Below are 60948 nucleotides of genomic sequence, written 5' to 3'. Positions count from 1 at the left end.
TTTCCTCACTAATTGCACGTTTTTATACTTTGGGAATACCTACAATATGTAGCAAAAAGCTAGCGGCTGTTGTTTGGAATTTAGGGTAAAAAACAAAAGCAAAGGCCACAATTTATCAAGCTGCTCTGTGTGCCTCGTTGTTGCCTTTGATGGACAGGTAACCAGTTGAGGACACCCCCGTCTGCTGCCCGCCCGGACGACCTTTGTGAGGAAATGGATTGACGGATGAAATTTTCAGCCTTTGTTCCCATGGTAACAGTGAGTCCCACAAAATTAATTATACTGGAATATTTATTCACAAAAGGAAGGATTTGGCTTGGAAAAATTGTTGGATGCCAGAAATATTTGTTAATTTTTGCTCTGCCTGGGCCGTACTTGGATGGTATCACTATGCAATCTTTAAAGGGACACTGCGTAATATTTGATCACTAAATGTCACTGTATCGTGTAGCGCAACCAAAAACCAGTGCATTTGTTTTTTAGGGTACCCGTAGCAGCAAGATGGCGGACAATCATGTCAGCTCCTTCAAGGTGAGCCTTATTTTATGTAAAATAAATATAGATTTCTTGACCTACGCGTATTTAGAAATATGAATGTTTGTATGTTAGTTAATGTAATTTGCTTATTATTATTTTTTTAATAAACTATTTTTTTTACAAACTACTAGGCAACATACAGGACCGATTCTGGAAAATGTAGCAATAAATGTACGCATAAATAATCATCTATAAATAAAGATAAGTGAACACATACATAAAACATGTGATACCTAAATATATTACATAAATGCAAATTATTTATTTTATCGTGTATTTTGTCATTTATTTATGTCGGTGTTTACTGTGTCTGATATTTTGTTGTGTATTTTGTCAGGTATTTTGTGTTTTTTATAATTTTATCATGTATTTCTTCATGTATTTTATCGCGTATTTCGTCATGGATTTTTTAGTTTTTTTTTTTTGTATTTTGTTGTGCACTTAATTGTGTAATTTTTTTTTAATTTATTTTGTCCTGTATTATATTGTGTTCTTTGTAGTGTATTTTGTTGTGTGTTTGGTAATGTATATTAACGTGTTTTTGTTGTGTATTTTGTCAAGTATTTTGGCATGTACTTTGTTATGGATTTTGTATAGTATTTTTTTCTATTTCGTTTGGTATGTTGTTGCGTATTTTTTTCCTTTATGTTGTCATGTATTCTATCGTGTTTTTTGACGTGTATTTTGTCAAGTTTCTGTCATGGATTTTGTAGTGTTTTTTTTTTATTTTGTCGGTACATTGTTGCGTATCTTATCATTTATTTTGTCATGTATTTTATAGTTCTTTTTGACGTGTATTTTGTCATGTACTTTGTAATGTATATTATCGTGTTTTTGTTGTGTATTTTGTCATGTATTTTGGCGAGTACTTTGTCATGGATTTTGTACTGTATTTTTTTTATTTTGTTGCATAGTTTTTTTTCATGTTGTCATTTATTTTATCATGGTTTTTGTCAAATATTTTTTCATGTATTTTGTTATGTATATTTGTATATTATCATGTTTTTGTTGTGTATTTTTTTCAGGTATTTGGGAGAAAACTTTGTCATGGATTTTGTAGTGTATTTTTTAAAAATTTGTTTCAAAGTTTTTTTTCATGTTGTCATTTATTTTGTCGTGTTTTTTGTTGAATATTTTGTCATCTATTTTGTAGGTATATTTTCGTGTTTTTGATGTGCAGTTTGTCATGTATTTTTTCAGGTGTTTTGGCGAGTACTTTGTCATGGATTTTGTAGTGTATTTTTTTTTCAAATATTTTTTGCTTATTCCTTTTTCATGTTGTCATTTATTTTATCGTGTTTTTTGTCGAATATTTTGTGATGTATTTTGTTATGAATATTTGTATTTTTTTCTATTTTTCGTTGGGTATGTTGTTGCGTATTTTTTCGTTTATGTTGTCATGTATTCTATTGTGTTTTTTGTCGTGTATATTGTAATGTATCTTATCGTGTTTTTGGTGTGTATTTTGTCATGTATTTTTTCAGGTATTTTGGAGAGTACTTTGCAATGGATTTTGTAGAGTAATTTTGTAAATTTTGTTTCGTAGTTTTTTTTCATGTTGTCATTCATTTTATCGTGTTTAATGTCGTACATCTTGTCATGTATTTTGTTATGTATCTTATCGTGTTTTTGTTGTATATTTTCTCAGGAATTTTGGCGAGTACTTTGTCATGGATTTTGTAGTGTATTTTTTACCATTTTTCGTCGGGTATGTTGTCGCGTATTTTTTCGTTTATGTTGTCATGTATTCTATTGTGTTTTTTTGTCGTGTATATTGTAATGTATTATTGTGTTTTTATTGTGTATTTGTCATGATTTTGTAGTGTTTAATTTCTATTTTGTCGGGTACGTCGTTGCTTATCTTATCATTGATTTTGTCATGCATTTTATCGTGTTTTTTTGACGAGTACTTTGTCATGGATTTTGTAATGTATTGTTTTTTTATTCTGTTGCATAGTTTTTTATTCATGTTGTCATTTATTTTATTGTGTTTTTGTCAAATATTTTGTCCGGTATATTATCATGTTTTTGTTGTGTATTTTGTTATGTATTCAAATGAGGAGGTGGAGATAGCTTGAGCTTTTCACCAATAGGTTGATCAGGTGAAAACCTCAGCCATTTTGACCCACCCCTCGTTTGAATAACATTTTGTTGTAACAAAATACACGACAAAATAAACAACAAAATAAATCTATTTAGATATCATGGGAGTTAATAATGCACTCATTCATTTGTAGGTCTTTATTTTTTTATGTTTATTTCAGGGTTGGCCCACTACAAAGCACCACCCGCCCTCTACTAGCAGTGAAAGAATGCTATCATGAAAATACCATATCTAATAACCGCCTGCATAAAGTAAAATTCTATTTCAGTTAAGAACCATAAAAAGAGATTAATAAACATTATAAATATGACAGTGCACAATTACACAGCTGCGCCATTTTGGCTGAACGTCATAAACAGAAACAACAGCTGCTTTGTGAAATTCCCTCAATACAAGACAAACAAAGCCTTGGGCTACATTCCTAAAAATTAAATTAAGTGTCGTGGCTGAGCAGTTTGTGTCACTATGTGGAATTCTTTCAATCATTTCATGTTTAAATGATACTTTCCAAATTTGACAATGTTTATCTTTGCTTTGATTTATTCCTGATTGTGTTATGTTCTAGGCCAGTGTTTTGCAACATTTTTTTTGGTACTTTTAGAAGATCTTGAAGCACACCATCTTTTGAATAGATTTCAAAATAGAATAGAATAGACCTTTAATGTCATTGTTACAAAATGGGTTGAACATATCGTGACAGCGAAATTGGGTGTGGCACTCCAGTTTCACATTTGAGCGGTGAGGATAAAAGAAAACAAAGAAGATAAAGGAACAAAGTAGATAAGGTTAAAATTTACTCTCAGGAAATGGAGTCGATGCTGGGCCTTCCTTACCAGGGCTCTGGTGTTCACAAACCAGGAGAAGTCTTCAGTGTATATTCTATTGTATTCTACTCTTCTCCAAGTAGTTCTAGTTTCCAATGGAGGCTGTGGTTCAAATTCCCCTCCTGACATGGGATTTTACAAAAGCACCTCGTAATTTAGTAGAGATTTTGCAAGGGCGTACGCAGAGGCTCTTGTCTATTACTACTCCTGGCAAAAAATGTGAACATTATATTAAGTAACAATTAAAAGTTAGGCAAGACAACTAGTTCCTTACAAAACCAGGATATCATTCTGGGAATCTCTAAGTTAAATAAGGTTTCGAAAAAGCTAGGTTCGCTGAATTGTCTAAGGCGCGAGACTCAAGACAGTGAACATATTGTTTGTTACATGGGAATTCTGGTCTTGAATGGAGGCGGGGGTTCAAAACCCACTCCTGAAAAGGTGTTTTTACAAAATCACCTCAAAAATTACTAGAGAATTTGCAAGGCCGTACGCACAGAATTGTGTCTATTACTACTTCTAGCCAAGTATTGTGGACAACTCAGGATGGCCGAGTGGTCTAAGGCGCCTGACTCAAAGTTGTCTACCTTCTCCAAGTGGTATGGGTGTTCTGCTCTCTAATTGAGTAGGGGGTTCAAATCCCCCTCCTGACATGTGGTTTTTACAAAATCACCTTGTAATTTACTAGAGAATTTAGCAAGGTCGTACACAGAGGCTCGTGTCTATTACTACTTCTGGCCAATATGTGAGGACAAGTCAGGATGGCCGAGCGGTTTAAGGTGCCAGACTTAAGGTTGTCTTCGTTCTCCGAGTGGTATGGGTTTTCGGGTCTCCAATGGAGGCGGGGGTCCAAATCCCCCTCCTTACATCCGATTTTTACAAAATCACCTCGTAATTTACTAGAGATTTTGCAAGGACGTACGCAGAAGCTCGTGTCTATTACTACTTCTGGCCAATAGATGTGGACAAGGCAGGATGGCTAAGCGGTCTAAGGCGCCAGACTCAAGGTAGTCTACTTTATCCAAGTGCTAAGGGTGTTCTGGTCTCTAGTGGAGGCGGGGATTCAAATCCCCCTCCTGACAAGGGTTTTTTACAAAATCACCTTGTAATTTACTAAAGATTTTGCAAGGTCGTACGCAGAGGCTCGTGGCTATTACTACATCTGGCTAATAAATGTGGACAAGTCAGGATGGCCGAGCGGTCTAAGGCGCCCGACTCAAAGTTGTCTACCTTCTCCAAGTGGTATGGGTGTTCTACTCTCTATTTGAGTACGGGGTTCAAATCCCCCTCCTGACATGTGGTTTTTACAAAATCACCTTGTAATTTACTAGAGAATTTAGCAAGGTCGTACACAGAGGCTCGTGTCTATTACTACTTCTGGCCAATATGTGAGGACAAGTCAGGATGGCCGAGCGGTTTAAGGCGCCAGACTTAAGGTTGTCTTCGTTCTCCGAGTGGTATGGATATTCGGGTCTCCAATGGAGGCGGGGGTCCAAATCCCCCTCCTTACAGCGGGTTTTTACAAAATCACCTCGTAATTTACTAGAGATTTTGCAAGGACGTACGCAGAAGCTCGTGTCTACTACTACTTCTGGCCAATAAATGTGGACAAGGCAGGATGGCTAAGTGGTCTAAGGCGCCAGACTCAAGGTAGTCTGCTTTATCCTATTGGTAAGGGTGTTCTGGTCTCTAATGGAGGCAGGGGTTCAAATGCCCCTCCTGACAAGGATTTTTTACAAAATCACCTTGTGTAATTTACTAAAGATTTTGCAGGGTCGTACGCAGAGGCTCGTGGCTATTATTACTTCTGGCAAATAATGTGGACAAGTCAGGATGGCCAAGCGTTCTAAGGCGCCAGACTCAAGGTAGTCTACCTTATCCACGTGGTATGGGTGTTTTGGTCTCTGATGGAGGCGGGGGTTCAAATCCCCCTCCTGACAAGTGGTTTTTACAAAATCACCTCGCAATTTACAAGAGACTTTGCAGGCGCGTACGCAGAGGCTTGTGTCTATTACTACTTCTGGCCAAAAGATGTTGACAAGTCAGGATGGCTGAGCGGTCCAATGCGCCAGACTCAAGGTAGTATACTTTATCCAAGTGGTGTGGGTGTTCTGGTCTCTAATGGATGTGGGGGTTCAAATCCCTCTCTTGACATGGGTTTTTTACAAAATCACTTTGTAATTTACTAAAGATTTTGCAAGGTCGTACGCAGAGGCTCGTGGCTACTACTACTCCTGGCCAACAAACGTGGACAAGTCATGATGGCCGAGCGGTCTAAGGCGCCAGACTCAAGATAGTATACTTTGTCCAAGTGGTGTGGGTGTTCTGGTCTCTAATGGAGGCGGGGGTTCCAATCCCCCTCCTGACATCAGGTTTTTACAAAATCACCTCGTAATTTACTAGAGTATTTGCAAGGCCTTACGCAGAGGCTTGTGTCTTTTACTACTTCTGGCCAATTATTGCGGACAAGTCATGATGGCCGAACGGTCTAAGGCGCCAGACACAAGGTTGTCGTTGTTCTCTAAGTGGTATGAATATTCTGATCTCCAATGGGGCGCGGGGTTCAAATCCGCCTCCTGACGTCGGGTTTTTACAAAATCACATCGTAATTTACTAGAGCTTTTGCAAGGCCGTACGCAGAGGCTCGTGTCTATTACTACTTCTGGCCAATAAGTGTGGACAGGTCAGGATGGCGGAGTGGTCTAAGGCGCCAGACTTAAGTTACCGTATTTTCCGCACTATATGGCGCACCATGTTATAAGGCGCACCTTCAATGAATGATATATTTTAAAACTTATGCCATACATAAGACGCACCCCATTATAAGGCGCTATAAGTGCATGCTGGTTTAAGATCAGGTAATTGTGCAATTTTGTAATTGTAATCCTGTGCAGTCCTTCGAGACATTTTTGGGATTAAGGGCTATTTACGGTAAATAAATGTGACGACTTGACTACAGTAGAGAATGTAGTTACTTTATGCAACCTCTAGATGTTGCCACGCTCAAGGGAATGTCAACAAAATATTCAAAAAGGTCAAACTTTATTAACAAACAAGCTTTCCACAACTCCATTCACTCCCAAAATAAATAAACAGCCGTTTTATTATTTTCTCTGAGGTAAAGCATTTTCGTGACACATCTTTGAACAACATCGACATATCATTTTATTTTTTGTCCATTTAGTCAACACGCAAAGAAAAAAACGTCTGATACTGTTATTTTAAATGAAACGTTAGTGCAATCGCAATAAAGTGACACTCGTAATGTGCAAAAACAACGAGTGCAAAGCAATAACTGTAAAATGTAAAACGTAAACACACAAAAGAAAAACAAAGATCACTCTATAAGCTCCTCATCGACGAATCCCTCGAATTCTTCTTCTGCTGTGTTCGAATTGACCATATCTCAGTGAATGGGCCATCCAACACGTCCGGTGTTTTTGTGCCAGCGCTGTTGCCTTCATACGTATAGTTATCGTACTGACACTTCTGCTTGCCGCTCTTTGTTGAACAACCCACTGTTCAAGTGTCTCCTCTAACTCTGGCCATCTTGCTTTATTGCCACGGAAACTTTGTTGAGTTTTCCTTACTTGGCGGAGCTTATCTTCATCCTTTCTCCACTTCCGTACCATCGATTCATTTAAGTTTAACTCTCTCGCTGCCGCTCTATTGCCGTGTTGTGCTGCGTGACTGATCGCTTTGAGTTTAAACTCGGCGTTGTACGCGTGTCTCTTAACAGGAGCCATTTTCTTATACAAATGCACGTATGAAAGAGAATCTCGCTCGCTCTCTCTCTCTCTCTCGCTCTCTCTCTCTCTCAAACGTGACATTCTGAATAATTCTGCCTTTGTTTAAGGTAAATTGTGCTTTACATCTTCACCAGTCATAACCCTGGATTCAGACAAATACTGTATTTGTTGAATATGAATTAAGCAGTTTAATGGGGTAGCCATTTTGCCACTTAGTAAACAAATACAACACGAGCCCCGGCAACTACCAATCGTTTAATATTTCCCAGTATGCACAGCGCGAAAAATGGAGTCGGCGGCTGTTTCTCGTAGTTGCGAGACCTTGCGAATTTAATATTGAGCCATATATAAGGCGCACTGTGTTATAAGGCGCATGGTCAGCTTTTGAAAAAAAACAAGACTTTTAGGTGCGCCTTATAGTGCGGAAAATACGGTATTCTTCGTTCTCTGAGTGGTTAGTGTTCTGGTCTCCAATGGAGGCGGGGGTTCAAATCCCCCTCCTGACAAGGGTTTTTTACAAAATCACCTTGTAATTTACTAAAGATTTTGCAAGGTCGTACGCAGAGGCACGTGGCTATTACTACTTCTGGCCAAAAGATGTGGTAAAGTCAGGATGGCCGAGCAGTCTAAGGCACCAGACTCAAGGTAGTCTACCTTATCCACATGGTATGGGTGTTCTGGTCTATAATGGAGGTGGGGGTTCAAATCCCCCTGCTGACAAGGATTTTTTACAAAATCAAGCTTGTAAGTTACTAAAGATTTTGCAAGGCAGTACGCAGAGGCTCGTGTCTATTACTACTCCTGGTCCATTGGTCTAATGCGCCAGACTGAAGGTTGTCTGCCTTCTCCAAGTGGTATGGGTTTGTGGTTTTTAATGGAGGCGAGGGTTCAAATCCCCCTCTTGACAAGGGATTTTTTTACAAAATCACCTCGTAATTTACAAGACACTTTGCAAGGGCGTACGCAGAGGCTCAGGTCTATTACTACTACTGGCCAATAAATGTGGACAAGTCAGGATGGCCGAGTGGTCTAAGGCGCCAGACTTAAGGTTGTCTTCGTTCTCTGAGTGGTATGGGTATTCTGGTCTCCAATGGAGGCGGGGGTTCAAATCCCCCTCCTGACAAAGGTTTTTTACAAAATCACCTTGTAATTTACTAAGGATTTTGCAAGGTCGTACGCAGAGGCTCGTGGCTATTATTACTTCTGGCCAATAATTGTGGACAGGTCAGGATGGCCGAGCGGTCTAAGGTGCCAGACTCAAGGTAGTCTACCTTATCCACGTTGTATGGGTATTCTGGTCTCTAATGGAGGCGGGGGTTCAAATCCCCCTCTTGACAAGGGTTTTTTACAAAATCACCTCGAACTTTACAAGACACTTTGCAAGGGCGTACGCAGAGGCTCATGTCTATTACTACTACTGGCCAATAAATGTAGACAAGTCAGGATGGCCGAGTGGTCTAAGGCGCCAGACTTAAGGTTGTCTTCGTTCTCCGAGTGGTATGGGTATTCTGGTCTCCAATGGAGGCAGGGGTTCAAATCCCCCTCCTGTCAAGGGTTTTTTTACAAAATCACCTTGTAATTTACTAAAGATTTGGGAAGGTCGTACGCAGAGGCTCGTGGCTATTACTACGTCTGGCCAATGAATGTGGACAAGTCAGGATGGCCGAGCGGTCTAAGACGCCAGACTCAAGGTAGTCTACCTTATCCACGTGGTATGGGTGTTCTGGTCTCTAATGGAGGCGGCGGTTCAAATCCCCCTCCTGACAAGGAATATTTACAAAATCGCCTCGCAATTTACAAGTGACTTTGCAAGCGCGTACGCACAGGCTTGTGTCTATTACTACTTCTGGCTAAAAGATGTGGACAAGTCAGGATGGCCGAGCGGTCTAAGGCGCCAGACTCAAGGTAGTATTCTTTATCCAAGTGTTGTGGGTGTTCTGGTCTCTAATGGAGGCGGGGGTTCAAATCCCCCTCCTGACAGGTTTTTTACAAAATCACCTTGTAATTTACTAAAGATTTTGCAAGGTCGTACGCAGAGGCTCGTGGCTATTATTACTTCTGGCCAACAGTTGTGGACAAGTCAGGATGGCCGAGCGGTCTAAGGCGCCAGATTCAAGGTAGTCTACCTCATCCACGTGGTATGGGTGTTCTGGTCTCTAATGGAGGTGGGGGTTCAAATTCCCCTCCTGACAACGGGTTTTTACAAAATCACCTCGTAATTTACTAGAGATTTTGCAAGGCCGTACGCAGAGGCTCGTGTCTATTACTACTTCTGGCCAATAGTGAGGACAGGTCAGGATGGCTGAGTGGTCTAAGGCGCCAGACTTAAGTCAGTCTTCGTTCTCCGAGTGGTATGGGTGTTCTGGTCTCCAATGCAGGCAGGGGTTCAAATCCCCCTCCTGACAAGGGTTTTTTACAAAATCATCTTGTAATTTACTAAAGATTTTGCAAGGCTGCACGCAGAGGCTCGTGTCTATTACTACTTCTGGCCAATAATTGTGGACAAGTCAGGATGGCCGAGTGGTCTAAGGCGCTAGACTCAAGGTAGTCTACCTTATGCATGTGGTATGGGTGTTCTGGTCTCTAATGGAGGCGGGGGTTCAAATCCCCCTCCTGGCAAGAGTTTATTACAAAATCACCTCATAATTTACTAGAGATTTTGCAAGGCCGTACGCAGAGGCTCGTGTATATTACTACTTCTGGCCAAAGAATGTGGTAAAGTGAGGATGGCCGAGCGGTCCAAGGCCCCAGACTCAAGATAGTCTACCTCATCCAAGTGGTATGGATGTTCTGGTCTCTTATGGAGGCGGGGGTTCAAATCTCCCTCCTGACAACGGTTTTTACAAAATCACCTCGTAATTTACTAGAGATTTTGCAAGGCTGTACGCAGAGGCTCGTGTCTATTACTACTTCTGGCCATTTAATGTGGACAAGACAGAATGGCCGAGTGGTCTAAGGCGCCAGATTCAAGGTAGTCTTCCATATCCACGTGGTATGGGTGTTCTGGTCTCTAATGGAGGCGGGGGTTCAAATCCCCCTCCTGACAGGAGGTTTTTACAAAATCACCTTGTAATTTACTAAGGATTTCGCAAGGCCGTACGCAGAGGCTCATGTCTATTTCTATTCCTGGCCAACATATGAGGAGATATCGGGACGGCCCAGTGGTCTAAGGAGCCAGACTCAAGGTAGTTTAGCTTCTCCAAGTGGTATGGGTCTAATAGTTTTTATTAGAGGCGAGGGTTCAAATCCCCCTCTTGACAAGGGGTTTTAACAAAATCACCTCGAACTTTACAAGATACTTTGCAAGGGCGTACGCAGAGGCTCAGGTCTATTACTACTACTGGCCAATAAAAGTGGACAAGTCAGGATGGCCGAGTGGTCTAAGGTGCCAGACTTAAGGTTGTCTTCGTTCTCCGAGTGGTAAGGGTATTCTGGTCTCCAATAGAGGCGGGGGTTCAAATCCCCCTCCTGACAAGGTTTTTTTTTACAAAATCACCTTGTAATTTACTAAAGATTTTGCAAGGTCGTACGCAGGGGCTCTGGGCTATTACTACTTCTGGCCAATAAATGTGGACAAGTCAGGATGGCCTAGCGGTCTAAGGCGCCAGACTCAAGGTAGTCTACCTTATGGTCTCTAATGGAGGCGGGGGTTCAAATCCCCCTCCTGACAAGGGATTTTTACAAAATCGCCTCGCAATTTACAGGCGACTTTGCAGGCGCGTACGCAGAGGCTCGTGTCTATTACTACTTCTGGCCATTAAATGTCGACAAGTCAGGATGGCCGAGTGGTCTAATGCACCGGACGAAAAGTAGTCTACCTTATCCACGTGGTATGGGGGTTCAAATCCCCCTCCTTACATGGGGTTTTTACAAAACCACCTCGTACTTTACAAGACACTCTGCAAGGGCGTACACAGAGGCTCAGGTCTATTACTACTACTGGCCAATAAAAGTTGACAAGTCAGGATGGCCGAGTGGTCTAAGGCGCCAGACTTTAGGTTGTCTATGTTCTCCGAGTGGTATGGGTATTCTGGTCTCCAATGGAGGCGGGGGTCTGAATCCCCCTCCTGACATCGGGTTTTTACAAAATCACCTCGTAATTTACTACAGATTTTTCAAGGACGTACGCAGAAGCTCGTGTCTATTACTACTTCTGGCCAATAAATGTGGACAAGACAGGATGGCCATGCGGTCTAAGGCGCCAGACTTAAGGTTGTATTCGTTTTCCAAGCGGTATGGGTATTCTGGTCTCCAATGGAGACGGGGGTTCAAATTCCCCTCCTGACAAGAATTTATTACAAAATCACCTCGTAATTTACTAGAAATTTTGCAACGCCGTACGCAGAGGCTGGTGTATATTACTACTTCTGGCCAAAGAATGTGGTAAAGTCAGGATGGCCGAGCGGTCGAAGGCGCCAAACTCAAGATAGTCTACCTCATCCAAGTGGTATGGGTGTTCTGGTCTCTTATGGAGGTGGGGGTTAAAATCCCTTCCTGACAACGGATTTTACAAAATCACCTCGTAATTTACTAGAGATTTTGCAAGGCTGTACGCAGAGGCTCGTGTCTATTTCTTTTCCTGGCCAAAACATGATGGCATATCAGAACGGCCCAGTGGTCTAAGGCACCAGACTTAAGGTAGTCTAGCTTCTCCAAGTGGTATGGGTGTTATGGTTTTTAATAGATGCGAGGGTTCAAATCCCCCTCTTGACAAGGGGTTTTTACAAAATCACCTCGTACTTTACAAGACACTTTGCAAGGGCGTACGCAGAGGCTCAGGTCTATTACTACTACTGGCCAATAAATGTGGACAAGTCAGGATGGCCGAGTGGTCTAAGGCGCCAGACTTAAGGTTGTCTTCGTTCTCCGAGTGGTATGGGTATTCTGGTCTCCAATGGAGGCGGGGGTTCAAATCCCCCTCCTGACAAAGGTTTTTTACAAAATTACCTTGTAATTTACTAAGGATTTTGCAAGGTCGTACGCAGAGGCTCGTGGCTATTATTACTTCTGGCCAATAATTGTGGACAAGTCAGGATGGCCGAGCGGTCTAAGGCGCCAGACTCAAGGAAGTCTACCTTATCCACGTTGTATGGGTGTTCTGGTCTCTAATGGAGGCGGGGGTTCAAATCCCCCTCTTGACAAGGGTTTTTTACAAAATCACCTCGTACTTTACAAGACACTTTGCAAAGGCGTACGCAGAGGCTCAGGTCTATTACTACTACTGGCCAATAAATGTGGGCAAGTCAGGATGGCCGAGTGGTCTAAGGCGCCAGACTTAAGGTTGTCTTCGTTCTCCGAGTGGTATGGGTATTTTGGTCTCCAATGGAAGCGGGGGTCATAATCCCCCTCCTGATATCGGGTTTTTACAAAATCACCTCGTAATTTACTAGAGATTTTGCAAGGACGTACGCAGAAGCTCGTGTCTATTCCTACTTCTGGCCAATAAATGTGGACAAGGCAGGATGGCGGAACGGTCTAAGGCGCCAGACTTAAAATTGTCCTTGTTCTCGAAGTGGTATGGGTATTCTGATCTCCAATGGAGCCCGGGGTTCAAATCCGCTTCCTGATGTCGGGTTTTTACAAAATCACCTCGTAATTTACTATAGATTTTGCAAGGCCGCACGCAGAGGCTTGTGTCTATTACTACTTCTGGCCAATAAATGTGGACAAGTCAGGATGGCCGAGTGGTCTAAGGCGCCAGACTTAAGGTTGTCTTCGTTCTCCGAGTGGTATGGGTATTCTGATCTCCAATGGAGGCGGGGGTTCAAATACCCCTCCTGACAGGGTTTTTTTTTTACAAAATCACCTTGTAATTTACTAAGGATTTTGCAAGGTCGTACGCAGAGGCTCGTGGCTATTACTACTTCTGGCCAATAATTGTGCACAAGTCAGGATGGCCGAGCGGTCTAAGGCGCCAGACTCAAGGTAGTCTACCATATCCACGTGGTATGGGTGTTCTGGTCTCTAATGGAGGCGGGGGTTCAAATCCCCCTCCTGACAAGGGATTTTTACAAAATCGCCTCGCAATTTACAAGTGACTTTGCAAGCGCGTACGCAGAGGCTTGTGTCTATTACTACTTCTGGCGAAAAGATGTGGACAAGTCAGGATGGCCGAGCGGTCTAAGGCGCCAGACTTAAGGTAGTATTCTTTATCCAAGTGGTGTGGGTGTTCTGGTCTCTAATGGAGGCGGGGGTTCAAATCCCCCTCCTGACAGGTTTTTTACAAAATCACCTTGTAATTTACTAAAGAATTTGCAAGTCCGCCCGCAGAGGCTCGTGTCTATTACTACTTCTGGCCAATGTGGATAAGTTAGAAGAGCCGAGTGGTCTAAGGCGCTAGACTCACGGTAGTCTAACTTGTCCGAGTGGTATGGGTGTTCTGGTCTCTAAAGTAGGTGGGGGTTCAAATCCCCCCCCTGACATCGGGTTTTTTACAAAATCACCTTGTAATTTACTAAAGATTTTGCAAGGCCCTACGCAGAGACTCGTGGATATTACTACTTCTGGCCAAAAAATGTGGACAAGTCAGGATGGCCGAGCGGACTAAGGCGCCAGACTCAAGGTAGTCTACCTTATCCACGTGGTATGGGTGTTCTGGTCTCTAATGGAGGTGGGGGTTCAAATCCCCCTCCTGACAAGGATTTTTTACAAAATCAAGCTTGTAAGTTACTAAAGATATTGCAAGGCAGTACGCAGAGGCTCGTGTATATTACTACTTCTGGCCAAAGAATGTGATAAAGTCAGGATGGCCGAGCGGTCGAAGGCGCCAGACTCAAGGTAGTCTACCTTCTCCAAGTGGTATGGGTTTGTGGTTTTTAATGGAGGCGAGGGTTCAAATCCCCATCTTGACAAGGGATTTTTTTTACAAAATCACCTCGTAATTTATAAGAGACTTTGCAAGGGCGTACGTAGAGGCTCGTGTCTATTACTACTTCTGGCCAAGCAATGTGGACATGTCAGGATGGCCAAGTGGTCTAAGGCGCCAGACTTAAGTTAGTCTTCGTTTTCCAAGTGGTATGGGTATTCTGGTCTCTAATGGAGACGGGGGTTCAAATCCCCCTCCTGACGTCGGGTTTTACAAAATCACCTCGTAATTTACTAGAGTATTTGCAAGGCCGTACGCAGAGGCTTGTGTCTATTACTACTTCTGGCCATTAGTTGTGGACAAGTCATGATGGCCGAGTGGTCTAAGGCGCCAGATATAAAGTTGTCTTTGTTCTCTAAGTGGTATAAGTATTCCGATCTCCAATCGAGCCCGGGGTTCAGATCCGCCTCCTGACATCGGGTTTTAACAAAATCACCTCGTAATTTACTAGAGATTTTGCAGGGCTGTACGCAGAGGCTCGTGTCTATTACTACTTCTGGCCATTAAATGTGGACAAGTCAGGATGGCCGAGTGGTCTAAGGCGCCAGACTCAAGGTAGTCTACCTTATCCACGTGGTATGTGTGTTCAGGTCTCTAATGGGGGCGGGGGTTCAAATCCCCCTCCTGACAAGAGGTTTTTACAAAATCACCTTGTAATTTACTAAGGATTTTGCAAGCCCGTACGCAGAAGCTCGTGTCTATTTCTATTCCTGGCCAAAATATGAGGACATATCAGGACGGACCAGTGGTCTCAGGCGCTAGACTCAAGGTAGTCTAGCTTCTCCAAGTGGTATGGGTGTTATGGTTTTTAATAGAGGCGAGGGTTCAAATCCCCCTCTTGACAAGGGGTTTTTACAAAATCACCTCATACTTTACAAGACACTTTGCAAGGGCGTACGCAGAGGCTCAGGTCTATTACTACTTCTGGCCAATAAATGTGGTCAATTCAGGATGGCCGAGCGGTCTAAGGCGTAAGACTCTAGGTATTCTACCTTATCCACGTGGTGTGGGTTTTCTGGTCTCTATTGGAGGCGGAGGTTCAAATCCCCCTCCTGACAAGGGGTTTTTACAAAATCACCTCGCAATTTACAAGAAACTTTGCAAGCGCGTACACAGAGGCTTGTGTCTATTACTACTTCTGGCCAAAGGTTGTGGACAAGTCAGGATGGCCGAGCGGTCTAAGGCGCCAGACTCAAGGTAGTATACTTTATCCAAGTGGTATGGGTCTAATGGTTTTTATTAGAGGCGAGGGTTCAAATCCCCCTCTTGACAACGGGTTTTTACAAATTCACCTCGTACTTTACAAGACACTTTGCAAGGGCGTACGCAGAGGCTCAGGTCTATTACTACTACTGGCCCATAAATGTGGTCAAGTCAGGATGGCCGAGTGTTCTAAGGCGCCAGACTTAAGGTTGTCTTCGTTCTCCGAGTGGTATGGGTATTCTGGTCTCCAATGGAGGCGGGGGTTCAAATCCCCCTCCTGACAAGGGTTTTTTTTACAAAATCACCTTGTAATTTACTAAAGATTTTGCAAGGTCGTACGCAGAGGCTCGTGGCTATTACTACGTCTGGCCAATAAATGTGAACAAGTCAGGATGGCCGAGCGGTCTAAGGCGCCAGACTCAAGGTAGTCTACCTTATCCACGTGGTATGGGTGTTCTGGTCTCTAATGGAGGCGGGGGTTCAAATCCCCCTCTTGACAGGTTTTTTACAAAATCACCTTGTAATTTACTAAAGATTTTGCAAGGTCGTACGCAGAAGCTCGTGGCTATTATTACTTCTGGCCAATAATTGTGGACAAGTCAGGATGGCCGAGCGGTCTAAGGCGCCAGATTCAAGGTAGTCTAGCTTATCCACGTGGTATGGGTGTTCTGGTCTCTAATGGAGCCGGGGGTTCAAATCCCCCTCCTGACAACGGGTTTTTACAAAATCACCTCGTAATTTACTAGAGATTTTGCAAGGCCGTACGCAGAGGCTCGTGTCTATTACTACTTCTGGCCAATAGTGAGGACAGGTCAGGATGGCTGAGTAGTCTAAGGCGCCAGACTTAAGTCAGTCTTTGTTCTCCGAGTGGTATGGGTGTTCTGGTCTCTAATGCAGGCAGGGGTTCAAATCCCCGTCCTGACAAGAGTTTTTTACAAAATCATCTTGTAATTTACTAAAGACTTTGCAAGGGCGTACGCAGAGGCTCGTGTCTATTACTACTTCTGGCCAGTAATTGTGGACAAGTCAGGATTGCCGAGTGGTCTAAGGCGCCAGACTCAAGGTAGTCTACCTTATCCATGTGGTATGGGTGTTCTGGTCTCTAATGGAGGCGGGGGTTCAAATCCCCCTCCTGACAAGAGTTTATTACAAAATCACCTCATAATTTACTAGAGATTTTGCAAGGCCGTACGCAGAGGCTCGTGTATATTACTACTTCTGGCCAAAGAATGTGGTAAAGTGAGGATGGCCGAGCGGTCCAAGGCCCCAGACTCAAGATAGTCTACCTCATCCAAGTGGTATGGATGTTCTGGTCTCTTATGGAGGCGGGGGTTCAAATCCCCCTCCTGACTACGGTTTTTACAAAATCACCTCGTAATTTACTACAGATTTTGCAAGGCTGTACGCAGAGGCTCGTGTTTATTACTACTTCTTGCCATTTAATGTAGACAAGACAGGATGCCCGAGTGGTCTAAGGCGCCAGATTCAAGGTAGTCTTCCATATCCATGGGTATGGGTGTTCTGGTCTCTAATGGAGGCGTGGGTTCAAATCCCCCTCCTGACAGGAGGTTTTTACAAAATCACCTTGTAATTTACTAAGCATTTTGCAAGGCCGTACGCAGAGGCTCATGTCTATTTCTATTCCTGGCCAGCATATGAGGACATATCAGGACGGCTCAGTGGTCTAAGGCGTCAGACTCAAGGTAGTCTAGCTTCTCCAAGTGGTATGGGTCTAATGGATTTTATTAGAGGCGAGGGTTCAAATCCCCCTCTTGACAAGGGGTTTTTACATAAATCACCTCGTACTTTACAAGATACTTTGCAAGGGCGTACGCAGAGGCTCAGGTCTATTACTACTACTGGCCAATAAATGTGGACAAGTCAGGATGGCCGAGTGGTCTAAGGTGCCAGTCTTAAGATAGTCTACCTCATCCAAGTGGTATGGGTGTTCTGGTCTCTTATGGAGGTGGGGGTTCAAATCCCCCTCCTGACAACGGTTTTTACAAAATCACCTCGTAATTTACTAGAGATTTTGCAAGGCTGTACGCAGAGGCTCGTGTCTATTTCTTTTCCTGGCCAAAACATGATGGTATATCAGAATGGCCCAGTGGTCTAAGGCACCAGACTTAAGGTAGTCTAGCTTCTCCAAGTGGTATGGGTGTTATGGTTTTTAATAGATGCGAGGGTTCAAATCCCCCTCTTGACAAGGGTTTTTTACAAAATCACCTTGTACTTTACAAGACACTTTGCAAGGGCGTACGCAGAGGCTCAGGTCTATTACTACTACTGGCCAATAAATGTGGACAAGTCAGGATGGCCGAGTGGTCTAAGGCGCCAGACTTAAGGTTGTCTTCGTTCTCCGAGTGGTATGGGTATTCTGGTCTCCAATGGAGGCGGGGGTTCAAATCCCCCTCCTGACAAAGGTTTTTTACAAAATCACCTTGTAATTTACTAAGGATTTTGCAAGGTCGTACGCAGAGGCTCGTGGCTATTATTACTTCTGGCCAATAATTGTGGACAAGTCAGGATGGCTGAGCGGTCTAAGGCGCCAGACTCAAAGTAGTCTACCTTATCCATGTGGTATGGGTGTTCTGGTCTCTAATGGAGACGGGGGTTCAAATCCCCCTCCTGACAAGGGTTTTTTTACAAAATCACCTTCTATTTTACTAAAGATTTTTCAAGGACGTACGCAGAAGCTTGTGTCTATTACTACTTCTGGCCAATAAACGTGGACAAGGCAGAATGGCCATGCGGTCTAAGGCGCCAGACTTAAGATAGTCTACCTCATCCAAGTGGTATGGATGTTCTGGTCTCTTATGGAGGCGGGGGTTCAAATCCCCCTCCTGACAACGGTTTTTACAAAATCACCTCGTAATTTACTAGAGATTTTGCAAGGCTGTACGCAGAGGCTCGTGTCTATTACTACTTCTGGCCATTCAATGTGGACAAGTCAGGATGGCCGAGTGGTCTAAGGCGCCAGATTCAAGGTAGTCTTCCATATCCCCGTGGTATGGGTGTTCTGGTCTCTAATGGAGGCAGGGGTTCAAATCCCCCTCCTGACAAGGGATTTTTACAAAATCGCCTCGCAATTTACAAGTGACTTTGCAAGCGTGTACGCACAGGCTTGTGTCTATTACTACTTCTGGCTAAAAGATGTGGACAAGTCAGGATGGCCGAGCGGTCTAAGGCGCCAGACTCAAGGTAGTATTCTTTATCCAGGTGGTGTGGGTGTTCCGGTCACTAATGGAGGCGGGGGTTAAAATCCCCCTCCTGACAGGTTTTTTACAAAATCACCTTGTAATTTACTAAAGATTTTGCAAGGTCGTACGCAGAGGCTCGTGGCTATTATTACTTCTGGCCAATAATTGTGGACAAGTCAGGATGGCCGAGCGGTCTAAGTCGCCAGATTCAAGGTGGTCTAGCTTATCCACGTGGTATGGGTGTTCTGGTCTCTAATGGAGGCGGGGGTTCAAATCCTCCTCCTGACAACGGGTTTTTACAAAATCACCTCGTAATTTACTAGAGATCTTGCAAGGCCGTACGCAGAGGCTCGTGTCTATTACTACTTCTGGCCAATAGTGAGGACAGGTCAGGATGGCTGAGTGGTCTAAGGCGCCAGACTCAAGCTAGTCTACCTCATCCAAGTGGTATGGATGTTCTGGTCTCTTATGGAGGCGGGGGTTCAAATCCCCCTCCTGACAACGGTTTTTACAAAATTACCTCGTAATTTACTAGAGATTTTGCAAGGCTGTACGCAGAGGCTCGTGTCTATTACTACTTCTGGCCATTTAATGTGGACAAGACAGGATGGCCGAGTGGTCTAAGGCGCCAGATTCAAGGTAGTCTTCCAAATCCACGTGGTATGGGTGTTCTGGTCTCTAATGGAGGCGGTGGTTCAAATCCCCCTCCTGACAGGAGGTTTTTACAAAATCACCTTGTAATTTACTAAGGATTTTGCAAGGCCGTACGCAGAGGCTCGTGTCTATTTCTATTCCTGGCCAATATATGAGGACATATCAGGACGGCCCAGTGGTCTAAGGCGCCAGACTCAAGGTAGTCTAGCTTCTCCAAGTGGTATGGGTCTAATGGTTTTTATTAGAGGCGAGGGTTCAAATCCCCCTCTTGACAAGGGGTTTTTACAAAATCACCTCGTACTTTACAAGACACTTTGCAAGGGCGTACGCAGAGGCTCAGGTCTATTACTACTACTGGCCAATAAATGTGGACAAGTCAGGATGGCCGAGTGGTCTAAGGCGCCAGACTTAAGGTTGTCTTCATTCTCCGAGTGGTATGGGTAATCTGATCTCCAATGGAGGCGGGGGTTCAAATCCCTCTCCTGACAAGGGTTTTTTCACAAAATCACCTTGTTTTTTACTAAAGATTTTGCAAGGTCGTACGCAGAGGCTCGTGGCTATTACTACGTCTGGCCAATAAATGTGGACAAGTCAGGATGGCCGAGCGGTCTAAGGCGCCAGACTCAAGGTAGTCTACCTTATCCACGTGGTATGGGTGTTCTGGTCTCTAATGGAGGCGGGGGTTCAAATCCCTCTCCTGACAAGGAATTTTTACAAAATCGCCTCGCAATTTACAAGTGACTTTGCAAGCGCGTACGCACAGGCTTGTGTCTATTACTACTTCTGGCTAAAAGATGTGGACAAGTCAGGATGGCCGAGCGGTCTAAGGCGCCAGACTCAAGGTAGTATTCTTTATCCAAGTGTTGTGGGTGTTCTGGTCTCTAATGGAGGCGGGGGTTCAAATCCCCCTCCTGACAGGTTTTTTACAAAATCACCTTGTAATTTACTAAAGATTTTGCAAGGTCGTACGCAGAGGCTCGTGGCTATTATTACTTCTGGCCATTAATTGTGGACAAGTCAGGATGGCCGAGCGGTCTAAGGCGCCAGATTCAAGGTAGTCTAGCTTATCCACGTGGTATGGGTGTTCTGGTCTCTAATGGAGGCGGGTGTTCAAATCCCCCTCCTGACAATGGTTTTTTACAAAATCACCTCGTAATTTACTAAGGATTTTGCAATGCCGTACGCAGAGTCTCGTGTCTATTTCTATTCCGGGCCAAAATATCAGGACTTATCAGGATGGCCCAGTGGTCTAAGGCGCCAGAATCAAGGTAGTCTAGCTTCTCCAAGTGGTATGGGTGTTATGGTTTTTAATAGAGGCGGCGGTCCAAATCCCCCTCCTGACATCGGGTTTTTACAAAATCACCTCGTAATTTACTAGAGAGTTTTCAAGGACGTACGCAGAAGCTCGTGTCTATTACTACTTCTGGCCAATAAATGTGGACATGACAGGATGGCCATGCGGTCTAAGGCGCCAGACTTAAGGTTGTCTTCGTTTTCCAAGCGCTATGGGTATTCTGGTCTCCAATGGAGACGGGGGTTCAAATCCCCCTCCTGACAAGAATTTATTACAAAATCACCTCGTAATTTACTAGAAATTTTGCAACACCGTACGCAGAGGCTCGTGTATATTACTACTTCTGGCCAAAGAATGTGGTAAAGTCAGGATGGCCGAGCGGTTGAAGGCGCCAGACTCAAGATAGTCTACCTCATCCAAGTGGTATGGGTGTTCTGGTCTCTTATGGAGGCGGGGGTTCAAATCCCCCTCCTGACAACGGTTTTTACAAAATTACCTCGTAATTTACTAGAGATTTTGCAAGGCTGTACGCAGAGGCTCGTGTCTATTACTACTTCTGGCCATTTAATGTGGACAAGACAGGATGGCCGAGTGGTCTAAGGCGCCAGATTCAAGGTAGACTTCCATATCCACGTGGTATGGGTGTTCTGGTCTCTAATGGAGGTGGGGGTTCAAATCCCCCTCCTGACAAGAGGATTTTACAAAATCACCTTGTAATTTACTAAGGATTTTGCAAGGCCGTACGCAGAGGCTCGTGTCTATTTCTATTCCTGGCAAATATATGAGGACATATCAGGATGGCCCAGTGGTCTAAGGCGCCAGACTCAAGGTAGTCTAGCTTCTCCAAGTGGTATGGGTCTAATAGTTTTTATTAGAGGCGAGGGTTCAAATCCCCCTCTTAACAAGGGGTTTTTACAAAATCACCTCGTACTTTACAAGACACTTTGCAAGGGCGTACGCAGAGGCTCAGGTCTATTACTACTACTGGCCAATAAATGTGGACAAGTCAGGATGGCCGAGTGGTCTAAGGCGCCAGACTTAAGGTTGTCTTCATTCTCCGAGTGGTATGGGTATTCTGGTCTCCAATGGAGGCGGGGGTTCAAATCCCCCTCCTGGCAAGGGTTTTTTTCACAAAATCACCTTGTAATTTACTAAAGATTTTGCAAGGTCGTACGCAGAGGCTCGTGGCTATTACTACGTCTGGCCAATAAATGTGGACAAGTCAGGATGGCCGAGCGGTCTAAGGCGCCAGACTCAAGGTAGTCTACCTTATCTACGTGGTATGGGTGTTCTGAGGCGTGTTCAGGAGAGTAATCAGACATGTAGTCGCTTGTTAATCGCTTGCCGCGCACTGCTGAACGTTTTGTAATCGCCTTGACTGTGATTGCCTTACTGATCCAAAATGGCCGACGACAGTACAATGGATTTCGTTCTACAGCTTGCTTTGAGCGAGTTGGCTTATATGAGCGACAGTTCGCATATTGGCACAGTTAAGGTTATCCTAAACGCAGTGGAAGGGTCATACCTGTCTTGCATTGTTCACAAACATTACCAGGCAATGTAAGACGATATATTACATCGCCAACAGCACTCGTCAGGGTGAGATCCTCCATCTTCTGCACTGTCGACGCCATGTTGGAAATCAAAGTAAGCGGTCTTTCTCCCGTGATTACTCGGGCACGCGAGCGCTCAATAATCATTGGCCGTTCAGAAGCTAGCGATAGCTAGCGATAGCAATCGCTCACTCTCCTGAACACGCCTCTGGTCTCTAATGGAGGCGGGGGTTCAAATCCCTCTCCTGACAAGGAATTTTTACAAAATCGCCTCGCAATTTACAAGTGACTTTGCAAGCGCGTACGCACAGGCTTGTGTCTATTACTACTTCTGGCTAAATGATGTGGACAAGTCAGGATGGCCGAGCGGTCTAAGGCGCCAGACTCAAGGTAGTATTCTTTATCCAAGTGTTGTGGGTGTTCTGGTCTCTAATGGAGGCGGGGGTTCAAATCCCCCTCCTGACAGGTTTTTTACAAAATCACCTTGTAATTTACTAAAGATTTTGCAAGGTCGTACGCAGAGGCTCGTGGCTATTATTACTTCTAGCCATTAATTGTGGACAAGTCAGGATGGCCGAGCGGTCTAAGGCGCCAGATTCAAGGTAGTCTAGCTTATCCACGTGGTATGGGTGTTCTGGTCTCTAATCGAGGCGGGTTTTCAAATCCCCCTCCTGACAACGGGTTTTTACAAAATCACCTCGTAATTTACTAAGGATTTACCAGCTCAGTAGCCTAGATGGTAAGGCGCCCGCTTTGAGACTGGGAGGTTCGGGTTCGCGCCCCGGCCGAGTCATTCCTAAGACTTAAAAAGTGGTCGGCGGCGCCCTCTCTTGGCTGCGGCTGCATCGGGTCAGATGCAATCGACATTTCGTTCTGTGTACATTGTTACACAGAATGACAATACAAGGAAAATATTATTATTATTATTATTATTATTATTTTGCAATGCCGTACGCAGAGTCTCGTGTCTATTTCTATTCCGGGCCAAAATATCAGGACTTATCAGGATGGCCGAGTGGTCTAAGGCGCCAGAATCAAGGTAGTCTAGCTTCTCCAAGTGGTATGGGTGTTATGGTTTTTAATAGAGGCGGGGGTCCAAATCCCCCTCCTGACATCGGGTTTTTACAAAATCACCTTGTAATTTACTAGAGATTTTTCAAGGACGTACGCAGAAGCTCGTGTCTATTACTACTTCTGGCCAATAAATGTGGACAAGACAGGATGGCCATGCGGTCTAAGGCGCCAGACTCAAGGTAGTCTATTCTATCCAAATGGTAAGGATGTTCTGGACTCTAATGGATCCCCCTCCTGACAAGGGTTTTTTACAAAATCACCTCGTAATTTACTAAAGATTTTGCAAGGCCCTACGCAGAGGCTCGTTTCTATTTCTATTTCTGGCCAAGCATGAGGACATATAAGGATGGTCCAGTGGTCTAAGGCGCCCGGCTTAAGGTAGTCTACCTTATCTACGTGGTATGGGTGTTCTGGTCTCTAATGGAGGCGGGGGTTCAAATCCCCCTCTTGACAAGGGTTTTTTACAAAATCACCTTGTAATTTACTAAAGATTTTGCAAGGCCGCACGCAGAGGTTCGTGTCTATTACTACTTCTGGCCAATAAATGTAGACAAATCAGGATGGCCGAGTGGTCTAAGGCACCAGACTAAAAGTAGTCTACCTTATTCATGTGGTATGGGTGTTCTGGTCTCCAATGGAGGCAGGGGTTCATATCCCCCTCCCGACAAGGGTTTTTTTACAAAATCACCTTGTAATTTACTAAAGATTTTGCAAGGCCGCACGCAGAGGCTCGTGTCTATTACTACTTCTGGCCAATAAATGCAGACAAATTAGGATGGCCGAGTGGTCTAAGGCGCCAGACTCAAGGTAGTCTACCTTATCCACGTGGTATGGGTGTTCTGGTCTCTAATGGAGGCGGGAGTTCAAATCCCCCTCCTGACAAGGGGTTTTTACAAAATCACCTTGTAATTTACTAAGGATTTTGCAAGGCCGTACGCAGAGGCTCGTTTCTATTTCTATTTCTGGCCAAGTATGAGGACATATCAGGATGGTCCAGTGGTCTAAGGCGCCAGACTCAAGGTAGTCTACCTTATCTACGTGGTATGGGTGTTCTGGTCTCTAATGGAGGCGGGGGTTCAAATCCCCCTCTTGACAAGGGGTTTTTACAAAATCACCTTGTACTTTACAAGACACTTTGCAAGGGCGTACGCAGAGGCTCAGGTCTATTACTATTACTGGCCAATAAATGTGGACAAGTCAGGATGGCCGAGTGGTCTAAGGCGCCAGACTTAAGGTTGTCTTCGTTCTCCGAGTGGTATGGGTATTCTGGTCTCCAATGGAGGCGGGGGTGCAAATTCGCCTCCTGACATCGAGTTTTTACAAAATCACCTCGTAATTTACTAGAGTATTTGCAAGGCCTTACGCAGAGGCTTGTGTCTTTTACTACTTCTGGCCAATTATTGCGGACAAGTCATGATGGCCGAACGGTCTAAGGCGCCAGACATAAGGTTGTCGTTGTTCTCTAAGTGGTATGAATATTCTGATCTCCAATGGGGAGCGGGGTTCAAATCCGCCTCCTGACGTCGGGTTTTTACAAAATCACATCGTAATTTACTAGAGCTTTTGCAAGTCCGTACGCAGAGGCTCGTGTCTATTACTACTTCTGGCCAATAAGTGTGGACAGGTCAGGATGGCTGAGTGGTCTAAGGCGCCAGACTTAAGTTATTCTCCGTTCTCTGAGTGGTTAGTGTTCTGGTCTCCAATGGAGGCGGGGGTTCAAATCCCCCTCCTGACAAGGGTTTTTTACAAAATCACCTTGTAATTTACTAAAGATTTTGCAAGGTCGTACGCAGAGGCACGTGGCTATTACTACTTCTGGCCAACAATTGTGGACAAGTCAGGATGACCGAGCGTTCTAAGGCGCCAGACTCAAGGTACTCTACCTTATCCACGTGGTATGGGTGTTCTGGTCTCTGATGGAGGCGGGGGTTCAAATCCCCCTCCTGACAAGTGGTTTTTACATAATCACCTCGCAATTTACAAGAGACTTTGCAAGCGCGTACGCAGAGGCTTGTGTCTGTTAGAACTACTGGCCTAAAAATGTGGACAAGGCAGGATGGCTAAGCGGTCTAAGGCGCCAGACTCAAGGTAGTCTACTTTATTCAAGTGGTAAGGGTGTTCTGGTCTCTGATGGAGGCGGGGGTTCATATCCCCCTCCTGACAAGTGGTTTTTACAAAATCACCTCGCAATTTACAAGAGACTTTGCAAGCACGTACGCAGAGGCTTGTGTCTATTACTACTTCTGGCCAAAAGATGTGGTCAAGTCAGGATGGCCGAGCAGTCTAAGGCGCCAGACTCAAGGTAGTCTACCTTATCCACATGGTATGGGTGTTCTGGTCTCTAATGGAGGTGGGGGTTCAAATCCCCCTCCTGACAAGGATTTTTTACAAAATCAAGCTTGTAAGTTACTAAAGATTTTGCAAGGCAGTACGCAGAGGCTCGTGTCTATTACTACTCCTGGCCAAAATATGAGGATCAGGATGGCCCATTGGTCTAATGCGCCAGACTAAAGGTTGTCTACCTTCTCCAAGTGGTATGGGTTTGTGGTTTTTAATGGAGGCGAGGGTTCAAATCCCCCTCTTGACAAGGGATTTTTTTACAAAATCACCTCGTAATTTATAAGACACTTTGCAAGGGCGTACTAGAGGCTCGTGTCTATTACTACTTCTGACCAATTAATGTGGACATGTCAGGATGGCCAAGTGGTCTAAGGCACCAGACTTAAGATTGTCTTCGTTTTCCAAGGGGTATGGGTATTCTGGTCTCCAATGGAGACAGGGGTTTTAATCCCCCTCCTGACAAGAGTTTATTACAAAATCACCTCGTAATTTACTACAAATTTGGCAACGCCGTACGCAGAGGCTCGTGTATATTACTACTTCTGGCCAAAGAAAGTGGTAAAGTCAGGATGGCCGAGCGGTCGAAGGCACCAGACTCAAGATAGTCTACCTCATCCAAGTGGTATGGGTGTTCTGGTCTCTTATGGAGGTGGGGGTTGAAATCCCCCTCCTGACAAAGGTTTTTACAAAATCACCTCGTAATTTACTAGAGATTTTGCAAGGCTGTACGCAGAGGCTCGTGTCTATTTCTATTCCTGGCCAAAACATGATGGCATATCAGGACGGCCCAGTGGTCTAAGGCACCAGACTTAAGGTAGTCTAGCTTCTCCAAGTGGTATGGGTGTTATGGTTTTTAATAGATGCGAGGGTTCAAATCCCCCTCTTGACAAGGGTTTTTTACAAAATCACCTCGTACTTTACAAGACACTTTGCAAGGGCGTACGCAGAGGCTCAGGTCTATTACTACTACTGGCCAATAAATGTGGACAAGTCAGGATGGCCGAGTGGTCTAAGGCGCCAGACTTAAGGTTGTCTTCGTTCTCTGAGTGGTATGGGTATTCTGGTCTCTAATGGAGGCGGGGGTTCAAATCCCCCTCTTGACAAGGGTTTTTTACAAAATCACCTCGAACTTTACAAGACACTTTGCAAGGGCGTACGCAGAGGCTCAGGTCTATTACTACTACTGGCCAATAAATGTGGACAAGTCAGGATGGCCGAGTGGTCTAAGGCGCCAGACTTAAGGTTGTCTTCGTTCTCCGAGTGGTATGGGTATTCTGGTCTCCAATGGAGGCGGGGGTTCAAATCCCGCTCCTGACAAAGGTTTTTTACAAAATCACCTTGTAATTTACTAAGGATTTTGCAAGGTCGTACGCAGAGGCTCGTGGCTATTATTACTTCTGGCCAATAATTGTGGACAAGTCAGGATGGCTGAGCGGTCTAAGGCGCCAGACTCAAGGTAGTCTACCTTATCCACGTTGTATGGGTGTTCTGGTCTCTAATGGAGGCGGGGGTTCAAATCCCCCTCTTGACAAGGGTTTTTTTACAAAATCACCTCGAACTTTACAAGACACTTTGCAAGGTCGTACGCAGAGGCTCGTGGCTATTATTACTTCTGGCCAATAATTGTGGACAAGTCAGGATGGCCGAGCGGTCTAAGGCGCCATATTCAAGGTAGTCTAGCTTATCCACGTGGTATGGGTGTTCTGGTCTCTAATGGAGGCGGGGGTTCAAATCCCCCTCCTGACAACGGGTTTTTACAAAATCACCTCGTAATTTACTAGACATCTTGCAAGGCCGTACGCAGAGGCTCGTGTCTATTACTACTTCTGGCCAATAGTGAGGACAGGTCAGGATGGCTGAGTGGTCTAAGGCGCCAGACTCGAGCTAGTCTACCTCATCCAAGTGGTATGGATGTTCTGGTCTCTTATGGAGGCGGGGGTTCAAATCCCCCTCCTGACAACGGATTTTACAAAATCACTTCGTAATTTACTAGAGATTTTGCAAGGCTGTACGCAGAGGCTCGTGTCTATTATTACTTCTGTCCATTTAATGTGGACAAGACAGGATGGCCGAGTGGTCTAAGGCGCCAGATTCAAGGTAGTCTTCCAAATCCACGTGGTATGGGTGTTCTGGTCTCTAATGGAGGCGGTGGTTCAAATCCCCCTCCTGACAGGAGGTTTTTACAAAATCACCTTGAAATTTACTAAGGATTTTGCAAGGCCGTACGCAGAGGCTCGTGTCTATTTCTATTCCTGGCCAACATATGAGGACATATCAGGACGGCCCAGTGGTCTAAGGCGCCAGACTCAAGGTAGTCTAGCTTCTCCAAGTGGTATGGGTCTAATGGTTTTTATTAGAGGCGAGGGTTCAAATCCCCCTCTTGACAAGGGTTTTTTACAAAATCACCTCGTACTTTACAAGATACTTTGCATGGGCGTACGCAGAGGCTCAGGTCTATTACTACTACTGGCCAATAAATGTGGACAAGTCAGAATGGCCGAGTGGTCTAAGGTGCCAGACTTAAGGTTGTCTTCGTTCTCCGAGTGTTATGGGTATTCTGGTCTCCAATGGAGGCGGGGGTTCAAATCCCCCTCCTGACAAGGGTTTTTATACAAAATCACCTTGTAATTTACTAAAGATTTTGCAAGGTCGTACGCAGAGGCTCGTGGCTATTACTACGTCTGGCCAATAAATGTGAACAAGTCAGGATGGCCGAGCGGTCTAAGGCGCCAGACTCAAGGTAGTCTACCTTATGGTATCTAATGGAGGCGGGGGTTCAAATCCCCCCCCTGACAAGGGATTTTTACAAAATCGCCTCGCAATTTACAGGTGACTTTGCAGGCGCGTACGCAGAGGCTCGTGTCTATTATTACTTCTGGCCAATAAATGTTGACAAGTCAGGATGGCCGAGTGGTCTAATGCACCGGACTCAAAGTAGTCTACCTTATTCACGTGGTATGGGTGTTCTGGTCTCCAATGGAGGCAGGGGTTCATATCCCCCTCCTGACAAGAGTTTATTACAAAATCACCTCATAATTTACTGGAGATTTTGCAAGGCTGTACGCAGAGGCTCGTGTCTATTACTACTTCTGGCCATTTAATGTGGACAAGTCAGGATGGCCGAGTGGTCTAAGGCGCCAGATTCAAGGTAATCTTCCATATCCCCGTGGTATGGGTGTTCTGGTCTCTAATGGAGGCAGGGGTTCAAATCCCCCTCCTGACAAGGGATTTTTACAAAATCGCCTCGCAATTTACAAGTGACTTTGCAAGGGCGTACGCAGAGGCTCAGGTCTATTACTACTACTGGCCAATAAATGTGGACAAGTCAGGATGGCCGAGTGGTCTAAGGCGCCAGATTTAAGGTTGTCTTCGTTCTTCGAGTGGTATGGTTATTCTGGTCTCCAATGGAGGCGGGGGTTCAAATCCCTCTCCTGACAAAGGTTTTTTACAAAATCATCTTGAAATTTACTAAAGATTTTGCAAGGCCGCACGCAGAGGCTCGTGTCTATTACTACTTCTGGCCAATAAATGTGGACAAGTCAGGATGGCCGAGTGGTCTAAGGTGCCAGACTCAAGGTAGTCTACCTTATCCATGTGGAATGGGTGTTCTGGTCTCTAATGGAGACGGGGGTTCAAATCCCCCTCCTGACAAGGGTTTTTTACAAAATCACCTTCTATTTTACTAGAGATTTTTCAAGGACGTACGCAGAAGCTCGTGTCTATTACTACTTCTGGCCAATAAATGTGGACAAGACAGGATGGCCATGCGGTCTAAGGCGCCAGACTTAAGGTTGTCTTCGTTTTCCAAGCGGTATGGGTATTCTGGTCTCCAATGAAGACGGGGGTTCAAATCCCCCTCCTGACAAGAATTTATTACAAAATCACCTCGTAATTTACTAGAAATTTTGCAACGCCGTACGCAGAGGCTCGTGTATATTACTACTTCTGGCCAAAGAATGTGGTAAAGTCAGGATGGCCGAGCGGTTGAAGGCGCCAGACTCAAGATAGTCAACCTCATCCAAGTGGTATGGGTGTTCTGGTCTCTTATGGAGGTGGGGGTTCAAATCCCCCTCCTGACAACGGTTTTTACAAAATCACCTCGTAATTTACTAGAGATTTTCGAAGGCTGTGCGCAGAGGCTCGTGTCTATTTCTTTTCCTGGCCAAAACATGATGGCATATCAGAACGGCCCAGTGGTCTAAGGCACCAGACTTAAGGTAGTCTAGCTTCTCCAAGTGGTATGGGTGTTATGGTTTTTAATAGATGCGAGGGTTCAAATCCCCCTCTTGACAAGGGGTTTTTACAAAATCACCTCGTACTTTACAAGACACTTTGCAAGGGCGTACGCAGAGGCTCAGGTCTATTACTACTACTGGCCAATAAATGTGGACAAGTCAGGATGGCCGAGTGGTCTAAGGCGCCAGACTTAAGGTTGTCTTCGTTCTTCGAGTGGTATGGTTATTCTGGTCTCCAATGGAGGCTGGGGTTCAAATCCCTATCCTGACAAAGGTTTGTTACAAAATCATCTTGAAATTTACTAAAGATTTTGCAAGGCCGCACGCAGAGGCTCGTGTCTATTACTACTTCTGGCCAATAATTGTGGACAAGTCAGGATGGCCCAGTGGTCTAAGGCACCAGACTCAAGGTAGTCTACCTTATCCATGTGGTATGGGTGTTCTGGTCTCTAATGGAGACGGGGGTTCAAATCCCCCTCCTGACAAGGGTTTTTTACAAAATCACCTTCTATTTTACTAAAGATTTTTCAAGGACGTACGCAGAAGCTTGTGTCTATTACTACTTCTGGCCAATAAACGTGGACAAGGCAGGATGGCCATGCGGTCTAAGGCGCCAGACTTAAGATAGTCTACCTCATCCAAGTGGTATGGATGTTCTGGTCTCTTATGGAGGCGGGGGTTCAAATCCCCCTCCTGACAACGGTTTTTACAAAATCACCTCGTAATTTACTAGAGATTTTGCAAGGCTGTACGCAGAGGCTCGTGTCTATTACTACTTCTGGCCATTTAATGTGGACAAGTCAGGATGGCCGAGTGGTCTAAGGCGCCAGATTCAAGGTAGTCTTCCATATCCCCGTGGTATGGGTGTTCTGGTCTCTAATGGAGGCAGGGGTTCAAATCCCCCTCCTGACAAGGGATTTTTACAAAATCGCCTCGCAATTTACAAGTGACTTTGCAAGCGTGTACGCACAGGCTTGTGTCTATTACTACTTCTGGCTAAAAGATGTGGACAAGTCAGGATGGCCGAGCGGTCTAAGGCGCCAGACTCAAGGTAGTATTCTTTATCCAAGTGGTGTGGGTGTTCCGGTCTCTAATGGAGGCGGGGGTTAAAATCCCCCTCCTGACAGATTTTTTACAAAATCACCTTGTAATTTACTAAAGATTTTGCAAGGTCGTACGCAGAGGCTCGTGGCTATTATTACTTCTGGCCAATAATTGTGGACAAGTCAGGATGGCCGAGCGGTCTAAGTCGCCAGATTCAAAGTGGTCTAGCTTATCCACGTGGTATGGGTGTTCTGGTCTCTAATGGAGGCGGCGGTTCAAATCCTCCTCCTGACAACGGGTTTTTACAAAATCACCTCGTAATTTACTAGAGATCTTGCAAGGCCGTACGCAGAGGCTCGTGTCTATTACTACTTCTGGCCAATAGTGAGGACAGGTCAGGATGGCTGAGTGGTCTAAGGCGCCAGACTCAAGCTAGTCTACCTCATTCAAGTGGTATGAATGTTCTGGTCTCTTATGGAGGCGGGGGTTCAAATCCCCCTCCTGACAACGGTTTTTACAAAATTACCTCGTAATTTACTAGAGATTTTGCAAGGCTGTACGCAGAGGCTCGTGTCTATTACTACTTCTGGCCATTTAATGTGGACAAGACAGGATGGCCGAGTGGTCTAAGGCGCCAGATTCAAGGTAGTCTTCCATATCCACGTGGTATGGGTGTTCTGGTCTCTAATGGAGGTGGGGGTTCAAATCCCCCTCCTGACAAGAGGATTTTACAAAATCATCTTGTAATTTACTAAGGATTTTGCAAGGCCGTACGCAGAGGCTCGTGTCTATTTCTATTCCTGGCCAATATATGAGGACATATCAGGACGGCCCAGTGGTCTAAGGCGACACGCTCAAGGTAGTCTACCTTCTCCAAATGGCACGGGTTTTCTGGTCTCCAATGGAGGCGGGGGTTCAAATCCCCCTCCAGACAAGGGATTATTATGAAATCACCAGATGATTTACTAAACATTTTGCAAGGCCATACACAGAGGCTCGTGTCTATTACTACTTCTGGCCCAAAAATGTGGACATTATATAACGTCACAAGACAACTAGTTCCTTACAAAGGATATCTTTCTGAGAACTTCCCAATTAAATGAGGTGTCACAGAAGTCAGGATGGCCGAGCGGTCTAAGGCACCAGACTCAAGGTAGTCTACCTTCTCCAAGTGGTGTGGGTGTTCTGTTCTCCAATGGAGGCGGGGGCTCAAATCCCCCTCCTGACATGGGGTTTTTACAATATCACCTCGTAATTTACTAGAGATTTTGCAAAGACGTATGCAGCGGCTCGTCTCTCTTACTACTTCTGGCCAAAAAAATGTGGGCAATTTATAAAGTAACAATTAAAAGCTAGGTAAGACAACTAGTTCCTTACAAAACCAGGATATCTTTCTGGGAAGTTCCCAATTAGGTAAGGCTGCATAGAAGTCAGGATGGCCGAGTGGTCTGAGGCGCCAGACTCAAGGTAGTCTACCTTCTACAAGTGGTATGGGTGTTCTGGTCTCTGAGGCGGGCGTTCAAATCCCCCTCGTGTCTCGCGAGATTTACAAAATCACCTCGTAATTTACTAGATTTTGCAAGGGCGTACGCAGAGGCTCGTCACTATTACTACTTCTGGCCCAAAAATGTGGACATTATATAAAGTAACAATTAAAAGCGAGCCAAGCAAACTAGTTCCTCACAAAACCAGGATATCTTTCTGAGAATTTCCCAGTTAAATAAGGTCTCACAGAAGTCAGGATGGCCGAGCAGTCTAACGCGCTGGACTCAAGATAGTCTACCTTATAGTTATTCACAGCACCAGTTTAATATTCTGTATTTAAATATTCCTGCCGCCTGAATTGACAGTTGATAGTTTAATTCAGTTTCTATTATAGTACACCTTCAAAGGAGATTGCATAGGATGCCAGTTTGTCATTTTGTGCAATGTTGTTTGGAATATTATGAACTGTTTACATCATTGTCACTATCCGCCAATAATGCTGCTCTACTTTTATTTCCACACCCCTTACTGTAGTTCTAAGTATGTTAACTAGGGGATTTAATAAAAAGAAAGAGCACAGGGGAGGGTTGGAATGTCTTTTTTGAGGTTCAGGCTCTTCCCTGTTCTCCTTGCAAATCCAAAATCCATTGATGTCTTCTCTCCTTATTTTGAGTGTATACAGAACTTTCAACTTATCAACAGTACATCTTATTGAACTATTGGGGTTACCATGACTCAGGAGTTAATACAGTTTATTTGTTTTACAATTTTGATATAAGTCTGGACGTTACTATAGTTTTTTTACTTTCAATTTTTTAAACATAACAAAAATAATACACAAAATGAGCAAAAATCATCAGCTAGTGAGACAAAAAATATTTTTTTACCACAATTTGACTATATTTTCAACCCTTTAAAAAATACTACTTAAAATGATCAATTTTGTTTTTACATTTTATCTTTTAATTGTGAAATACCAATGATTGTAATCATCAAAATTATGAGCAAAGTTTTTACTCTATTTCTATGTATATTTGTCCCTTTTGCAGCACGATCTTAAACGGCTTCATCAAACAAAATAAATTGTGAAATACTGCATATTTTACTTGTATTACCTTATGAGCATACAATTAGTATATAAAATGAAAACATAGCAACCTGTTTTGCCTACTGGTATGGATGAATATTAGTTTTACTCAGCTGATCTTTGGAAGAACGCTACAATATTAAACACGACCAGCATGTTTTGGCGCTGTGAGTGGTCACCCAGCATCCACCCTGAAGAAAAAAAAATCTGCTGCATCTTCCTAGTTCGTGTGTAAACATTATATACTGTACCTCCAGCGCGCTATAAACTTTGACATTTTTATTGTTCAATATCTTGTGCATCCATTCAATTTGGTTGGTGTAAAGTATGAACCGTTTCATTTGAAATGAAAGTGGAATAAGAATGCTTGATGCGGTTGAGAAAAATGATTGGATCCTTTTTTTTCAGCCACCTTCTACCACGGAGGAGGAAGTCGCCTAACTGTTGAAGCTCATCTTCCAAAAAGTAAGTCAAACTTACCTTTATTTATCTTCATAGAGCATATTTTATGATTTTTTTTTATTTTTGAGTACAAAACAATACAGGTTACTTAAACAAGCCTTAAACATACAAAAGATAGCACTGAAGCAACTTATGAACAATCTGGTTCGTCAGTAAGGTGGCGTTTGTAAATCAAATAATTTAAAAAGTAATTTGCTGCCACTTGCTGATATGGATAAATGTTAGAAGAAATCAAATCCACTGGAAAATGTTTTTTTTATTTGAAAACCTACAATTGGGCATTTTCCTGTGGCACACTAGATAAGACCTGGTTGAAAAACAGTGCTCTTCGCATGAGCATAGATGCAATTTTTAACAAACATTTCGAATGTCCAGCACACACCGGCAGTGCCTCAGGAAAAAAGCCTCATGTTGCAAAAGTAATTGTTTCTACAACATTCAACTCATGAACCAATGCAGAACATACTGTGTCACACTTGCTTTTGGATTCTAACCAAGCGCCGTTCTTGGCAAAAATAATTGGCAATTGTGTTTTTAGATTTACGTCTGAACGACAGTACAACAAAGTACCTTCTTTTTGGGGTTTTCTTGGAGGTTGATGTAATCGTGAAATGCACAACGGGCGCTGCTGACCCTTCAAAAGCTGCAGCTGTGAGTCTATTCCCTGTTGCCTATTATGAGGAAACGGTGTGAACCTTCCCTGCAGTGCAGTTCAGTAAGCTTTTCAGCAGACACACTATATCAAAACAAATCAAAGTGAACGTCTCAGCCTTAGCACAAATTGGAAATAAAAGGTAGGCATTCTTCCGGCAATTAAGACAATTCATTTGTTATCCGACCCCAGCCTGAGAAATAGTCGTGCTGCAAAAATGTTTTAAAGTACATACCGTAAATTCACGTTTTATTTCTATTTCAGTTTAGTGACGGATCATCTACTCTAATTTCAGTTCACAACCTATCATTAGGAGCAAAACGTTACACTTATGCACACTGAAAGGCTTTTACAATCAACCGACATCTGGTTTTGTATCAGAATTTAAAGTTACAATAGTACACTTTATATTTGAATGACAATTCAAATAAATGGTTCATCGGAAAAGCAAAGGAAACACAATTTTGATGTTCTGCAATTCAGGGAATTCTAAATCTATGGGTATTGCTATGAACAAATGTTGATTCCAAAAATTCAGCAGTTCACAGTCAAGTAAAGGAGTTATCCCATTATTACTGCAACCTTGATGTGAAGCTCTATAATGAATCAGATATTAGTTGGATTCCCGATCTGTGTAACCGATAGCCGAGATTGTCCAAAGAAATGAGGAATTTTCATGAGAGGGGGAAAAAATTGTCCTAAGGACGTTTTGATCGGGTTTTACGTCCTTTGTGAATATCAATGTCACCAGGTGGATTCAAAAAAGAGAAAAGGAGTGATTTGGTTTTCCAAGAATCAATTGCTGATATTTGCTGGTTCTGTGTGCATGCGTGTTCTGCCTGCACCAAGCAATGTCAAAAGACGTGCCATCTGTTCATGTTTGAATGTTTTTTTTTTTTTTACAAAACTTTATTAAAAAGGCAATAACAAATTATTTTTCACTGATTAAAATAATTGATTTAATTTGGGGCAGCTCGGCAGCGCAGTGGTTAGCGCGTGTGCGGCACAGTTCTAAGGTCTTGGGAACCTCCTGTGTGGGTTCAAATCCAGCTACTGGTCTTCCTGTGCGGAGTTTGTATGTTCTCCCCGTGCTTGCGTGGGTTTCCTCCGGGCACTCTGGTTTCCTCCCACATTCCAAAGACATGCATTTCAGGTGAATTGGCCGGTCCAAATTGTCCCTAGGTGTAATTGAGCGAGCGAGTTGTCTGTCCCTGTGTGCCCTGCGATTGGCTGGCAACCAGTTCAGGGTGTCCCCTTCCCACTGCCCGATGATTGCTGGGATGGGCTCTAGCACCCCCGCGACCCTACTGAGGATAAGCAGTGCAGCTAATGAGATGAGCTAATGAGATTTAATTTGATTATTTAAATCTATGATCAAATATTTACTACAATGAGTTTCGTATCAAATTTTATATTTTATTTAAATGTTGAATTTTCATTTTTTTTAATTACTGCTGACTTTTAACAGGAACTACATCATGCAGAGAGAATAGTAAAAACAATAATCAAGTACATACCATAAATTCCAGACTACATAGCGCACTTGATGAAATGAAATGATCTGCATTTATATAGCGCTTTTCAAGTCAATGACTTCCCAAAGCGCTTTAGATTGTGCTTCACATTTCCCAATAGCGGCCGTGATCTGTGCAGCCATGTAAGGCGCCAACCTGCTTATTGGGGGTATTGGGGTTTCAGTGTCTTACCCAAGGACACTTCGGCATGTAACACGGACAAGCCAGGATTCGAACTGGGATCCCTTAATCCTAAAACGATCGCTCTAGTTGCATGCTCAAATTTATGAACAAAACTCAATTTAGTCTTTTAACAAGCTGCACCAGATATTAAGCCGCAGGCTTAAAAAGCCATAAAAACTAACGTCTCTATTTTCCGGACTATAAGGCGTACCTAAAAACACCAATTTGACCAGAAATTTTAAATTGCATCTTGCAACATGGTGTGCCCTATATACCGCTGCATACTGCGGATAAGATTGGTCATGCACACAGTAATTATAGGTATGCAATACTATACGAGGTACTACGATACATCACTGTTCAAAAATTGCTAAATATTTTATGCAATGGGAATTGAATCTGAGTAGTGGGATTCAGAGCGCCAACACATTACTTACCTCTAGACCACCGGTGATAAAGGTAATATACTATACATATAAATCTGATTATCACACAATATTTACTCACTGCCAGAAACAGACTTGCATAGTGCATTTTGATAGGTTAAACAGTCTCTCCACTTCTTCACTGAGTGTAAGAGAATGGAGAAAAGAAAAGTCTTTCAACAATATACCATACATCTTCATATTTAACCGAAAGACTTAACACACGAGTGTAGAAGTAGATTGTTTAATCTATAAGACTACACTAGGTAAATCTGTGTATCTGGCACAGATTTACATAGTCTGGCAATAGCGACACTTACATTTAAATTAACGAGGGCAACCACTGTGTATTATAGTGCCAGATTGCAATTCCGAAGAGTTTGTGTTGTTGTTATTGGTGGTTGCTGCTTTACTGCTTTACCTCAATGATTAAAGGAAACTACATTTATAAACCAGAGAACATATGAAGAAACATCCATCTCAATGTTATTTTTACATAACATATAAGCCATGGACAATATGTTTAAGGCAATCTCCCTTTAGGATGGGCAAACTTTTATGCCACTTATTTAGTACTCTGTTTTTTGGCCCCTGAGTTTCAACAAGTTTGACACCACTGGTTAAGAGGTATGGAGCTTTCAAAGATGTAAACTCACAATTTTAAACTCACAAACAACAATTCCCTAGATAAACTGCTCATATTTGCAAGCAAAGATGTTTCCACTGTATTTATAATCCAAGTTTATACTTCAAAAATAACACATTTGCTGGATTTTGACGGATTGGTTTGGTTGTGGATCTGGGTAAAGTAACTCTACTAATTCCTGTTATAATCCACCTGCATACAGTCAGTACAATTATACAGTATACAAGTTCACAAGGACAAATATTTGTTTTATTTTGCAGCTCAATTTATTATATCTCTAAAGAAATTAGATCGTTATCATGCTACTGTCCAATATTGGAAAATAATGCCCCAATCTAAATTCTTGCATAACAGAAGACAGAAAACAATAATACATTTAAGGTTTTCAAAATAAATCTAAATTGACAAAAAAAAACATCATATGTTTCCATTTCCAGCAGAGTCAAATTCAAGTGTAACAGTCGTTCCAGTAATCACTATTACAAAAATGTTTAGTGTATCCAACAAGAATAATATTAATATTATTATTAATATTATTATAATATAAGTTATCAAAGAATAAAACTACTCTTGGGATTCCTTTGAAACTAACAGGAGATACAATACAGCAGATAAAAAAGTTACATAAAAATAATACAGAATCCTTGTGAAATAAGATCTATTGGAATATTCTTCATAGCAGAAAAAATGCTGATTAATTTATAAAAAGAAAAACCGCCATTATTTGTATGTACCAATTTCACAAATAAGCTAAACTCACACTCTAGACAACGCTGATTTAAAAAAGATGGTATGAAAATAGTTTGCGCACCATGATTTTTACAAATGAAATGATTTACCAGCCAAGTTATAACAACAGTATATACAACGTTCACTTATTGAATGCAGCAATCGTTTTACCCTTTGATTTTGACATGTTTAGACCCATTAACATAATAATTTTGAAATGCATACATTTCCCTTGCATATAATTATATCCAAGTCCAGTGCTCAACAATTTGAATTTGTGTATAACAAACAATAGTGGTTCTTTTAGTTCTAATCAACAGTAGACATATACATATTTAGTAAAAACAACCTTATTAGCAATTTATGTACGGTTAGGGATTTAATGTAGATTTTTTTGCATAAGGCTAGGGGTAGGTATACCCTTCTACACCAAATGAGTTTTAAATTATCCTAATTGAATTTAAGTTCATACGGACGTATTTTTTCAAGTATTAGCGGCAATAAACTGCTAATTTATTTAGCACCACAGATTGCATATAACATTATGCAGCAGCTTCTTCCTATTTGTTGATCTGACTGGCTCACAAGATAAATATGTGACACGACCTACTAGGCAACAAAGTATTTTCTGTGCGTGTCCCTTTCTTTCCGATCTTTAGGGCAACCTTTCTCTGAAGGTTTGTGAAATTAAATATATTGTTGGAGTATTCCAGGGTGTCAAGAGTGGCACATACCATGCTGTATACTCCAAGCTTGGAAAACCCAGACTTAAAATCGGTAGTGGCTCGTCATGTCCTAAAACTCCAGCTCCTTTGAAAAGGATTTGAAGGTTTTTTGAGCTTGAAAAACATAAGGTGGGGTTTGAGGCGAGGGGTTTTCTCCGAAACAACAGAGGCTTTCCGTTCCTCTAAAGGGAACCGGTTTCGGTAGATTTCGGGATAAGACTTTTGGAACTGAAACAGAAAGGATCACAACAACAACAAATGAGAATTATCAAGGACTTTATTGCGTTCCAAGACGCATGAAACACCCATGTTATAAAACTGTGATGTGAACAACTCCAAAGTAAAAGCATGCATCTCTGCATGGTGAGATTTCTCACTGGCTGATATCCTGTGTCTATACTGACGTTGGCTTAACAACGCCTTCCGAAGCAGTTACTTGAAAGGGAATAAAATACAGTATTACCGGGTGGAAACATATGTTGGCCTGGAGAGGGATGGACGCCACCAGGCTGTACTTGACCAAGACACACCACAGGAAATGGTACCCATACAACCCTAGTGGTTAAGGGAACCAATCGACCGACTGAACACGATTATAATTTACATTTTTACAGGCCCAAGTATTTTTTGTAACAAATAAACACACAGTACAGTATTTTTCGGACTATAAATCGCTGTTTTTTTTCAGTTTGGCCGGGGGTGCGACTTATACCCCAGTGAGACTTATACGTGTAATTATTAACACATTATAATATAATTTGGTTTTGGAAGCGACTAGCAAGGAGCAGTGATGCTTCACATAAACATTCGATAATGAGGAGGCACCATCATTTCACCATCACTTGTATGCACTTATTTTATTTTTCATAGTTTATTCCTTGGTCAATTTTAAGCATTTTGAAGCACTTCTACCGGCCTTGAAAATAATACATTGAAATTCGAGCAGTTTTTAAGGATTTCAAGCAGCCGGGTTACTCGTTGTGATTGATTATGCAAAACAAACATTTGAGCTCTATCTAAGCCTGGGTATTTGAAGATACATCCACAGAATTTTTCACAGAAAAAAAGCAGTCTTTGGCTTCCTTTGAAGAAAGTAAGTAAAAACTAGAATTTTAACGTAGTTTCTTTGTCCGTTGTTTACGAAATCTTACAAATCATGAGGTTTTCCACATGTGTGCGCATTACTCTGTTGACGTGATTACTTTTGGCAGTGAACATTGGGGTATAATGTTACAAGTAGAAGGCAAAACAATGTGTAGATCAATAAAACCACAATTATCTCGAGAAATTGAGCATTCAGCAGAAAGGTGTAATTTAGTCTTTGAAATGAGAAGAAGTGTGACAAGCTCCTTGCAAACCTGGTAAGAATATTTGACAAATAATTGAATCAAGAATCCCCGAAATGTTAATAAAACGTGCACCTTAACAACCATAATTATTTAAATGGGTAAGTAATAAAGACTGATATACCGGTAATAAAGATAAAAACAAACCCATTTTAAACTAATTACTTCGGCTGACACTCGTGAACCAAATTGTTAACTTGCAATAATCTCCTTCTTTGACTCAATGGTTGTTGTCACTGTTTTCTACTTGTACTTCCTTTTATCACTAACATTCTTTGAACCCATTATTAGCGGCAAAAAAGGCAATAAAACGCAGTAAATCATATTAAAATGAAATGTGATTCCTCAAACACAATTGGAATGGCGCAGATTGACTGACATGGTTCCAACAGTTTAGGTAAATTAATTCAAGACTTTTGAAGACTTTTTAACGCCTATTGAAATTACATCTAAGACCATGTAGACAAAAAATGACCATTGAAATTACTTATGAAATAAAGGCAATGTTAAACAAATGTTTTTTTTAAATACAAATTTCTGTGCAGTTGAAAAGTTTTCATCTGAAAATCACAGTACTCTCCAAAGTTTTAGACATGGAAAACAGGAAATAAAAAGGATGTTTACTATTAATTCCAAACAACTCTTCTGCTACATTCATGAGGCATTTTTATCATGGTGCATGAAAAATGACTTTATTTACTAACTTTTTTTTTGTTCAAACATATATAAGTCTTATTAATGTGTCTCACATTTATAAGACTTCGAAAATGGGACTAAATACATTTTAATGCCACTTAAAGCCTTATTTTTTTACGACAATAAATTAAATGCTTTTTAGAACTTTTCAAGGATCTGTGGGAACCCTGGACTGAACAGGAAAAAGATGGGATGAGGACCAAAAGATTTAGGCTGAGATATGGGGGAAAAGTAAAGCAAGTCGGCAAAATAGCTGATTTACAAAGATTGAGCTCAAATGAGCTAAAATGACAGCCTGACTTGGTTGACTGCCTGTCTTATACCCCATAGTATTCCTTCTATTTTATACGCATATAAGCATACCCCTGATTTCAGTATTGCGTTTTATTGTTCTAAATTCAGCCTATATGCTAGCAAGATTGCAAATTTTGTTCTCATGAAGGCATACCTGTTTTAGTCTTTTCTTCTTGTCCTTTGCAGGAAGTTCTTTGTCAGAGAGCAAACCTTCCAGCAGTTCCTGCAGAGGAGTCTGAGTACCGATTGCCCTTGGTTCCTCTGACTCCATCCTGGTGATCTGTTTAGAAAATGCTGGAGATATACTGGAGTCTGTATCTGAACCTGCATATTTAATCTGGAGTGTGAAAACAAAAAAGAAAGGGAGAAGTCATGAAATGAGCACGCTGAAAGAGAGAAAATCCCAATCCGGTTTTGTTGGCACATGATTTCGTTTATTTTATGGATCGGATTTTCCGGACTCAAAGGCGCACTTAAAAATTAGCCAGAAATTTTAAAGTGTGCCTGATATCCAACAAATTACAGTGGAGAATGCATACAGTATTTCTATTGTGTGTTTCAATACAAACAGTTTTACAGTATACTTAGGGAACTGTGCAATGTTTGAGGAATCAAAAATCATCACTACCTCAGATTGCAACGGGATTTGACCCTGAGCTGTGGTGGTGAGGGCGCCAAAACGTTACCATCTTGACCAAGAGCGGTACAGATGACATACAAAAAAGCATTGGAGCTGATATCATATGACACTATACTCACGGTACCAGAAACACTGATTTGCAAAGTGCATTCTGGTAGGTTAAACAGTCAACACAGGCCAAGAGTGCCTTCCTGCGGTTAAGAGTGAAAATAGGATGTGAAATCATATCTGGTTATAATGTGTCAATGTTGCACAGATAAGTCTCACCGGAGTACAAGTAACCCCGGCCAAACTATGAAAACAAAAACAAAACTGTGACTCATAGTCTGGATTATACGGTAAGTAAAATAGGCAAAATTAATTGACACTCTATAAGATTATTATTTTTCTTAATTTATTATACAACTACATTATTATCTTAACCAGCTCTATGTATTTGTTTTTAGCAGGTATTTTGCTTCTGATGGAGAATCAAGACATGCCAGTGGATAACAATCACTCATTCAAAGCTTTTGAAAACAGGCTGGATGCTCCAGTGAGTCCTGTATAACTCAGGAGATTATGTGCAACACATAAGAGCAATCCTATTATGTGATGCTTCTTGTGAGGCACACGATCCGAGGCAACACAGACCTGAACTCTTCGAAAGTGGGAAAGGTGCTCCTCGACTTGGTGACGCAGCTTTTCGGGCACATGAAAGATGCTGTTATGGCGCTCCATCATGAAAGTCACAAGTTTGGAGGCGAGTAGCTCATCCAAATCCATCTCATCTGATGAGCCCAAAACGCACTGAGAGAACGTTTGCACCATCTGGAGGTAGAGCGAGCATAGGACACTTAATATGATGGTTCTGACAGGTTTGTCATATTTCGTCAGAAGGTGTTTGCTGAAAATTAAATGAGACCACAGGTCTCAAACCCATGGGCCTAGGTCCATTTGGGGCCCTCATGATTATAATTTGAGGCTCCCGCCTTGATAAGAACGTTAAAGCGACACTATATTTGACTACTAGATGTTGTAGTATTCTGTCGCGCAACCGATAACGAGAATTAAAAATCACAAGTAGGAATTAAAATTACAGTGACTCAGAGTGACCATGAGCACCATTTTTCTTCTATTTTTCTATCCAGCCTTTAGCGATATTTTTTTGGGTAGGGAGTGCTGTTACGCGTTATTGATAAAATGTATTAACTCAACTGTCGTTGCAACGTGGTGCATTACTCAGCAACTTTAAATGCTATTTCGCAGTAGCTCCTTCGCTCCTTGTTAGTTTGTTTGGAGAAAAAACATGTATTACGGCAGAGGCACAGGAGAGGAAACAACTGGCGGGTGGTAAGGACTGCAGGGGGGCATATGTGCGTTGCCCCCTCCCTGACTTGGAATCCATGTATGCGAGCAGAGTCAAGAGGAGAGCAAGGGCCATCGCCACAGATCCCAGCCCCCTTGGCCACCACTAATAGACTGAGAGACGTTATTTCCCCAGAGCTGTAAAGTAGAAGCTTTTTAGACTTGAAGAATAATGTTATTTAGGTTATTTCATAGAATTGGAAACGAGAATGTCTTGCACACTTAAAGAACATTGGCACAACATGCATTTATAATGTCCTCACACACCCACGCACACCCTTAGGGGGTTAAAGGCACTACATGAACATATGCAGAACTTAAGAAGGTAGAACATTTGTTTTGATTGTTGTTACATTTGCTCGGATGTTGTTTATTGATGGCGAATTTTTTGTCATTGATAAATGCGAATAAAGCAGAGCAGTGAATGGTGACTAAAACAGTGGTTAAGGCGGCCTCATTTCAATGCAATTTCAATGTTTCACAAAAACGCAATGGGTAAGACATAAGCTATTGTTTCACTTATATTGTTGTGTGGTACCCAATGTAGTCTGGGAGCCGTTACAATCCAGCCCAACGTCATCCAGATTTTGGCGTTGGTGGGTCTCAAGTAAATTGAGTTTGAGGCCCCTAATTTAATGCTTATGTGGAACACTAATGCAAACTGATATCTAAAGAAAGCACCCAACATAACTACGTATGTAAAAAGTGCTTTAGTAAGTAAATTAGTTTACGTTACTATTTCAGGACTATGATGTATGGGTATACTGTACATAATCCATCCATCTATCATCATCTATCATCTGCACCGCTCATCCTCAGTAGGGTTGGGGGGTGCTGGTTTCACAAAGATAATTGATTCATCCATTAATGGTTATTGTATGTAGAAGCATTTCGTTTTATTAGGCATTTACAATTGTTTTTACAGTATTTGTGGTCTATAAATGTGCACCTAATTATATCTTTCTAATTTATGGCAAATTTGGGTTTTTTCGTTTTTTAGGTGCAGATTATAGGTCAGAAAACTTTACTAATAGATGTTAAAGTAAATAGTAAAATAGACCAAAAAAGAACAAAAACATTTTATTAAAGTGGCAATTTTACATATTTGACCCTTAAGCTTAGCACTGGTGAGAAGGAAAAAACATTTAGCAGGGTGTATGTCACAAAACAATTGAATGTGAATAACTTTTGGAAACTGTAGCTCTGAATCTAGTAGTGTGTGGCTTAATCTACATAGCCTCCCTACAGTTAGGTGTTGTGATTCCAGTAGTCATTAGTTTTTTTAGGTTCAGCTTTAACTATTTTGCTTTAAATTTGGTGCGGTCTTCTTAGTAAATATTCATACATATGAAGGAATTTTTTGTTGGGAGTCCATACCAGTGTGCGGGTAGCAATGGTGTCATTTAGTAATGGCAGTTGGGAGTTGCCAGACACTCTTGCCATGAGTCTCAGCAAAAGCTGAAGATGTCTTCGGTTGGATGGTGGCAGCAAAAGGGTGCTGACTTGAAGCGCCTCGGTGGCCAAATCTTGCCTTTGTAGCAGACCTGCAGATGTCAAGTATTGAATCATGAAAGCAGATTCAAAATTCAAGGTACTTGAAGTATTCACTCAATGAGGTACACGATAAAAACAAAAAACAAGTACAACTTCCAATTAAACAAATAAAAGGGCTGCAACGATCAGTCGACGTTGTTGACCAAAACTCAACGAATATCATTGTCAACTATTGTCGTCAAAGACGTTTTTCCAAAAAGCACCTCTACATGAATACATTCTCTGCTGAGAGTCACTCATGCACAATAGCGTATCTGTCTCAAGCGGTGACAAACCACAGAGCCTAATTTTCGTTTTCATTTTCGTACGAATCCGCAGTATGTCCAATAGAAGATTTATTGTACCCAGTTTTCTTTTGTTTATTATTATTTTACACATAATAATATCAACTTCATGCTAAATTAAAGAAGCAAAAATTAACAATTATCCATTTATTCAACTAATCGTCTCAAGGCGGTGACTCCTCAACTAACAAAATAGTCATTGGTTTCAGGCCTACCACAAAGACAAAAAAATAACTTACTGAGTATATTGACAAAAACTTCATAAAGATGGAAAGTCAGCAAAGGTTCTTTGAGTCGTTGATAATAGTCGGCAACTGTTTTCAGGACATCTCGCTCGAATCCTGGATACACTGGGTGTTTGCTGTCATTCCCGTTCGGCCCTTATAAAGAAGGTACAAAATCTTTTACATCATTGCACACATGAAAAGTATGGGACCGCATACAGGTCCTGCAGTACAATTACTTCAAACAGTGGACCTTCAAATGTTTTTTTAAGTGATTTACCCTCAGTAAAACATATTTTTTCATTCAGGAACCCATAACCAGCACTGGTTACAATAAGCAATTGCACCCTTAAGGGTGTGGAATAAAAAAAAAACATTACTGGCCAATAGTGAAAATGATGTATTGTAAATGGACAATATAAAGACAAAACAGTGAGGAATAATAGTCAAAATCACAAACTGGCGTCCTATGCGATCTACTTTGCAGGTGTCCATTATAAAAAAACAGAGTAAACCTAACAGTGGCAAATCACAGATTGGATTAAACAGTTCTGGTATTGGCAGACTTAGGGCTAGTGGAATTGCATTAAATGGACAACAAAATAAATGATTTATTTTGTTATTATCGTATTATCATTATTTTTGATAATACTTATCTTAAAAGATTATTATTACTTTAAAATAATTTTATACGAATGCCCATGTTCACATTTGTTTATTATTATAACAATCTCCTGCTTCCCCTGGAGTGGCTTTATGTACTCCCATTAACAACTGGATAATTAAAATAAAAACAGCAGCATATTAAATAAAAAAAGTTAAATTAAGTTTTTTGCATGATGCTTCGAAATATTGAAGGATAATGAAACAGTTGTCAGACAAACAGTTTCAGTAAGACAAAATGGAGACTTGCAATGCAACGAGTACACTGATACAACTTAAACATTTAATTATTCATAGAACAATGTATATTGAAATTGTACACCTCATCAGATATTATACCTTATGAATAAGGGGTGCTCATTATCTTGAATTGCAATCTATTGGTATATCTCAATAGTAAATAACAAGCAAGTGTATGGCTGTGCGTTTGTTGAGGTACGTCGCCATCTAGTGGTCATTTGTAGCAAGTTGGCATGAAGCACAATGTTGCTCAAGACCGTAACAAAATGGAAACCTTCAGATTTGTCAAGTCATGTCATGTTTAGATCAGATTGTCTCACAAAATTAGTTTGCAATAGTCTGTGCAGCCCTTTGACACTCCTTGTGATTAAGGGCTATACAAAAAAAAAACATTATTTGACTTATATCATGTCCTAAATTCCTTATATATACACATTTGAAAGGGCATATATAGATTGTAAAATGTATAACGGAGTTTATCAACATGCCTTACAAATTCAACAATATGAAACATGTGAATATTTAAGTAAATTTAAAAATTTTGATAATTAGCTCTTTGACTACCAAGCATTTTCTGAAAAGATTTCGAACCTTTTAACTATGTTTCAAGGGCGACAACAATATTATGTTTTAAAACTACATAAACATGTTGGATACCGTTTAAAAGAATGGATTCTGTCAATATTTTTTACTTAGTAACATCTCAAATATCTGAACAGTCCTCCCTCTCTATTAAACATAAAAAGGAACAAAACATGTGTGTTGACTGTAAAATAAGGATTTATTTAGAATAAAATTTACTTTTATTGTCATTCTTTGTAACCATGCACAAAGAACGAAATGTCGATACACCTGACCCGTATACTTAAAATGTGGCAAGCCGATGCAGCCGCAGCCAAACAGGGCACCGCCATTTTAGACCCAACTGTTGGGAGTCATTAGGTGACCAAACCCCCCAATTTCAACCCTTAATGCCAAGCGCCAAGCAGGGAGGCAATGAGGCGCCCTACCATCTAGGCTACCGAGCTGGTCATATCTCACAGCAATCACAAATGTCCAGGAATGTCCATCCATTATCTGCACCACTTATCCTCAGTCGAGTGGCGGGGGTGCTAGAGGCCATCCCAGCTGTCCCCGGGCAGTGGACACCCCGAACTGGTTGTCAGCCAGTCGGAGGGATCACAGAGAAAGAGAACTCAATTGCTAAATCACACCTAGGGACAATTTGAACTGGCCAATCAACCTGACATGCATGTTTTGGGAATGAGGGAGGAAACCGGAGTGCCCGTAGGAAAACCACGCAGACACAGTGAGGACATGCAAACTCCACACGGAGAGGCTGCAGTAGCTGGACGTAAACCCCAAACCACTGAATATTGTAATAGTAGCGTGTGAAGCACTCCTGTGTGAAGGGGACATTGCAAGATCGTTTTTCAAATGCAAGACTGCCCTTTAAATAATAATTCATTTTAGTCCATTTTTGGTATAATCGAAGATAATGCAAAGATTCTTCTTTACATTTGAAGATAAATTGTTGTTTTGCATTTTTGGCTGAGGGTAGATCATTTTGACAAGTAGTTTGCAAGCTGAAAAAGTGGGAGTAAATAAGCCACAAAAGTGTTTCGACTCTGACAAAAAGAGAATTGGATATAATACTGTATTGTGTTTTTAACAGGTAACTTCCTAATCAAATATTGTACTCACAGTTGGCCAAGCATTTCATTGCCGATGTCACCCAATGGGGAATATCGTCTGAAAAAAAAAAAAAAACATGAATGATTATTAAGTCTGATTTTTAATCAGGAGAAAATATCTTCTTTGGACATGGCATTACCCTCATTCTTCTCCAACACAACGATCCCTGACTTATTGACGTGAAAAATGTTGTGAACTATGTATTTGCCCTTCACATGTACTGGATTTAAAACACCATCCAACGTTGTTAAACCCAGCACTCGCTGTAAACTAAAAGCCATATCGCCTGTTAATAAACACACAATTAAAGGTGACGATACATTACATGGAGTCATACGTACTGTGCAACTGTCATTGTTTTCCAGATGCTGTCCACTTGCATGGGAGAGATCTCTTTTCTGCGAATGAGTTTGCATTCATGCACATCACCAATCGCCACGCTGTGCCTTTTGGTCCAAAAATCTGAGGTCTGATAAAAAAGGGACAAATATGTATGAAAACACAAACATAAGATCTTAAATCGGCGGTGGGCAAATTATTTTGAGTCACGGGTCAAATAAGGTAGAAGATTTTGGAGAGGGGCCGGCCCAGGAGGGACTATAAGGTTTTCTTTTCTATATATTATCATTGTATTTTTACACTTTTCGTTTGGTGGGCCAGATTAAAAAGCCTGGTGGGCTGCATGTGCCCACTTATGTGCTAAATGATGTCTGTCTCACCATTCCAGTAGACTTTAAAGGTGCAGTGTTCTCCCCTTGTAATTCTTCATAGTCATCCCAGCGGATGAGTCGTGGCAGATCAGTGTTGTTTTTAGACACAGATCTTGTTGGGAACGACTTGAGGGGAGACAAAGTAGGGAATCTAAAAGGAAAAGAGACAAGACCGAATTCAACAAATTGCTATCAGACAGTATCTCTCCTGTTACCAGTGTCATCCTCACTAACAGAAATAAATATAGTGGACAATTCGTCAACGTTGTTGACAATAATCAATAATAGAAATAGTCATTAGTTCATTTAAATGTCAACTACTGTTGCTACACACATTTTTCACACTAAAAGAGGTGTCAGTACATAAATATAATCTTTGCTGAGAGTCTCGCATGCGCAATAGCGTCTCTTTCTCGAGCAGTAACATGGGCATACAGAAATAGAAGTGTCAACATCAACTACGCATACCAATTTTTTTGCCTGGATACAGATGATTGAAAGACTACAGTACTTGCAAAGTTTGTAGGGCAGACCTTTTGTATTATGGAGGTAGATAGGTGAAGCACAATCATTTAAACAGCAACTCAGACATTTGAACAAAAAAAAAAAAAAAAAAAAGAGTCTGACTCGCCTCTGTAAGTTTCAAGTAACATTCAAAACAATATGGTTTTGATGACATGTATTGTATATTCAGCGTTTATTTGACCGTAAGAGAACTCGAGTCATCCCAAACTGTGACTAACAAACGCATTTGAAATTGAATGCATGCAATCTGAAGAACACACATCAGCTGTTAAAACCATTTTCAAACTGTTGTGAAATGGTAAGTACTTTGGTTAGACTTTGCGGTTCAACACTGAATGTACTTCACAAAACGGACATCGTATTTTTTTTATTTACTGTTTTACTGATGCCAATATGCCTCTTTTTGGTTCACATGGATAAAAAATGTTTACATGATTTTAATTATTATGCATCTACCTGTCCCTAAAAAGACACAAGTTTAATTATGGATTTATGTCCCTCCTGACTGAGCACAGTGCCTAATTGGTTTTAGATAATACGTTTTTATTTTATTTTTTGTACGAATCCAGAGACTGTTCCATATAAGATTTGTTTTCATTGTACATTTTTCTTGTGTCTGTTATCATTTGCCACAAAATTAAATCAGCTTATTGCTAAATTTGAGAATAAATGAGTAAATATCCAATCATTTAACTAATTGTTTCAATAGTTGGTGAATAGTCAACTATTATAATAGTTGTTAGTTAAAGCCCTTGAATAAACATGAAACCCAAAAAGAAAGGACAACAGAAACAACATCCACCTGTACAAATGACCGTCATCGTCAAAGTCCTCCATTCCATAGCGGCCCTTTATGTCCTCGATAACGTGGGCCTTGAGAAATTTCCTAAGCAGCTGTAAAGTCTGGTAGCGAGTCACCTCCGGCCCAAAGTTACAGTTGTGGCGGAGAAGCTGATTTAGGTAATCCACCGCCTCGGATCCTGTGAAAGTGCAGTCATAGTAGCGGAAGTGCATCCAGTGTCTTCTCAGTGGCATGCCCCCACGGAAGAGGTGAATAGTTTCATTCCACTGCAAAAAAAATTAACACATGGAAATGCTTAATTCTAACTTTACTTAAATGTGTTTGAATAGCATGTCTAGGCAACAATCTCTGTGCACAAAGTATTCTACAAGTCATTCATAAAATATTAATGGGTATACCAGGTGAAACAAGTGTATTGGTCTCTGGTCTCCTGATGTCGAGAATCAAAAGTTTGCAGCTCGTGCAAAACCCTGCAACAATACTTATGACTAGGACAAAAAAAGGTTGTTCATAGTACCGCAATTTTAGTTGACCTGCACTAGGCCCCCTGTCATTTTAAGATGTGATTTTTAAGGTTGAGATGAGAACATACAAAATACATTTGAATGGACTTCCCCCCTCTTGTCTTTCTGATTTACATGTGCCCGATGTTCCAGCTTAGAGCCTTTGAACAGAAAATGCTGGTCTACAAGTGGTTCCAAGAGCCAAGGAGAAATCTGCAGGCTCAAGAGCGTTCTCCATCCAGGCCCCAGGGCTGTGGAATGATCTTTCCTCTAAGATACGGTAGGCAACCTTAGTGGAAGTTGTTAAACCTAAACTTAAGGCGCACTTGTATTCTTGAGTTGACCTCATACTGTATTTCTCCTTGAGGGATAAGAACGAGCCTGGATGTTTCAAGGCGCATGTCTTACAAGCAATCATAAAAGCGCTTGGACCTACTGTATATCATCATCTCGAACCTGATGCATCAGTCAAGATTTTAAGGTAGGAAGCTTGTCTTGTCTTCGCTGTCAGATGGACTTTTTCATGATTTCAGTCAACTTAACGTTGACTGTGCATTGTATTGTTGATCCCCATGCAACCTCCATTGCAGTCTGGTCGTCCTGGAAGGCAGATTACCCCATGTGCGACCCCTTTTAAGGTTTCTTAATTTTTCTCATACTGAGATTTTTTTGTGGTTGTTCATTTTAATTTTTCCTGCCTCAAGTAAGTTTCTGATCAGGGGATGTTGTAATCGTGGTACTTGGAGCCCTCTGAGACTTTTTTTGACAGGACCCAAAAAAAGAAGGAAAGAAAATCAAACATAGTTAATAATGAGTTTCTAGTCAGTAAAAAAAATAAAAAAGGAATAACATTACTTGTGAAAAAAGATTAGCTGTGCTTACAACCATGATTGTTATTCAGTGCATAGTTATTTGGCAAACTGAGACGTGCTGGCCCATGTCTGCATTCCAAAGGCGGATTTTACACAAATTTGGAACTCGTTTTGATAAATGCCACGATGATGCACTTGACTTTGAAACCTAGCATTTGATTATTTCTTTAAGCAAATACTTCTGCATCAAGAACGAAAAGGATTGAGAAACGTCCCTATTAATGCAACTTGCTACCAGTGTGATGCAACGCGTTTGTTTAAATAAAAGTGCCAGTGTATTATTTAGCACCCGCAAGTGGTAAAAAAATACTTATTTCAAACAAAAAATGGATTATAAATGAAAAAAAATACATGAACCATTATATACGTACATATACTTCAATTCCTGTAGTTTAAGATCGCTGCTGCGGGTGCCCAAAACACCAAAATTCTCACGAACGAGCAGGAAAAAAAGGAAAATTGCTAACATACAACGTTGTATTTGTCCTTGTGCTTTTTAGCAATCGTTGTGGATTGCACTACGAAGCACATCCCCATCTTATAATTGAATAATAGACCCTGGACCTTGAATAATGGGAAAACGGTAACTTTGTGGAAGTCCATTTTACTTCGACAAAATTTTAGAAAACAGAGCATTCCAACTTCTTCTAATATCGAGTAGCAAAACAATAACACAGAGGACCTTCGTTGCTACTACGCATAAAACAATGTTTATGAATTAATGTGAAGTACATGTAATAACGTAGTTATATTTCCACACCGTAAAAAAGTGCGTCCAACTCAAGTTATTCAAACACGCCATTTCTTTTCTTGATTCACTCTTTACATTACTCACCAGCTTTGTTGCTCTGTACGGTCCTGGTCCAATAACTCTCCCCTCCATCCCAAGTGACACATATAAACTTTAGTGTTTCAAAAACATTGAATGTTAAATACTTTGAAATGGCTAAAAAGAGGAACAGACTCTGGACTAGCAACGCAAACGTTATTACATACTTTGAATCTCGGACGTTGACAACAAGAAGAACGTGATTGGACAGGGAGCAGAGCATGTGACCAACTTACGCGTTACGGGTGTTGCCGTGACGACAAGAGAGCGCAGATATTTGGAATACAGTGGGACCTCGCTACTTCGCGGTTCCACGTTCGCGGGTTCAGAGCTTAGCGGGTCTGAAAATAAATAAATAAATAAATAAATAAATAAATAAAATAATAAAAAAATATATGTATGTATACATATTTTTTTAAAGCATTTTTGAAGGGGCGTTGCTACTTCGTGGTTCCACGTTCGCGGGTTCAGAGCTTCGCAGGTCTAAAAAAATAATAATAATAAAATTTAAAATAAAAAAAAAATAAAATAAAAAAGTTTTTTTTTTTTTAAAGCATTTTTGAAGGGGCGTCGCTACTTCGTGGTTCCACGTTCGCGGGTTCAGAGCTTCGCAGGTCCCAAAAAAATAAATAAATAATAAAAAAAAATTAAAAAAAAATTAAGCATTTTTGAAGGGGCGTCGCTACTTCGCAGATTTTCACTTTTCGCGGATGGTTATGGTCCCCATTAACCGCGATAACCGATGGTGACAATTTGGCACTTCCTCTTTTGGCAGTTTGAATATGTGATGCATTGGAATCTCTGTGCAACACAACGAAACAACGGCCTTATTAATAATGTGCTTGTCTGAAAGTCTGTTATGAAAGTATTACATGTTTGAAATAGTGCTGCAGAAAAAGCTGCAGAACAACAGCATAAAGGGGTGGCAGTAGCTCAGGAGGAAGAGCGCTCGTCTTGGGATCAAGGGGTCCCAGTTCGAATCCCGGCTTGTCCGTGTTACATGTCAAAGTGTCCTTGGGTAAGACACTGAACCCCTAATACCCCTAATAAGCAGGTTAGCGTCTTACATGGCTGCAATACAAGGCCGCTATTGGGAAATGTGAAGCACACTGTAAAGCGCTTTGGGAAGTCATTGACTTGAAAAGCGCTATATAAATGCAGATCATTCAGATCACCTCATAAAGGCGGTGTGGCAAGGAATGAAGACCATCACCGGCTGCAGCACTAAGCAGGGTGAGGCCGTAGAAGCAGATGTGGGGAGGGTTAACCAGTTGAACAACTTTTTTAACAGGTTTGACCACCCCCACCCGTTCTCAGCCCAGAGTACTGTCCCTCCCACTCTGGACACCAGCATGGAGGAGGACATCCCCCCCACTCAAGATCACTGCAGCCAGGTGTGGGGAGAGCTGAAGGCCAGTGCGTTGGAGCTGGGAGACCCTGTACAGCGCATCTTCAACCTGAGCCTGGAACAGGGGAGGGTCCCCCAGCTGTGGAAAACACCCTGCATCATCCCAGTCCCAAAGATACCATGACCTGAGGAACTCAACGATTTCAGGCCGGTCGTCCTAACATCACATGGGATGAAGACCATGGAGCGGTTGCTGCTACACCACCTGAGGCCACAGGTCCGGCACGCCATCGACCCTCTGCAGTTTGCCTACAAGGAGAAGGTGGGAGTGAAGAATGCTACTGTCTACATGCTACACCGAACCCCCTCTCACCTGGACAGTGGCAGGGGTGCTGTAAGGATAACTTTTTTGGACTTTTCCTTTAGCTTCAACACCATTCAGCTTCTGATACTTAGTGTAAACTGACAGAGATGGGAGTTAGCTCACGCCTTGTAGAATGGATTATGGACTACCTGACAGGCAGACCCCAGTATGTGAGACAGGGGGGCTGTACATCTGACACTGTGGTCAGCAGCACGGGAGCGCCGCAAATAAACTGGTGAGGAAGCCGGGCTCTGTTGTGGGCACAGAGCTGGACAGCCTGATAACTGGAGCTGAGCGACGGGCACTGAACAATCTGCGGTCAATCATAGACAATTCATCACATCCACTACACAGCATCATCTCCAAACAGAAGAGCAGCTTCAGTGACCGACTGCTGTCACAGTCCCGTTCCACGGAGAGACTGAAGAGATCATTTCGGCTCTTTAACTCCACCCGGGGGAGTAAAAGCCCACATTAAACCCCACCCCCACATTTGCATATTACCCTATTTTTATTACAGTGTGTATTTTCTGTAACACTATTTAAATGCTCTTTATCAACATATTATATTGGGTATTTTTGTATTCTTTGATTTATTATTTTATTTTTTAACACAAGGATACTGCTGCAAGTGTGAATTTCCCTATGGAGATGAATAAAGTATCTATCTATCTATCTATCTATCTATCTATCTATCTATCTATCTATCTATCTATCTATCTATCTATCTATCTATCTATCTATCTATCTATCTATCTATCTATCTATCTATCTATCTATCTATCTATCTATCTATCTATCTATCTATCTATCTATCTATCTATCTATCTATCTATCTATCTATCTATCTATCTATCTATCTATCTATCTATCTATCTATCTATCTATCTATCTATCTATCTATCTATCTATCTATCTATCTATCTATCTAGCTAGCTAGCTAGCTCAAACAATTTCAATTACTACAAGTTTCCACAGGGTGGCAGCATTGTAACTAAAATGAAGTACTGTACACTGTTCTGTGACTGGATAAAAACGACTGCTGTTGATATTGTACTTTGTTCTAACTCTGAACGGAAATCAGTCGTGGACTGCTTTGGGTTACAAAATAATTACAACAGTGACCGTGCCAGGAAGAAAATAAATGATAATTGTTTTTTTTTTTGTATCTTCTGATAGTCTCAGATCCGATACATCAGTAATACACAAGAAAAAGAAAAATATAATGTAGACCCATCCAATTATCCCATCAAAAATGGACAGTGGGGACAAGGGTGGCACCAAGTAAAGTCAAGTTTATTTGTATAGACCTTAATCACAAGGAGTATCAAAGGGCTGCACGGACCACAGACTAAACTATGGAATATTATTACACGATCTGATCTAAAACCTACATGAGTAAAATGAAGAAACCTTGAGAAGGGACTGCACATGGAGTAATCCCTCTTCTAGGATGATCAGGCTCCAAGGGATGTTGCATTAACAAACAATAAAAGTTAAAATAAAATATAAACCAAAACAAATCTATTTTATTATTGCTACTTTATTTTACCATTCTACATATGAATGCAGTGGTTAGCTCATATGTCTAACACGTGAAAGGTCTACGATCTCGGGGGAAAACATATGTTGGCCCAGAGAGTGGTTAACGGATCCAACCAACCATATATTATTATCCTAACAGTTTTACACTTTTCGTTTGGCAAGCAGAATTGAAAACCTGCTGCCTTAGTTTTCTCAACCCTGATCTATCCATTCAGCCATCCATTTTCTGTGCTGCTAATCCTTACAAGGGTCACAAAGGGTCCCAGCTACCTTCAGGCAGTGGGCAGGGGACAGACACCCAGTGACTGGTTGTGATTGCTGAGAGGCCTACACCCAAAAAACAAGAAACATTTTAAAAGGCTAGGCATTAAGAAATTAAAAGAAAATGATGCAGTTTTGTCACTTTGACTTACCATGGTTTGTATTCTTCCATGTGTTTTTTAGCACTTGTTTTTGCTTGCACGACACAATACAGTGACCTCTTTCGGACAAATGTTCGACAGTGTCCCTATAAGATATGCAACAAATTTTAATTTTATTTAAGTATTGCTTTTAATTTCACTCACTTTAAAACCATTGGAATCGTTAGAAATAACCAGTAATGTTTAACTTACAAAGGAATCTTGTATACTGCACTTCACTCTTGTTTATTCTTCCTTGTCTTGCCTGTAACCACGTTTTAAACAATGACAAAATGTGTATTTTATCACCACTAGTCCTGGTGGAGCGAATGCACCACAAAGTGACCAATCCCGATGATTTGAAAAAAATTAGTGGTATATTTATATATATACTGTATATATATATATATATATATATATATATCTGTATATATATATCACATCTCATCTCATTAGCTTCACCGTTTATTCTCAGTAGGGTCGCCTGAACTGGTTGCCAGCCAATCGCAGATATATATATATACTATATATATATATATATATATATATATATATATATATATATATATATATATATATATATATATATATATATATATATATATATATTTTTTTTTTTTTTCTCTTTAAAGGAACAGTGTGTATAATTTGACGAGATGCTGTAGTGTGTTGTACAACCAAAATCATATGCTACAAAGCACAAGAAAGAATACAACCTACGGAGACTCAAAGTGACCAAAAAGTACTGGTTTTCTTCTCAATTTTATTGTCCAGCTTTTTACAAACTTTTTGTCTTTTTGGGGTACCCGTAACTTTAAGATGACGGACAATCATAGAAGCTCCCTCTAGGTGAGCCTCGTGTTATGTAAAATCATTACAGACTTAGTTTACGACTCACAAGTGTTTTAAAAAAATCAAGTTAAGTTAATATAACTTATGTTTGCATGTTATTTCAATCAAAGTTGTTTTTCAAATGAGCAAACTTTTTTTTTACCACCAGAAGTCGCTATATGATACACACTGCGGCATTTAGAGAATTAAGGCTGCAATCACAACTTTAAGCCTGGAGATGGCGGCAGAGTAACACATAATCTGCGTGCATTTCTAAGATTCGCTCATATAAACTCTTCTATTTTCATCTTTTTGGGGTTTGTTCCACCTCGAACAGGCCCGAGGAAGTAAGACAAAAGCAAATAGGCACATTGGGAAAAAAAAGCATAAGGGCTTTTGAACGCAGTTGGGCTTATTACCACATACCTAATAGAAAATAAATATCTAACCTTCAACTTTTTAAGGACAAACAAAACTAGGCACCCCACCTTTAAAGTGAATGATACCTGTAAAACACAGAAAATATTGATCAAACTATTAACAAATGTACAATTAAAGAGAAAATTCAAAACAATTAGTTTTTTATACGCTCCACAAATTTAAACACTAACACAATATCCCTAAAAAAATGCAAAAATGCAAAAAAATAACATTTACATTTAAGTTACTTACTCTTCAGAGATTAAGATACATGATACAGTACAGAGACTTTTCAGAATTTACGATACAACTTTTAACCGATTCAGACCGAAACAACACATAGCCCTTTTAGAAAAAAAAAATCAAAATGTGTAAAACACAAATAAAAACATCACCAGTCTCTATTGAAAAGCAATACTTATTTGTTTTTGTGATGGTATTGATTTTTAAAATGACAAATTATCCTGTTATTTCTATGTTGTTGCTGTGTCATTCCCATGTTAATAATTGGAAATAAGGTTGAATGGAGTCTGTCAATCTCTAAAAAAACAATTTTACTAGAAAATCTGGAGAACACTGCTTTAAATAAACTAAGTTGCTACATCTTCTTGACTTTTTTTAAGAATCCTTTTTTTTCAATTTGAAAACTTAATCAAAAACAAAACCAATCAAGTGTAATAAAAAGCAAAAATAGCTCTGCAAAGTAAGCCACGAGGTATAGAATGTCATTAGTTTTTCATTATTTATGGTTGAGCCATACGTTTACTTTTTCCGATTCACGTCCTTTCTCTGTGCGCTGGGAATTATTCAGCGCCTGTAGTGGAATTGTCAGGCTTCACTGCTCACTAAAATCGCCAATTTTCCCACAGTCGAGCTTTGCTTTCAAGCACATCATGCCGAGGCCTATTTTGATGACCTCATCATTGTTGTCACTCGAATTCTGAAAGGACCCCTGTGGGTGAGAAGTGTGCTACGGACTGCTGCACATCCCTATCTTGTTGTCCATTGGCGAAGAAAGCAGTTGCCTCTTCGCGGCGTTGCTGTGTAGCGGATTATACTTGATGGCTTGAACTTAATCACAGTTGCTTTGTTCTATTTCATCCATACACACCCAATCCACATCATAAAAACGTCCAAAAGTAAATTTACACAAAACTCTTTAAGCATGTTGTAACCACCGTATGAAGCGAGTTCAAAATAGATGTACATGTAAATGGTCAGCATTTCTATAGTGCTTTTCAAATCACTGAAGACCTCCCAAAGTGCTATACAATGTGCTTCACACTTACCCATTCACACACACTCCCACACACTCACACTCTGATAGCACTGTCAGCCATGCAAGGCAGCTACCTGCTTATCTGGGAATTGGGGATTTAGTGTCTTACCCAAGGACACTTCGACATATAACACAGAGGACCCAGGAATCTAACCTGCAACCTCTTGAGTGCTTTACCACCGGATATACTGCCGCCCGAATATATAATGGGATAACTCTGCGCTTGGATAAAATCCTTAAACACAATGGGAAACAAACACATTGTAGTAAATATTTGATCATATAACTAAAGCATCAAATAAATAGATTATTTTGATTAGCGAACGGTTATTTGTCATTCCCTGTTTCAATGAAGTTTAAAAAAAGAAAAAAAAATCATTGACATCATAGCAAGAACCAATAGCATATCTTTGGTCATCTCTTCTGGTGCACACCAATGTAGACGACTGACAGAATCCGATATATTTGATAACAATTGTTCTCAAGACATTGCTTGGAAAACCAAATCTCTCTCTCTTTTTTTTTTTGACTCCACCTGGTGACGGTGTGATTCACAATGGACGAAAACCCTGAACTACACCAGTTTTGGCTAGTATTTTTCCCTTCCCAGGAAAAAACCCTGATTTCTTGGATGATTGTAAATTTCAGTTATCTGAGTGGCAAGCTAGCCAGACAAGGAATTCAACAAGGATCTGATTCATCATAGAGCTTCACATCAAGATTGAGGTAGGAATTTGCATATTTTTTCTACTCTTGACTGTGGACATCACCTGTGATAATTATTTTCACTTCCTATGCTTTTGGCCAAGAGTTTCTGAAAAGAAAACTGATCATCGTGGGAACAGTAAGAGAAAACAAACCAGAGCTCCCCCTGCCTAGATATACATCAAGGGCAGAGTTCCTCTTTCCTCAAAAATTGCCTTCACAGAGACTACAACATGTCCTAGATTCAAAAGAAGAGGAAGGATATCACCCTGATCTCAACCAACAACAAGGATTTTCTCTGTGAGCAATATTTTAAGGCTAAAAACTCCAGCCAAAACCCTATCCCTAGCTCCTATCAAACTCTAATGCTAGCTCCAACCAAATCATTAGCTGCGTAAGTGTACGTTTTTACTGACATGGTGGGGAGTAATCCATAATCCAATGTGTGTAAGGTTGAGCTCCCGGTGATAAAAGTTCATACACTTAATTTAGGTCTGAAACTCTAGATCCCTAACCCTAACCCTAACTCCAACCAAAACCCTAACTAACCCTAGCATAAACCAAAACCCAAACTTCAGCCCAAACCCTACCCCTACGAAAAAAACCTAACTTTAGCTTCAACCAAAACATTACTTCCATAACTGTAAGTTTGTACTGGCGTGGCTGGGGATGTAAGAGTCTTACCAGTTGGGCAACCGGTGATAATATTTCAAATACGTAGTTAAGGGCTGAAACCCAAGGCACTCCGACCAAACCCTAACCCTTGCTCCAACCCAAATCCCAGCCTTAACTCCAGCCAACCTGCCCTCAGAGCGTCAGCGGAACCGCAAGAAATCTAAAACCCCGTCTCGGCCCAATGGCGCTCGCTCACAGGCTATCAGCGAGAAAGACTTGCTGAAATTTTAATTGTCTGAATGCATCATGTGGTTTGGAAAGAAAATCAAATCAGGACGGCTCACGCTTCCCCTTTGACGGAAGGCAGCATTTTTGATTAGGGTTTCATTTATTCAGTTTCAGTGGCTCTGATTTCAAGGTTGGGTTACGCTATCTTGGGGGACAAATAGATGACATTGTATAGGCAGGTAATTCAAGCGTCTGCATGCTTCGATCCTGACAGATAAGAAGGAGATAAGAGACAGGTGTCTTGTGGAAATGAGGATTCCGTCTTCAAACTCAATCAAGGAAGCTCTGTGAATCTTTTTTTTTTCTGTGAACATGGGAGCCAATATCAATTTCTTAAAGCAGTGTTTCTCAACTGGTGGGTCGGGACGCAAACGTGGGTCACGGTCCTTTTCCTCCACAGAGTAATGCTAAGAAAAAAATATTCTAGGGTCAGTTAAACTTCTTAACAGTGAGGGTGATAATAATACAAAACAGGCCCAGTTCCCACAACAATTCTTCAAAAATCAGGTCAAGGTTACTGTGTCACGGACCAGGAACGGAGACGGGACCCAATAGCGTTCGTTTTACAGTGCTTGCATCCACGATCCGATGATCGTCGGTCACGGGTAGCAGATAGCAGGAACGTGGGACTGGCACTTCCGTGTCGAGCGAGGGTAGTCGTTAGGAGCGAGAAAAACAGGTCGATGGCCGGGAAGGAGGAGCAAAAGCCGAAACAGGTCCAGAAAGGAGGTCAGCAAGAGGTATCAGGCAGGAAACAGGACAGGATAGTGTCAGAGAGTACAAAGGCTTGTCTAGCTGAGAGCATAGGTTCGCAGACGGTCTGACGAGTTCTTTTCGGAAGACGGGAGTTTAAAAAGAGACCAACAGCCAATCAGGTCCTGTGGCTGTTGGCGCCAACGGGGCAGCCGCACGTGCCCCAAATCAGTAATCATGACATACTGCTAATGTAGAAATAGTACTGCTTAATTTTGTTCAAAGCAGTTTTTCCAATATTGACCTGTAAAAGCTAATCAGAAAAAAAGTCGATTTGGCCCTTTTTTGCGATTTAGTTAGAGTTTGTGGGTAATAAATGCAACAGAAGAAATCAATTTTACCACCCATACTGCATTGTTTATTGTTTGGATTCAGTGGGTGAAGTTTTTGCAATATTTTCCCTTTTTTGTGTCATTTCTGTGCATGTTGAGTCCCTAAAAAAATGTATTATGGATTACATTAACATGCAGCTTATTGAGCATTGAAGGGAATATTAATACAAGAAGTTGCTTTGTTTTTGGCGGCCATTTTGTTTTAGAAAAAAAACCTGAGTATCCATCCATCCATCCATCCATCCATTATCTGCATCGT

General features: G+C 41.5%; 1 protein-coding gene and 45 non-coding genes across 46 annotated transcripts; 45 read left to right on the top strand and 1 right to left on the bottom strand.

Annotated features, from left to right (window-relative positions):
* The first annotated feature begins 8224 nt into the window (after window positions 1–8224).
* Window positions 8225–8337, top strand: trnal-uaa (transfer RNA leucine (anticodon UAA)). The gene is made up of 2 exons: window positions 8225–8262; window positions 8293–8337. It is a non-coding gene; the product is annotated as a tRNA-Leu (tRNA).
* Window positions 8338–8438: 101 nt separating this feature from the next.
* On the top strand, window positions 8439–8551 carry trnal-caa (transfer RNA leucine (anticodon CAA)). The gene is made up of 2 exons: window positions 8439–8476; window positions 8507–8551. It is a non-coding gene; the product is annotated as a tRNA-Leu (tRNA).
* A 101-nt stretch (window positions 8552–8652) lies between these two features.
* trnal-uaa (transfer RNA leucine (anticodon UAA)) lies at window positions 8653–8765 on the top strand. Its single transcript has 2 exons — window positions 8653–8690; window positions 8721–8765. It is a non-coding gene; the product is annotated as a tRNA-Leu (tRNA).
* Window positions 8766–9081: 316 nt separating this feature from the next.
* Window positions 9082–9194, top strand: trnal-caa (transfer RNA leucine (anticodon CAA)). Its single transcript has 2 exons — window positions 9082–9119; window positions 9150–9194. It is a non-coding gene; the product is annotated as a tRNA-Leu (tRNA).
* A 312-nt stretch (window positions 9195–9506) lies between these two features.
* trnal-uaa (transfer RNA leucine (anticodon UAA)) lies at window positions 9507–9619 on the top strand. The gene is made up of 2 exons: window positions 9507–9544; window positions 9575–9619. It is a non-coding gene; the product is annotated as a tRNA-Leu (tRNA).
* Window positions 9620–9720: 101 nt separating this feature from the next.
* Window positions 9721–9833, top strand: trnal-caa (transfer RNA leucine (anticodon CAA)). Its single transcript has 2 exons — window positions 9721–9758; window positions 9789–9833. It is a non-coding gene; the product is annotated as a tRNA-Leu (tRNA).
* A 742-nt stretch (window positions 9834–10575) lies between these two features.
* trnal-uaa (transfer RNA leucine (anticodon UAA)) lies at window positions 10576–10688 on the top strand. The gene is made up of 2 exons: window positions 10576–10613; window positions 10644–10688. It is a non-coding gene; the product is annotated as a tRNA-Leu (tRNA).
* Window positions 10689–10791: 103 nt separating this feature from the next.
* Window positions 10792–10884, top strand: trnal-caa (transfer RNA leucine (anticodon CAA)). The gene is given in 2 exon segments: window positions 10792–10829; window positions 10847–10884. It is a non-coding gene; the product is annotated as a tRNA-Leu (tRNA).
* A 1144-nt stretch (window positions 10885–12028) lies between these two features.
* Window positions 12029–12141, top strand: trnal-uaa (transfer RNA leucine (anticodon UAA)). Its single transcript has 2 exons — window positions 12029–12066; window positions 12097–12141. It is a non-coding gene; the product is annotated as a tRNA-Leu (tRNA).
* A 101-nt stretch (window positions 12142–12242) lies between these two features.
* trnal-caa (transfer RNA leucine (anticodon CAA)) lies at window positions 12243–12355 on the top strand. Its single transcript has 2 exons — window positions 12243–12280; window positions 12311–12355. It is a non-coding gene; the product is annotated as a tRNA-Leu (tRNA).
* A 529-nt stretch (window positions 12356–12884) lies between these two features.
* On the top strand, window positions 12885–12997 carry trnal-uaa (transfer RNA leucine (anticodon UAA)). The gene is made up of 2 exons: window positions 12885–12922; window positions 12953–12997. It is a non-coding gene; the product is annotated as a tRNA-Leu (tRNA).
* Window positions 12998–13101: 104 nt separating this feature from the next.
* On the top strand, window positions 13102–13214 carry trnal-caa (transfer RNA leucine (anticodon CAA)). The gene is made up of 2 exons: window positions 13102–13139; window positions 13170–13214. It is a non-coding gene; the product is annotated as a tRNA-Leu (tRNA).
* A 101-nt stretch (window positions 13215–13315) lies between these two features.
* Window positions 13316–13428, top strand: trnal-uaa (transfer RNA leucine (anticodon UAA)). Its single transcript has 2 exons — window positions 13316–13353; window positions 13384–13428. It is a non-coding gene; the product is annotated as a tRNA-Leu (tRNA).
* A 310-nt stretch (window positions 13429–13738) lies between these two features.
* Window positions 13739–13851, top strand: trnal-caa (transfer RNA leucine (anticodon CAA)). The gene is made up of 2 exons: window positions 13739–13776; window positions 13807–13851. It is a non-coding gene; the product is annotated as a tRNA-Leu (tRNA).
* Window positions 13852–14169: 318 nt separating this feature from the next.
* Window positions 14170–14282, top strand: trnal-uaa (transfer RNA leucine (anticodon UAA)). Its single transcript has 2 exons — window positions 14170–14207; window positions 14238–14282. It is a non-coding gene; the product is annotated as a tRNA-Leu (tRNA).
* A 314-nt stretch (window positions 14283–14596) lies between these two features.
* Window positions 14597–14709, top strand: trnal-caa (transfer RNA leucine (anticodon CAA)). Its single transcript has 2 exons — window positions 14597–14634; window positions 14665–14709. It is a non-coding gene; the product is annotated as a tRNA-Leu (tRNA).
* A 743-nt stretch (window positions 14710–15452) lies between these two features.
* On the top strand, window positions 15453–15565 carry trnal-uaa (transfer RNA leucine (anticodon UAA)). Its single transcript has 2 exons — window positions 15453–15490; window positions 15521–15565. It is a non-coding gene; the product is annotated as a tRNA-Leu (tRNA).
* A 103-nt stretch (window positions 15566–15668) lies between these two features.
* On the top strand, window positions 15669–15781 carry trnal-caa (transfer RNA leucine (anticodon CAA)). The gene is made up of 2 exons: window positions 15669–15706; window positions 15737–15781. It is a non-coding gene; the product is annotated as a tRNA-Leu (tRNA).
* Window positions 15782–15880: 99 nt separating this feature from the next.
* trnal-caa (transfer RNA leucine (anticodon CAA)) lies at window positions 15881–15993 on the top strand. Its single transcript has 2 exons — window positions 15881–15918; window positions 15949–15993. It is a non-coding gene; the product is annotated as a tRNA-Leu (tRNA).
* A 314-nt stretch (window positions 15994–16307) lies between these two features.
* On the top strand, window positions 16308–16420 carry trnal-caa (transfer RNA leucine (anticodon CAA)). Its single transcript has 2 exons — window positions 16308–16345; window positions 16376–16420. It is a non-coding gene; the product is annotated as a tRNA-Leu (tRNA).
* A 742-nt stretch (window positions 16421–17162) lies between these two features.
* On the top strand, window positions 17163–17275 carry trnal-uaa (transfer RNA leucine (anticodon UAA)). The gene is made up of 2 exons: window positions 17163–17200; window positions 17231–17275. It is a non-coding gene; the product is annotated as a tRNA-Leu (tRNA).
* Window positions 17276–17589: 314 nt separating this feature from the next.
* Window positions 17590–17702, top strand: trnal-uaa (transfer RNA leucine (anticodon UAA)). Its single transcript has 2 exons — window positions 17590–17627; window positions 17658–17702. It is a non-coding gene; the product is annotated as a tRNA-Leu (tRNA).
* A 101-nt stretch (window positions 17703–17803) lies between these two features.
* On the top strand, window positions 17804–17916 carry trnal-caa (transfer RNA leucine (anticodon CAA)). Its single transcript has 2 exons — window positions 17804–17841; window positions 17872–17916. It is a non-coding gene; the product is annotated as a tRNA-Leu (tRNA).
* A 315-nt stretch (window positions 17917–18231) lies between these two features.
* trnal-caa (transfer RNA leucine (anticodon CAA)) lies at window positions 18232–18344 on the top strand. Its single transcript has 2 exons — window positions 18232–18269; window positions 18300–18344. It is a non-coding gene; the product is annotated as a tRNA-Leu (tRNA).
* Window positions 18345–18870: 526 nt separating this feature from the next.
* On the top strand, window positions 18871–18983 carry trnal-caa (transfer RNA leucine (anticodon CAA)). The gene is made up of 2 exons: window positions 18871–18908; window positions 18939–18983. It is a non-coding gene; the product is annotated as a tRNA-Leu (tRNA).
* A 528-nt stretch (window positions 18984–19511) lies between these two features.
* Window positions 19512–19624, top strand: trnal-uaa (transfer RNA leucine (anticodon UAA)). The gene is made up of 2 exons: window positions 19512–19549; window positions 19580–19624. It is a non-coding gene; the product is annotated as a tRNA-Leu (tRNA).
* Window positions 19625–19726: 102 nt separating this feature from the next.
* trnal-caa (transfer RNA leucine (anticodon CAA)) lies at window positions 19727–19839 on the top strand. The gene is made up of 2 exons: window positions 19727–19764; window positions 19795–19839. It is a non-coding gene; the product is annotated as a tRNA-Leu (tRNA).
* A 101-nt stretch (window positions 19840–19940) lies between these two features.
* On the top strand, window positions 19941–20053 carry trnal-caa (transfer RNA leucine (anticodon CAA)). Its single transcript has 2 exons — window positions 19941–19978; window positions 20009–20053. It is a non-coding gene; the product is annotated as a tRNA-Leu (tRNA).
* Window positions 20054–20794: 741 nt separating this feature from the next.
* Window positions 20795–20907, top strand: trnal-caa (transfer RNA leucine (anticodon CAA)). Its single transcript has 2 exons — window positions 20795–20832; window positions 20863–20907. It is a non-coding gene; the product is annotated as a tRNA-Leu (tRNA).
* Window positions 20908–21435: 528 nt separating this feature from the next.
* Window positions 21436–21548, top strand: trnal-uaa (transfer RNA leucine (anticodon UAA)). The gene is made up of 2 exons: window positions 21436–21473; window positions 21504–21548. It is a non-coding gene; the product is annotated as a tRNA-Leu (tRNA).
* A 787-nt stretch (window positions 21549–22335) lies between these two features.
* On the top strand, window positions 22336–22448 carry trnal-caa (transfer RNA leucine (anticodon CAA)). Its single transcript has 2 exons — window positions 22336–22373; window positions 22404–22448. It is a non-coding gene; the product is annotated as a tRNA-Leu (tRNA).
* Window positions 22449–24681: 2233 nt separating this feature from the next.
* trnal-uaa (transfer RNA leucine (anticodon UAA)) lies at window positions 24682–24792 on the top strand. The gene is made up of 2 exons: window positions 24682–24719; window positions 24748–24792. It is a non-coding gene; the product is annotated as a tRNA-Leu (tRNA).
* Window positions 24793–26387: 1595 nt separating this feature from the next.
* Window positions 26388–26500, top strand: trnal-uaa (transfer RNA leucine (anticodon UAA)). Its single transcript has 2 exons — window positions 26388–26425; window positions 26456–26500. It is a non-coding gene; the product is annotated as a tRNA-Leu (tRNA).
* A 101-nt stretch (window positions 26501–26601) lies between these two features.
* trnal-uaa (transfer RNA leucine (anticodon UAA)) lies at window positions 26602–26714 on the top strand. The gene is made up of 2 exons: window positions 26602–26639; window positions 26670–26714. It is a non-coding gene; the product is annotated as a tRNA-Leu (tRNA).
* A 101-nt stretch (window positions 26715–26815) lies between these two features.
* trnal-caa (transfer RNA leucine (anticodon CAA)) lies at window positions 26816–26928 on the top strand. Its single transcript has 2 exons — window positions 26816–26853; window positions 26884–26928. It is a non-coding gene; the product is annotated as a tRNA-Leu (tRNA).
* A 315-nt stretch (window positions 26929–27243) lies between these two features.
* Window positions 27244–27356, top strand: trnas-cga (transfer RNA serine (anticodon CGA)). Its single transcript has 2 exons — window positions 27244–27281; window positions 27312–27356. It is a non-coding gene; the product is annotated as a tRNA-Ser (tRNA).
* Window positions 27357–27884: 528 nt separating this feature from the next.
* trnal-uaa (transfer RNA leucine (anticodon UAA)) lies at window positions 27885–27997 on the top strand. Its single transcript has 2 exons — window positions 27885–27922; window positions 27953–27997. It is a non-coding gene; the product is annotated as a tRNA-Leu (tRNA).
* A 510-nt stretch (window positions 27998–28507) lies between these two features.
* trnal-caa (transfer RNA leucine (anticodon CAA)) lies at window positions 28508–28620 on the top strand. Its single transcript has 2 exons — window positions 28508–28545; window positions 28576–28620. It is a non-coding gene; the product is annotated as a tRNA-Leu (tRNA).
* A 101-nt stretch (window positions 28621–28721) lies between these two features.
* Window positions 28722–28834, top strand: trnal-uaa (transfer RNA leucine (anticodon UAA)). Its single transcript has 2 exons — window positions 28722–28759; window positions 28790–28834. It is a non-coding gene; the product is annotated as a tRNA-Leu (tRNA).
* Window positions 28835–28935: 101 nt separating this feature from the next.
* Window positions 28936–29048, top strand: trnal-caa (transfer RNA leucine (anticodon CAA)). The gene is made up of 2 exons: window positions 28936–28973; window positions 29004–29048. It is a non-coding gene; the product is annotated as a tRNA-Leu (tRNA).
* A 315-nt stretch (window positions 29049–29363) lies between these two features.
* Window positions 29364–29476, top strand: trnal-caa (transfer RNA leucine (anticodon CAA)). The gene is made up of 2 exons: window positions 29364–29401; window positions 29432–29476. It is a non-coding gene; the product is annotated as a tRNA-Leu (tRNA).
* A 314-nt stretch (window positions 29477–29790) lies between these two features.
* Window positions 29791–29903, top strand: trnal-uaa (transfer RNA leucine (anticodon UAA)). The gene is made up of 2 exons: window positions 29791–29828; window positions 29859–29903. It is a non-coding gene; the product is annotated as a tRNA-Leu (tRNA).
* A 101-nt stretch (window positions 29904–30004) lies between these two features.
* trnal-caa (transfer RNA leucine (anticodon CAA)) lies at window positions 30005–30117 on the top strand. Its single transcript has 2 exons — window positions 30005–30042; window positions 30073–30117. It is a non-coding gene; the product is annotated as a tRNA-Leu (tRNA).
* Window positions 30118–30431: 314 nt separating this feature from the next.
* On the top strand, window positions 30432–30544 carry trnal-caa (transfer RNA leucine (anticodon CAA)). Its single transcript has 2 exons — window positions 30432–30469; window positions 30500–30544. It is a non-coding gene; the product is annotated as a tRNA-Leu (tRNA).
* A 526-nt stretch (window positions 30545–31070) lies between these two features.
* On the top strand, window positions 31071–31183 carry trnal-caa (transfer RNA leucine (anticodon CAA)). The gene is made up of 2 exons: window positions 31071–31108; window positions 31139–31183. It is a non-coding gene; the product is annotated as a tRNA-Leu (tRNA).
* A 6530-nt stretch (window positions 31184–37713) lies between these two features.
* LOC148371849 (DEP domain-containing protein 1B-like) lies at window positions 37714–51967 on the bottom strand. Its single transcript, XM_088327953.1, has 11 exons — window positions 51815–51967; window positions 49605–49870; window positions 48287–48428; window positions 47909–48036; window positions 47707–47837; window positions 47577–47624; window positions 44985–45125; window positions 44285–44451; window positions 42194–42370; window positions 41075–41257; window positions 37714–38812 (listed from the first exon to the last, which is right to left on the bottom strand). Exons 1-11 carry the CDS (start codon window positions 51860–51862, stop codon window positions 38648–38650), a joined length of 1596 nt encoding a protein of 531 aa, XP_088184079.1. The 5' UTR covers window positions 51863–51967; the 3' UTR covers window positions 37714–38647.
* Window positions 51968–60948: the final 8981 nt, after the last annotated feature.

Source organism: Urocampus carinirostris, chromosome 2 (assembly GCF_059441175.1).
Source record: "Urocampus carinirostris isolate Australia breed hairy pipefish chromosome 2, RoL_Ucar_1.0, whole genome shotgun sequence".
Classification (NCBI taxonomy): domain Eukaryota; kingdom Metazoa; phylum Chordata; class Actinopteri; order Syngnathiformes; family Syngnathidae; genus Urocampus; species Urocampus carinirostris.
The sequence above is the reverse complement of the archived record's forward strand: the minus strand, read 5'-3'. Positions and strand labels throughout refer to the sequence as shown.

Bases quoted from the DNA above. Each gene is read 5' to 3' on its own strand.
- LOC148371849 (XM_088327953.1), bottom strand. From the start codon at position 51,862: ATGGAGGGGAGAGTTATTGGACCAGGACCGTACAGAGCAACAAAGCTG. The intron at 49,871-51,814 runs GTGAGTAATGTA...TTTTTTTTGCAG, and splicing joins CGTACAGAGCAACAAAGCTG to TGGAATGAAACTATTCACCT. The intron at 41,258-42,193 runs GTCTGTGTTGCC...TTCACACTCCAG, and splicing joins CCCACTTTCGAAGAGTTCAG to ATTAAATATGCAGGTTCAGA.